Source organism: Oryctolagus cuniculus, chromosome 2 (genome assembly GCF_964237555.1).
Source record: "Oryctolagus cuniculus chromosome 2, mOryCun1.1, whole genome shotgun sequence".
Classification (NCBI taxonomy): Eukaryota; Metazoa; Chordata; class Mammalia; order Lagomorpha; family Leporidae; genus Oryctolagus; species Oryctolagus cuniculus.
This window is the reverse complement of record NC_091433.1, coordinates 190149872-190221960: the sequence shown is the minus strand read 5'-3', so window position 1 is coordinate 190221960 and position 72089 is coordinate 190149872. Positions and strand designations below refer to the sequence as shown.

General features: G+C 43.4%; 1 pseudogene; it reads right to left on the bottom strand.

Annotated features, from left to right (window-relative positions):
* Positions 1 to 36690: 36690 nt before the first annotated feature.
* On the bottom strand, positions 36691 to 68252 carry LOC127489925 (proteasome assembly chaperone 3 pseudogene; annotated as a pseudogene).
* Positions 68253 to 72089: the final 3837 nt, after the last annotated feature.

Sequence of the window (72089 nt, the reverse complement as noted above, 5' to 3'; positions counted from 1 at the left end):
GTAGCGGCCATTTGGGGGGTGAACCAACTGAAGGAAGACCATTCTCTCTCTCTCTCACTATGTAACTCTGCCTGTAAAATAATAATAATAATAATAAAACCCAGCAAACCCTCCATCCAAGACATCCAAAAAGTAAACAACCACAAATTCATTGGCTCCCTTCTTCCAGCATCTTGTGGTGGTCAAGAACTTCCTCCAAGCTTTCTCTGCAACGATGGGGAAAGGGCCACACTCATAGAATCCCTCCCTACACAGACATGCATGCACACCCCACGCACAAGCTAAGACGGGCTTCATACAGTGATCCCAAAGGAAATAAATTGCTGCCTTTATACACAGCAAATGAGAGACAAAGCCACGCTGTGTCAAGCTACAAATGCACATTTCAAGACATGATTGCTATTTGCAAAAATAAGAGTGCTATAGCTCTAGGGTGCCTGGCAAATGCAATAATTTAATTAAAATACATTGTTATGACCCTGGCAAGCATTCATCCACTCACCAATGTTGTGCAAAATTCTAGTCTCATTGGTTTCCTGAGTTCATGGAAAGCTTCACATTGTTTTACTGAATGTCTTTATTTTAAGTGGTTACTATTTAGGACCCTTGGGAAGATTGTAGAGACACTGGGAGTCCTAGACATCCCTTCTTGCCACTTTATATCTGTAATGAAAATCCCCCAAAGGATGCAAGGACCTAGGATCCTACGTAGAACCTGAAATAACTGACTAAAACCATATGCTTTAGATTCTGGGAGGGATTTACCACAGCTTTCCACACCAATAGGCTAGATTTAAGTGACAATGGTAAGTGATCTAGGATTTATAAAGAGAGTTACGAAATTGCTGTGTTGATGCTCTATTGTATTAGGGTAGCACCACGTGTAACAAAGCAATATAAGTAGATGCGTAGATGCAGCAGCTGTAAAGATAGTATGGCCCACCTAACTTCCAAAATGTGTACTCTTCATTAGTGTATGGCATTTCTTCAAGTTTTGATTCCAGGACCAAGTAAACTTTCCTATGTCCTGTCTCCGGAATCTTCCGTAAGTGTCCCCAAAAGATTGACCAGAGCTCTCCACTGAAGATGGAACTAAAGGAAGGCACAAAGGTATGATATGTGGTACATACAGGTTTTCTTTGATAGTTCCTGGCTCATATCTCCCTCTCCAGGGGAGGCTGTAGAGACTTGGAGAGCAGGTCATTCCTAAGACCATCCTCATTCTAGAGGGGCCATTCCCTTCCTAGAAGGAGGGAATGCTGCAGGCAGACAGGCCTTGCTGAGTTTCCCCTCCCACTCGGTGAAAAGCTAGGCTTGTGCAGTGAAGTCTCCATAAAACCACCACTGAGAGCTTTGGCAGAGCAGAGGTGGCTGGAGGGTGGCATACATGGAGAAGCTCAGTGTCCTCCTCCCCTGGGTCACCCGGGCATCTCTTCATCTGTATCCTTTGTAATATGCTTTATAGTGAACTGGTAACTGTGTTCCCCTGAGTCATATAAGCCCCTTAGCAAATTAATGAAACCCAATGAGGGCCTTATGGGAAATCCTGATTTCTTCTTCTTCTTCTTTTTTTTTTTTTTTTTGACAGGCAGAGTGGACAGTGAGAGAGAGAGACAGAGAGAAAGGTCTTCCTTTTGCCGTTGGTTCACCCTCCAATGGCCGCCACGGCTGGCACGCTGCAGCCGGCGCACCACGCTGATCCGAAGGCAGGAGCCAGGTGCTTCTCCTGGTCTCCCATGGGGTGCAGGGCCCAAGCACTTGGGCCATCCTCCACTGCACTCCCTGGCCACAGCAGAGAGCTGGCCTGGAAGAGGGGCAACCGGGACAGAATCTGGCACCCCGACCGGGACCAGAACCCGGTGTGCTGGCACCGTTAGGTGGAGGATTAGCCTATTGAGCCACGGCGCTGGCCGGGAGATCCTGATTTCTAACAGGTCAGGCAGAAGCACAGGTACAACCCTGGGCTTGGAACTGGTGTGTGCAGTTGGGTGGGGGCAGCCTCAGGGACTGAGCCCTCAACCTGCGGAGTTTTATGTCATCTCTAGGCAGAGAGTGTCAGACTGAATCCAGTTAGAAGACAATCAGCTGAAGTCCCCACTTACATGCTGAAGGGAGAAATCCCCCTGCCTTTAGAGGTCACAGGAGTTTTCTATGGTGTGTGACAGCAGAGGAAAGTAGTTGTTTTTCCATGAAACAAGAGAAAGTTGGGTGTAGTAGACTTTTGTGGACAGGACGGAAGCAGCACGTCCCACTTCTGCACAGAGCCCATTGGCTGGAACTGCATCACATGGCCTCTAATGTCAAAGACCAGGGGGCATGTCTTCTCACGGTGTGCCCATGGAGAAGAGAGCATGGCTGTGTGAAAGTGAGTCTGCTCTCCTGCCTGAAAGAGAAGTAGAATTCACCAAGTCTGCTGCCCTCCCTCTTCCAGTGAGAAAGTTTCTCCTGTGTGTGTCACTCAGTGCACAGTTGGCTGAGGGGCCGCTGCAGGATTGCAGGGACTGACCTTGCTGTTCCTCACCAGGGAGTTCTCTTTCATGAAGGAGCTCCCAGCAGGTGCACCCTGGGGGATCCCGGGGTTTACAGGAACAATCACCACGGGGTTCGGTTCTACCCAGGTTAGAGGCCTTTGGCTGCACCAGGCAGGGGAAGCCTTCCCATGACTTTTTACTTTCAAGTCTATGTCCCTCAACTATGTAAATCTCTACTTTGTTTTATCTTTCTTTTCTTTTCAAAAAAAAAAAAATTGAAGCACCTTGTAATGTATGTAGTACTCAATCAAATAATGGATTCAGGGTCTTGAATTGGTAACATTAATGAAGCAAAATTAAACAAACCCAGGGATAAGGATATGATATTTCTTGCAAACATGTGCTTTTAAAAGAGATATATAAAGCAGAATCTTGGAAATATGTTGTCTAATAGTGGCCGAAGTAGAGAGGGAGACCTTGAATACTGGACCTATAGTTACCTTTCAGGCTGCTCCAATGAGCTCTTTCTTGCCAGGGACTCCCAAACCTCCTTAAACCCATTAATAGCAGGAACGGAAAAGAGGGATAAACACTTGAAAAAAATACTTAGTATGAGTGGTGAAATTTGATAGGACACTTTTTTTTTTTTTTTTTTTTTGGACAGGCAGAGTGCACAGTGAGAGAGACAGAGAGAAACGTCTTCCTTTTGCCGTTGGTTCACCCTCCAATGGCTGCTGCGGCCTGGCACTGTGCTGATCCGAAGCCAGGAGCCAGGTGCTTCTCCTGGTCTCCCATGGGGTGCAGGGCCCAAGCACTTGGGCCATCCTCCACTGCACTCCCTGGCCACAGCAGAGAGCTGGCCTGGAAGAGGGGCAACCGGGACAGAATCTGGTGCCCCGACCGGGACTAGAACCCGGGATGCCGGCGCCGCAAGGTGGAGGATTAACCTATTGAGCTGTGGCGCCAGCCCTTGATGGGACACTTAAGAAGATCGGGATGGGATGGGCCATTATTACAGCAAGAATGGGGCGGTGGGCAGGGAAGGTGAGGAAGAGAGGGAAGCAAAACTCTGATAATCCAGCTGATTGTGGGATTAGAATTAGTACACAGGAGGCAAGCTGGTGAGTGTGTGTGTGTGTGTGTGTGTGCTTAAGGAGGGATTTTACAACCCCCAGTTAGTGAAGAACCGGAAAGGAAAGGGAGGGGGAGAAAAGCCAAAAAGCATGAAACTCCATAAAAGGGAGCTGAGTGTTGGTGCTGACCAGGAGGGTATAAATAGCAGATCACAGGATTTGGAATGTTTGTGGAATGTCTTACGATAACAATGGACACCCTATTTGAAATAGTGTACTTACCTCCCAAATTCTACCAGAATATAACAGGAAATAAAATAGCCACCAAAGTACAGAAAGGTGCAGTGAAAAAGGAATTAATCCTCAATATTTTAGCCCCAAATGGGAACTCAACTAAAAGAAATAACACAGAAACAGTCGAATAATTTATGGTGTGTTGCCTGAATAAAATAAAAATATTATGTGACTCTTAAAATGCACATTGTGGAAACACCATAGCAACATATGAAATTGTTTATTATGTAATAGTCATGAATATAACAAGGGTCAAATGATATGTACACTCTGATTACAACTGATTTTTAAAAAGCTGTGAGAAAGGAATGAAAGGAAAGTCTGCAAAACATTAAATATTGAAGATGATGGGGATAGAGTCGGTTTTTCACTTAAGATAGCTTAACTCAGAGCAGGTTTAGCCTAGTGATTAGGATGCCCATTAGGATGCCCGCATCTCTCTTTAGCTCACTTCAGACTACCTGGGTCTGATACGCCCTTCCTTGCAAGGCAGCACATGATGGCTGAAGGAACTGGGTTCCCGTTACCCGTGTGGGAGACCTCCATTGACTTCTCAGCGTCCAGCTCCAGCTCAGTCCAGCTCCCCCTGCTGCAGGCATTTGAGGAGTGGACCAGTAGATGGCAGTTGTCTCTCTGTGTTTCTGATAAATAAATGAACTAATGATAATAGTAAATAGTTTGACCACTATAGTATCATTTCAAAGGAATAAATAGAGCAGGATGATGAAAAACAGAGAGTCTCCTACTTCTCACACCCTGTCCAGGAGGTGTTGCAAGGACCAGGCTCTGGGTAAAGATTGAGAGCCGCCAGGCTGGGACAGCCATGCACAGAGTGGGCCCCAGGTCAGCACTGCTTGCACAGCCCTCACCTGTGCCCTGGCCCTGCCTTTGCAGGCTGCACAGACATCAAGGCGGAGTGAGTGTGGCAGAACAGGAACCAGGTTAGACCTTGACCTTCTTTCTGCTTCTGCCTCCACTTCTTCTCAGGACAGGCCCCGTGTGAGAGATGACTGATGTCCCCAGAGTCTCAGCGTCCTCCCGTGTCACCTAGCAGGTTGAGTGAGGGTTGAGAGAGATGACGTCGTCTTCTGTAAAGAAGAAAGAACCACACAGTTCAGATGGGGACTGCTCCTGATTCCACGACTGCTGTAAGATGTTGTCAACGTGCTTCTCCCTCATCACACTGCCCTGCCCTTCCTCCTCCGCCCCTCTTCCAGCCTCTCTCCCTCACTCACAGGCATTTAGACACATCCACGCACGCCTCTGTTCTACACACCCTCGAGTCTGCCATTAGTGACACCCTCAAGAGTCATGTGTGACCACTCTGCTTCCCGGAACACCACTGCAACACCCCCTACATCTTGTGTGATAATAAGTGCTTTTTCTGTTGTCATAGTTAACAGGATATTCTAACACTGCACCATGATAAGACTCCCTGTCCTGGATTTCACATATCCCAGTGTTGCCAGGGACACTAATTCACAAAGAGAGTCTTTGCAATAAGCCATTATCATAGGTGTTAACTATGGGAAGCCTTCTCAACATTGCAAATGCTTATTTTGGAAGAATTATTTAAAATAAAATCTTTTAGAAAATGTGTTATTTACTATTAACACAAGTCAGAGTGTTGAAGGAACTACTGTCTCCTCATTACCATTTTACAATTGGGAAAAATGAGTTTTATAATTATTAAAAACTTGCTTATGATCAATGGTCAATCGGAGGCAGAACTCGGAAGAGACTTCAGGGTGTAAGAACCTCACTCCTAACCTCCTTGAAAGACACTTGTGCATCTCTGGCCCTGACTCAGTCCCGCAAGGAAGGGAAGCAGGTCCACACCACTGATTCTCAAGTTCAAGGTCATCAGAATTGCCAGATTGCTGAAGCCCACCCCAGAACTGCTGATGACTTTCTGATTCAGCAGACTTAGGGAAGGGCCCAGTAACTTACACTGACCAATATTCTAGGCCATCTTTTTTGACAGGCAGAGTTAGACAGTGACAGAGAGAGAGAGAGAGTCAGAGAGAAAGGTCTTCCTTCTGTTGGTTCACCCCCCAAGTGGCTGCTACGGAGGGCACAGTATGCCAATCAGAAGCCAGGAGCCAGGTGCTTCCTCCTGGTCAACCATGCAGGTGCAGGGCCCAAGCACTTGGGCCATCCTCCACTGCACTCCCGGGCCACAGCAGAGAGCTAGAGTGGAAGAGGAGCAACTGGGACTAGAACCTGGTGCCCCAACTGGGACTAGAACATGGGGTGCTGGCACCGCAGGCGGAGGATTAGCCCAGTGAGCCACAGCGCTGGCCTCTAGGCCATCTTGAAGTGATTGATCATGTTGAGAATTTTTCAGCTCTCTGGGTCTTCTGTTACAATGTATAAACTACTGACTGGCCAATTTCCACCAAACCTTTCCAGGTAGATGGCACTTTTGAAAAATACCATAGTGCCCAATTGTAATGTCACTGCACTTTTCCCAGTTGGGTTTCTCAAGTTATAAAATGCCTGCGGAAATCATGTTTAATGGACTGAGTGGCAGGAAAGGAGTTGCCAAATGCATGGGTCTTTGGCCCTCATTAATATTTAGAGTTTCCTGAACCTTGAGGAAAGCAGGGCTCAACAGCATGGCAGAGGGACAAGCTGAAACAAACAGACCCATTCAAGGGTACAGGAACACGCTAACGTGCACGTTAAATGTTAACTCCCTTTAAAAATAAAAATAACACAGAAAGCAATCTTCACTGGGGAAATAGATCATTCTAGATTAGGCAAAATTTGTTGTTTCAGGTGGCTAAACTTATTGCTCCAAACCCGAGTTCAGAGTCAAAAAACAAAACCACAAGCCAGAGGGTCAGTCTGCAGTTCAGTAGTCAGAAGGCAGCCCTATTAACAGTAACTTAATACCATGAACTTGGGAAGCTTGGACTGTGGCCTTCTTGTGTTCAGGAGAGCTTAAAAATAGAGATAGCTGCATGGGGAACATGAGCAGTTCGCTTGCTTTCCATCGGGTCCATGGTGGGAGGTATTTATTTCATCTGTTGTCTCTCGGGTGATTGTTTCCAGGATCAAGAGTATGTTTGCACCCTGGGCATGCAAGTGTGGACTTGGGATTGGGGACCCCAGGACAGGAGAGAGCTTGGACAGATGTATTTGGAAACAGTTGCGTAGAATTCATTCCTCTTGGAATTTGGCTCCGCCAAGATAACCTCAGTCTTGCGAAACACTAACCCAGGGCGGGCAGTCATCACAGGCAGAGTTTTTCCAACTGTGCTGCTGGGAAGCCAGCAACGTGAGCCCCGTCACAGCTGGTGTGGCGCTGTGCTGAGAAACTGCTGCCACCACGCACACTGAAGCAGAGGTCCTCAGAGTGGAGAAACCCGATCAAGTCCTCTGCAAACTGAACAGAGAATTATCCTGTGGGGAGCCGGGGGAGGGCGCACACTGATTCAGTCTGACAGCACCTAAGAACGAAACAGACTCCCCAACAGAACTTGATCATGATTGCCACCTCACAGGCCTGGACATCTGGACAGCCACCGGCACTAGTTGTCCCCAGGGACTTGACCTTGGATACCTTTGCTACAATGCTGATCCACACCACCATCTTCACATTCTTTTTTTTTTTTTTTTTTTTTTTTTGACAGGCAGAGTGGACAGTGAGAGAGAGAGACAGAGAGAAAGGTCTTCCTTTTGCCGTTGGTTCACTCTCCAGTGGCCACCGTGGCCGGCGCACCGCGCTGATCCGATGGCAGGAGCCAGGAGCCAGGTGCTTCTCCTGGTCTCCCATGGGGTGCAGGGCCCAAGTACCTGGGCCATCCTCCACTGCACTCCCTGGCCACAGCAGAGAGCTGGCCTGGAAGAGGGGCAACCGGGACAGAATCCGGCGCCCCGACCGGGACTAGAACCCGGTGTGCCGGCGCCGCTAGGCGGAGGATTAGCCTAGTGAGCCGCGGGGCTGGCCCATCTTCACATTCTTTGTAGTCCATGGATCAGCCATGCTGTGGCCAGTTAGGTCCTAAAATAGGTGAAGCACTCTGTCTACCAAGCATCAGATGAGTGAAACCCTACGATATTAATTTCATTCCCATCAAGGCCTTTTTAGGAGATATTACTGCAATCAGTGTGCAAATAAGAAAACCAAGTGAGAAATCTACTAACTTACCCTAAGATGATGTTGAAATATGGCAGAACCAGAAACAGTAGGGCATGGAACTAGTTGAAGGTACTGGATCCCACTGTCTATGGCAACAATGGAAAGCAAGACCCCAAAAGTTAGGAAAATGTGAGAAATAGTTGCTGAGGGGCCTGCTGAGCGGGAGTGGCCTTTCCAGACACAATAACTGTTTGTGCTCCGTACACAGATCTTCCAGGCGTCTTCATTGTGTCTTCACTCCTGTACACCCCTCACTACACTCTGAGGATGCAGACTTAGCATCTCTCTCTGCCAAATGAAGATGGAATTCAGTTATGTTTACTAAATTCTCCAATGTCTGTCAGCAAGCCTGTAGCAAGAGTATGATTTCATGCAATACAGCAAAAATACACAGATTTATAATAACCTCTCAGTGTGATCATTCATTCACCCTTAATTTATTCAACCAGGGGTACAGTTTTTCCAGGTTACCGAGCTGACTTCTAGGGATACAGGAATTGATAACAGAGAGACATTCCCTCATGGAGTTTGCATTCTAGTGGGCGCTAACAGTTATAACTCCTCCTCATAGAGACACACAAAGGGTCTAACAAACCCTAACATTTTCTAATGAGCAGTCATTTCTTGAAGAATTGAGCTGAACACAATGGTTTTGTTGGCCAAAAAGAAACAAACAAAAAACCTCACATAACATACAAGGGTATTTCAAAATTTTCAAGTGAAACAGAATTAAAAGGTAAGTTTAATTTGGTATCATAAAGATTCATTTAATTTGGTATCATACGAGATTTATGCATACAAAGAGTCATCAAAAAGCTCATGAAAATGTGTATTATGAAAATCACTATGCATATATTTTAAAAAAGTTGCACCAAAAGAAACTTATCTTTTCATTTAGCTTTTCTTTTTTTTATTTTTTTATTTTTTTATTAGTTTTGATAGGCAGAGTGGACAGTGAGAGAGAGAGACAGAGAGAGAAAGGTCTTCCTTTGCCGTTGGTTCACCCTCCAATGGCCGCCGCTGCAGCTGGTGCACCGCGCTGATCCGATGGCAGGAGCCAGGATCCAGGTGCTTTTCCTGGTCTCCCATGGGGTGCAGGGCCCAAGCACCTGGGCCATCCTCCACTGCACTCCCTGGCCACAGCAGAGAGCTGGCCTGGAAGAGGGGCAACCGGGACAGAATCCGGTGCCCCGACCGGGACTAGAACCCGGTGTGCCAGCGCCGCAAGGTGGAGGATTAGCCTATTGAGCCACGGCGCCGGCTTCATTTAGCTTTTCTATGAATATTTTGAAGTTGCTTTGTATTCCTGATTGTAGAGAGTGGAATATCAGAAAGAACTGTGAGGAGTTGGAACATCTGGCTTTTTCCTTGTCTCTGTAGCCTACTGGTGGTGTAGCATGGACCACAGTGCAGCTCCCACTGTCTTTCGCAACCCACTATTAAATGGAAATAATCATCCGAGTCCTTCTTGCCTTGGAGGGAGAGAAGTTGCTGATGCCGAGGCAACCTCTCAGTAAACTATAAAACACTCTGGAGTCTGAGTGGCAGTTACAGACGTTTTTACCTTGTGAAGGATGATGAGATGCATTGGGGCAGTTGTGGTTCAATCATTTCATTATAAATAAAGCATTTCTGCATACAAAGCTCCTTGAGGGAGAGACACTTACTTTGTTGAGGAGCTTCCTTGGAACCTTTAAATTCCACCAGTGGTGCAAAGTGAACAACCAGTGGTTCCAGGGCTTTGCTAAATGTGAGATGAGCAGGCAACGCTGGACACTCTACAGAAGTTAACACTGTGTTATTTAGGAAAAACAAGAGCAGCAGGCAGTGGCAGGGGCAGCCAGTCGTCCCCCATCTGCTGTGGCTCTGACCAGCCATTTCTCCCTTTCCCAGGCAGAAGGGATGCTCTACCTCTATACTTTCCAGGGGAGCTACAATTCCCTGTCCCTCCCCACCACCACTCCTGATTACCACCACACCCACAGTCTGCAGATCTCAGAGCACCATGGAGTCTGAAGATAGGAAACTGTACCTTTGCTCATCTGCTTCTGATTTTGCCTCACAATAGCTCCTGAGACACCACCATAGAACTTGTCTCCAGATTATTGGCCACAGAGATCCATCCAAGTTTGTTGTCTGTGTATTGTTTAGCAGGGCAGTATTGCTTAGACTTGTTTAAAAATAATAACCCAGCAAATTGTATGCAAAGAATTAAAAGGAAGGAAATCATGAGCAAAAAGTAACTGACAGGAGCCGGTACAGTGGCATAGGAGGATAAGCCTCCACCTGCAGCACTGGCATCCCATATGGGCGCCAGTTAGAGTCCTGGCTGCTCCTCTTCCAATCCAGCTCTCTGCTGTGGTCTGGGAAAGCAGTGGAGCATAGATAGATCGAGTGCTTGGGCCCCTGCACCCATGTGGCAGACCTGGAAAAAGGTACTGGCCCCCGGCTTCAGATCAGCTCAGCTCTGGCTATTGCAGCCATTTGGGGAGTGAACCAGTGGATGGAAAATCTCTCTCTGTGTCTCTTGCTCTCACTGTCTATAACTCTACCTCTCAAATAAATAAGTAAATCTTTTAAAAAGTAACTGACCATGATTTAATGACTCATGGCAATTTGAGAAGAGAAGAAGTTCATGATGACTCCAAATGCAATATCTTTACATATCAGTTCTGCTAGAGGTGGAGATGTAACAATTTTATTCACTCTTTCAAATGCAGTCCATGATTCTGCCTTAAATTCCATGAGGCTCTGTCACACTTTAGACATCAAGTCTACAAAGATTGAGATACTAGAAAAATTGTTTAACTTTGATGAAATTATTACAGACTCAGACTACACAAAAGGAATATAAAATGCAAACGATAGCTTTTCTCTCTTTTTTTGAAGATTTATTTATTTATTTGAAAGTCAGAGTTATACACAGAGTGAAGGAGAGGCAGAGAGAGAGAGAGAAAGACAGAGAGAGAGAAAGGTCTTCCATCCACTGGTTCACTCCCCAGTTGGCCACAATGGCCAGAGCTGGCGCTGATCCGAAGCCAGGAGCCAGGAACTTCTTCCGGGTCTCCCACATGGGTATAGGGGCCCAAGGACTTGGGCCATCTTCCACCGCTTTCCCAGGCCATAGCAGAGAGATGGATTGGAAGTGGAGCAGCCAGGACTTGAACCAGTGCCCATATGGGATGCTAGCACTGCAAGTGGCAGCTTTACCCGCTATGCCACAGCGCCGGCCCCACGATAGCTTTTCAGTTGTGATCTTTCATTCACCACAATGTATTGAACTTATGATTTCCAGGCAAATACTCATTTCCAAGTAGAGTTCTGATTCCTGTGGATGCAGAGGTCCCCAAGATCCTACTCCTCATGTTAGTGGGCAGTAAAAGTTGTAGCTCCCCTTCATAGAGACACACGAGAAGTCTATCAGGAAATCCATGGGAAATGCATATTATGAACACCGGTGCATGGCTTTCTGCCTTTTTGTATTAAAATGAGCTCCTCTTTTAGTTCCATTTTCCCACAAACTTTTTGAAGGGCCTGAATACTTTCAAACTTTTTGAAGGGTGTCAGAGAGCCCAGGAGAGGATGATGTGGATGAAGGAGTTTATCTCAGGTGACACCAGAGCTGAAGTTCAAGGATGGAAAGAAATCATCTGTGTGGATGTGGTCGGAGCGGTGTTTGAGGAAGACAGAACTGCCTGTGCATTCATGATAGGACTGGCATGCTGCCCTACACGACAACAGAAACTAGAAGAAAAAGTGCTTCCTCCAGCATGAGTGACAACTTCCTTTGGTCAGAAACAGGCAAGGTTCTTTCTCCCGGAGAAGGTGGCCCATCCCCAAGGACTGCACCCTTACCCCAGTCCTGTTTGCTTTGGTCCTGATCTCGTCCCAGCCTCTCCCAAATCTGTGTGATTCTCATCAACTTTGGTGTTGGTGAAGCTCACGTGCATTAAATGACCATCCAGGTAACAGAAAGAAGTGTCTGGAGAGATGGTATCGAAAGGAAGAAAGACACGCCGGAGTGGCTTCCTCTCCCTGGGGCCTCCGTGAAGCCCTGATGAAGTGTTGCTCCTTCTGGTTTGCAAATTCAGAACCTCTGACAACCATTAGCCCGGGAGTTCATGAGAGCACTGCAGTGGATGGTTTGATGAATCCGTGCTTAGTATGTGGCAACACATGGCTTGGTATTTTAAAATATTTCGGTGCTGCAATGATTGAGTAACTTAAAGTGGTACCACATGGCTGATAAAACACTCATGGGGCAGACAGATCTGGACTATTTCTCCCACTCTTGGTTCTGATGGTCTGCAGATGGCTTTTTCTATTCGCGTGTATAGTCAGCAATGTTGGAGTGTATCATCATCAAAGGGAGGGAACACCCCATACGATTTCACTTCAACAAAGTCCAGTGACTTGCCTTTTAAACCAAGTAAGGGACAGTTATCCAGAGCTTTTAATCCACCTACTAGCCATATCCATGAAAAAGACGTCATGAATCCTTTTCTTTTTTTCCCCCAAGTTCATTGCAGTGTTATTCACAAAACCATTTAAATACCTGCTGGTGTCAAAGCATTTTATCTACCTTGGACAGACTAGAGTTCTGAGTAGACCCAGAAACTGTGCTCAGATCCCATTTTAATTCAGTAAAAATAAATAGAAGTAATTGTGGTAGCTGTTTGCTATTATTTTAAATTTGTGTTCATGAGGCATTTTCTACTAACTAGGCCCCATGTGTATTTTTCAAAGGAGATATGCAGGTAATAGATATTTGCAATACAAGCTTGGTCTTAGTAACAGACTGGAAAGATCATTCGGTGCCTTCCAAGGGTTTCTTTTTTTCTGGAACCTGCTTCTTCTCATATGAGAAAGAACCACTGTGGCAAAATAGGTCCTTGGTTATGAAGAAAAGCAAAGAAGCTATCACAAATTGACCACAGAATGAATGAAAGGCTGGAGGTGAACCAAAGACCTGACCTGCTTAACAGACCTTGTCCCCTGGTGCAATGGAAAGAATATGGAAACCAAAAAAATCACAAAGGAGATTCTCTTTCAGCACATCTGGGATAGGCATTTGAATGGTTCACCAAGAAATACAGTTGACGAGGTAGATGTGAGACAATGGCAGTGTTTAATAAAGGAATAGATTATATAAAAATGGCATGGACTTTGGGGTCAGGCAGTGCTGGGTTTGACTCACTCTGCCATTATTTATTTGTTTATTATTTATTTATTTATAAAGATTTATTTATTTGAAAGTCAGAGTTACACAGAGAGACAAGGAGAGGCAAAGAGAGAGAGGTCCTCCATCCACTGGTTCACAACCCAATTGACTGCAGCAGCTAGAGCTGTGCCGATGCAAAGCCAGGAGCCAGGAATTTCCTCTGGGTCTTTCCATGCAGGTGCAGAAGCCCAAGGACTTGGGCCATTTTCTACTGCTTTCCAAGGCCATAACACAGAGTTGTATCAGAAGTGGAGCAGCTGGGACTTGAACTGGTGCCCATACAGGATGCCAGCATTGCAGGCAGAGGTTTTACCTGCTATGCCACAGCGCTGGCCCCGCCATTAGTTATTTAGTTCTGGCAAATTTTCCTTTTTTTTCTTAATTACTTGAAGCATAATTTTTCCATTTATAACTGCTGGAACTCTTATAAGTATTAAATGAGTATATATAATTGGCTATAATTGACTTATAGTTGACACTCTAGAATTGAAATCAACAGCTAACCACCTGTTTGGCAAAACCCAGAATCACCTGACAGGCAGCCACAGAACCCAGGGAAATGAAAATTAAAATATACTGAGGAAGGCGAAGTTGGATGGTGTAACTTAGTTTTGTGGAAACAATGGAATCTTCATCCTGAGCCTTGGAATTGGACAGTCTGACTTACTCCATCACTGTCAGCATTGGCGTATTCATGCGAGGACACATTTACCTCTGCATGTCTGTCTTCCCTGCACATAGGTACCTGTGGAGAGACAGGAAGGAAGAAGCTAAGAATTTCATCTCCCAGAATGACCCATGGGATGCCTCCTTGTGTTGGGTGATGTGGGAAGGGATCAGTGGGACTTCAGCCTGACCTTAATGGACTTGACAAGCTGACAGGCAGGGGCTGCTGGGAGAATTGAGTGAATAATTAATATGCAGGATATTGGCAGCACATTTTTACAATGTGCTTTCAAATATTTCATGAGACATATTTCTTGTATGAAAGAAAACCCTCCAGCGTAACTTCCCCAATTCTAGAAGCAGTGAAGAAGCAGAGATGCTTATGTGATAGTGTGTGTCTTACCTTCTTGAGAGCAGCCTTACTCTTTCGCCAACATGTGCTTCTCTCATTCCTGCTGTTTTTGCAGAACGTATTTTAGGATTTTGCATTTCAAAGGGTATGAGTTAGATACAGAAACCAAGGGAGTTTAGATCTGAATAGAGGGATTTAGAAATTTAGCCTTGGATGCCAACAGAGTCTTCATTCACTTTGACTATGATTCTTCCTTCATGTAAAGCTATTTGGAAACTTCCCTTTCAGAGTTCTAGTAGTTGACAGGTTTTTGTATCTTCTATGACATTAGAATCTGAATATACAGAAACTACTGTCTTATTAAGAAAACTGCTGTAAGACACCATAGCACATGGTTCCAACAAGGTCTTGGGAGTAAGAGATGACAGCAGAGCACAGGATCAGTGTGTTTGGTTGGAAGATCCCATTACATTTAACCAAAACCTGGTCTTGTGTCCCCATCGTCTAAATCTTGGTCAGTCCAAAAAAGTGAAGTAACAGGACAAAATGCTTGCTCCTGTTTTAACTATTGCTCTTAAAAAATGTATAGAAACAAAGCAAAAAAAATAACAGAGAAAAAGGGATAGAGTAATGTTAAAATGGGCTGATTTTTAGTTCAGTCTGTGGATGTTGAAGACAATGCAATGCTGCACCATATTTTCTTCTCCAGAATGTCAGGTCAAACTCTGCAATTGGTGGAGACCTCGTGTGGGCTGATGTGCCACAGAGCTCAATGGCAGATCTTTGAAGCATGCTCACAAAGTAAACCCAGTCAAGAGTAGAACAAAGACAAGAATTCCCACATATTGTTCAGAGCCCCCATTCCCTCACTTCTGGAGACTTGTGCTGTAATTGCGCATGCAAAAACATTTTGGTTAGGAACACAGTGAGAAAAAACAAACTTAAAAAACCTAAAATAGTATAATGTGTCCATAAATCACACTTAAAGGAATCTTAAAGTAGATCAACTTCTCCATGATAATAAGCATGAGGCATGAACTCTGCATGATATCAGTTTTGGAGACAAATTACAGGGGCGAGGTCTCCAAACAACACCAACCCACCTGGCCTGCACTCTTGTCTCCAGCAATGCCTGGGATGACTTGAGCAAGGGACTGGATTTCTCCACTCCTCACTTGTACATCTGCAAAATGGAGGCAAAAAGACCCACAGTAAAAACGTGAAATACCAATACAAGGCTGTAGTAACAGATGACAGCTGCTAAGATCAGCATCTGCCAACAACAGAACAATCAACTAATGTCCATCCTTTCAATTTCTACAGATCCGATGTAGATGTAAAAGAAAAAATGCACACTTATGTGATGTATGTGCATACATTTCTAAAAGACCAAAGAGCCACTCTCTAGTAACGCCCCCAAATCTGACTTATCAGCCAGCTTTGAACACTCTTTTCTTGGGAACAAAGCCAAATTTAGAACATGATTAATATTCAGTAGAAAGACAGTGGAAGAAGAGAAGGTGGAGAGGCCCATGGTTTCATCAACGGTTCAAAACAGAGAAGTGAGAAGTCTATGGAATCTATGTCTTTTGGAAGGGCATGAAGTTTGGAAAGGAGACAAGCTATTCCACTCTTTAGCTCTATCTAAGGTAATAAAAATCAGCACTTTTTTTTTTTGGAAAAGATGGAAAGAATATCTCTCAGTATTGTCTGTATAATTCCTTAAAATCTGCCAGTGCCTTGTCACGGAAGGAATAAAAAATTGCCACCGCTTGCCATGAGAAATGTGTTGATATAAAAGTGGGTTGCTTAGCAACATATTAACTTATTTTAAACTTTTATTGCTACATTGACAGAGATGCTGCAAAAAGAAATTTGAAGACAACAGTGGTATCCTCCGTGTGCCTAGCTCTAGGAGGATTTCCAAAGTACAGGTCTTACTGGCCTGCACACTAAATTTGAGAGTTTTCTAAGAGCTCTCCCAAGCTCTCTTTGATTCTGCCAACAGGAGGCACTAGTTGATGATCATCAAGTAGGGGAGCCAAATTGCAGATTTGTGGCTTGGACAGTGTAGAAGTTACTGGAAATAGCTATCAGTGAGTGTAAGAGGATTACAGACCCCAGTAACACAAGAAGTTATACATTGCTTTAAACAAATTTATTTTTTAATTTTTTGAAAGAAGGGAGTGGGGCAAAGTAGAGACAGGGGGAGAGAGAGATCTCATATCCACTTGTTCACCCTGCAAATGCTCAAGACACCTGGCACTGGGCCAGGCCAAAGCCAGGAGCTTCCACTTATCCTATGCGGATGGCAAGGACCCAACTACTTGAGCCATCACCTGCTGTCTCTTAAGGTGTACATTAGCAGGGCACAGGAATCAGAAGCAGAGTGAAGACTTAGACCGAACACTCTGATGTAAGATGCAAATGGCCAAGAGGTATCTTAACCACTATGCCACACCCCTGCCTGTGAAATCACACCTTCTAATGTTTAAAGGCTCGACCCAAGAAGAGCCTTCCCACCCCCCCACTAGATTCAGGATTGGATGTAATTGCATCTCAATAACTCAGAAGCAGCAAAAGGTAGCCTGCAACTCAAAAGCCTTAGTGTTTTCTGATGACTGGGTATGACCTTTGTTCCCTTTCATTCTTTCATCTATTTCCTCCTAAGCTTTCCTGCCCTTATAAGCCCTTCTGATGTATCAAATCTCTTCTATTTGAACCTAAAGCGGTTTCTGGTTAGACACCGAGTGTTCAACATCCTTGGAAGAATTAGCACTTCTTCCAGAGATTCAAACTGCAGAGCAGGGTGATGTTGGCCAAAGTAGAAATAAGCACTTTGGGCAGAGTTGGGGTGGGGGGTATTGTTATGGTTTATCTAAATCCCTCCATATACCCAGGCATATGGATATAGCTAGCTGGAAGAAGTGACACAGCTATAGAAATAGATATGGACACCCAGATTGTCCTGTGTATTTGGAGAATGCTTGGTGAACACAGGCATGCAGGAATGACCACTGTAAATGAACGGATGCTGTTGGTGGCTGTGGCCAGACCATGATGAGTTCTGGATGTCAGCCAAGGGATGTGGGGCTTTATTTTGAGGTTCAACAGAACCACTTGTAGTTTTTACAGAAAGGAGCAAAATGGTCTTATTTTATTTTCCTACAAAACCACCAGGTTGTTGGAGTGCAGTGGATGACCTGTAGGGAAATTGCATTAGGAGTGCGATCCTCTCCCCAGAGCAATTCCCCAGGGCATTCAAATGATGCTCTGGCCCTCAGTAAAGCATCTTTCGCACTTACCAGACACTCAGATCCTCCTCATTGGTAGAAGACACCATTCACTGCTGGCATCTGACTTAACAGAGAGGTTGGGCTGTCCAATAGCATGTGTTTCCAAAGCCTGTTTTTTTTTTTTTTTATCTGACTCCAATGATGAGCTACAGGAGAGGGTCAAGCTCTTCTTGGTTGGCTGGTTCATGATTCAGAGCTGCTCCTCTTGACCCAGAACCATCTAAGTGGCTGCAGCTTAGGCCAACAGTTCAGATGCCAAAGAGTTCATGCAGATAGTACATCTATATCCACCTCCCAACATGCTGCATGCCACAGGGATCTGCCTATCTCCCTAAAAACTCTGTTCCTGAGTTGTGGTGTGGGGATAAGCATGAAATCTGTGTCGTCCCACCTGGTGCCTTTCTGAGTAATGGGAACTAATCTCACTTTCTGCAAAGACCCCTGACATGGTACCTGGAAATTTAGCCAAGGGAAAGCTTTGGAGCCTTCCATGTGCATGGACCCCATCCAAGACCTTCGGGGGGTCCTTGCCCTATGTTTGGGTTGTCATGTGGTTTTGCAAATGTCATAGTCTCTTTGCATTCCTCCTCCTTCTGTCAATCTTTCCTTTGTGTTGGCTGCTGTTTCCGTGGCTGCTGGTGTTTGGGGACCCTAACTGGGAAGGTTTCTATGTGTCATAGTCATGTCCAGAACAATTGAGTTATTACTCTCCATCCTGGTTAAGGACAGCTTCTAGAAATATTCCTACTGCCCAGTGTGCTGACCTGCCCAGTGCCACAACAGGACTGGGGTTAGAGGCTGACTCACAACATAAACTTGCCTGTGCCCACAGAAGTCTGTGGGGAGTGGAATAGGGACAGATTTTGAAGTGTGCACAGCCAGAATGCTAATCTCTGAGGAAATCCTACCCATCATCAACTATGTAAAAATGTAAGCAGACAAGCTGAAACAGAAGACGGATCCTTCCAAGAACACACTTGATCATACAGCACATACAGTTAAGGCACCACAGCTTTTTTTTTTCCTCTTGGAAGTTAACCAGATGCAATAGATTATGAAAGTGGCTATCTACACTTGCTTCTCATTTGACTCAAAATACCGACATTGACAAAATAGCTAATTCACAAGCTGCCATTGCAAAAACAAAACAAAAAAAAAAACATTGTTAGAGGTTAATATTTTGTCTACTTGAAGCTTTTAAAGCATGAGTATCACACACAAAAAGGTGAAATCACTTGAAATTGTATAGCTTTTAGATGGAAGAAATATGATAGTAGTTTTTCCAAATTTGACAATAGTAAACATTTCCAAGTTATTATTGATATGGAGCTATGGGGATGAAAGAATTTTTTCAGAACCAGTAATAATTTAAATAAATCAATCATCTATCTGAGGGGGAGAATGAATTGTTTTCCCTCTTCTCTGCATAGAAAAAGTTACAAACTTATTGTCATATGAAGGAATCCTCAGAGATTATAGAATTTGTTAAGGAATGGTATTAGTGGGAATAGATTCACTGCTCCTTTTGAAGTATGAATTCCCAGAAGAAGTAAACTCTTATGCAAAAGACCTGGAGGGTCTTAGTGCTCTAGGAATCTCAGATGAATCAAGAAATGAGTCACCTGAGTGAATCCATTGATGAGCATTACTTTGTCTTAAATTCTCATACCTACATTTCCACTTAAATACATATATAACTAAGAAAAGGTTTTTTACTCATGGGAACAATAGCCCAAATTTATTGAGTGATGACTGATATCAGATATTGGCCTAAGCACCTTAAGGATTTTTTTTTCTAAACATATTTGGAAAAATTCCATTTTTCCTTGATTCCAAACATTTTTCCTATTAAGGTAACCCCCTTAACTCACTCAGGGAGCACACAGTCAGTGATTTCATAGTAGAAATCTTTTTACCAAAGGTCATTCAAGCGAATGTTGAACATTTTCATGAGATCAGCAGAATAAATTATCACAATATATTGATGATTTGGATTTCCTTGCAAAAATTCTGTTTAGCATTTGAGGAAAGGGGTATGGCTGGAGGGAGCATGGTGTTGCAGTCATAAAGATTTGAGGCTACAGCCATGCTATGTTCCTTACCGGAAGAGGGATCTTAACAAGTCGCCTTGTCCACCTCACTGTGTCCTGATTGGACGTGAAGCTCCTAATGAAGTCCTATTGACCAGGGGGTCATTTCACACAGCATAAATGTAGGCAGAAGGGAAGGTAGGGTCTGTGTTTCACTCAGAAGTCCCTCCCCAGCCCCAGGTAAGTTGCTGGCTAAAGCGTTGTATAATTCCTTTGTCACCTAATAAAGAATTTTCCAGAAAAATCTGGGGCTCAGGCTGTTCAGAAATTGCTTCTTACCCATATAGAGGGCAGTGCCAGTTGTGTCAGTGACTCTGCAATAAGCACCTCGCCTGTGACACCAGCCCCAGCCCCCATGACGAAGAAACATACACGTTAGCCACGTGAGCCCACTTGTCCCTGCTCAAAGCCACCTTTGCCATGTCTCCCCTCAGGGCTCAGACCTTCTCTGCTTTCCTGCCTTAGAACTCATGCTTCCTTCAGGCACCGCTCAGTGCTATTCCCACTGCGGACACCAGGAAGCAGAAGTCATGCCCCACCTGTCCTTTCTCAGCACTTCATTCACTCAGCTCATCATGTGAGCTTTTCCCACGAGTGTCTTCATCCTTGAACTATAAACTCCATGGAAGAATGAGGGAGGGGAGTAGGTGTCATGGTATCCTCGAACACAAATGCAAAGCTTGTGTTGCATCAACTCATCAAAACTGAACATAGTGTCTTTTGGAAAGAGGGGGAAGAAATACCGATGTTTGGAATCAAGAAGAGAAATAAGTAAGGATTCTTGGTGGCTGAGATGAAAGTAGAATTTAAAGAAAACCTGGAAGGGAGAAAAAAGGTCAAATACTCTTCCAGAACAATCTTCAGGAATGACTCAAAAACAGCATCAAGGTCAACTTAGTACCAGGTGAACTAGGATTGGTACCTGACCTGACCAGCGAGACCACGACTTTTACCTTCCTGTAGAGAGAAATTCCTGGGCAAGAGATGGTTAACAGAGCTGTGTTAGTCAGCTCAGGCTGCTAGAAAGGAGTATCACAGGTGGGGAAGTTTAAGCAACAGAAAGGCATTTTCTCACAGTTCTGGAGGGGACAACCCCAAGGCAGGGTGCTAGCAGGCTTGGTTTCTTGGTGGCTTGCAGATGGCTGCATTCTCTCTGCCTTTCCTCTGTGTACTCAGCACTCATACTTTCTCTTCCCTTTCCACAAGGACATCAGTCCTCTCAGACTCCAGACCCACCTTCTTAAAACCCTGTCTCCAAGTACAGTCACACTGGGAGCTAGGATCTCCACATGATGGATTTCACAGGGACGGAACTCAGTAAAAATTGGAAAGACTGAAATGGGAAGAATGGGCATTGTAGCCACTGTGTTATGACAACTGGCAGGTAGTATCCCTGATGAGCCCCGTTGTCAGAGAGAGGCTGACACAAATGAGTGACCCAACACCAAAACCACATGTCCACTAACATGGACACCGCCTCAGTCTCACACTCTGTCTACTGCAAGCACACTAGAGACTTAGCATGAGGCGAGAGAGCCAGGGAGAAACAGGTGGGGCTGAGTGAGACTTGTCCTGATAAGATCAATGCAGCTCAGAGATATGGTCCTTATTTTGTGCCTGGTTTTGGGAGAGATCAGGGTGCAGGCTGGGTGTTCAGTTGTCAAACAATCCATTTCAGAAAGTTTTGTTTACTGGGATCCAGAGGGAACTCGCCCTCTCTGGGACTTCCAGAAAGTGTCTACCTCTGTTCAGAGGGCAGCGCTAACTGTCCATGCACTGACTGAAGCCTCTAGAATCCTCACGTGTCCAATATCCTGATCTAATATTCTGACCATCCTCATCTCTTTCTATGCCTGAGTACATTTTCTTGGTTTGCACTGTAATCCTATGAGCCATCTTCATATTTTGTGCATGAGTATGCTCCATTTTTAGAGGCATTTTAAGCATATGACAGCTTCCAATGTCCCTTCATTAAAACCCTGTGGATCAAAATTTTATGGCTATTTGCCCTTTTGATGCAAATATACAGGGAGCTTTAATAAATCATCAAATGCTTTCTCTTCTTCCTGCTGCATTATCAGCTGGAGTCGTCCTAAGAATCCGACCCCACTGCTGCTCAGTAGATGCCTTGGGCGTGGTGTAGGGGTCCTTCTGGACAAGTCCAGCTGCGTGTGAGGCCAGATGTAGGGGTGTTTTTGGACCATTGTCTCCACCTCTTTCTCTCTCTTTTTTTTTTTTTTTTTTGACAGGCAGAGTGGACAGTGAGAGAGAGAGACAGAGAGAAAGGTCTTCCTTTGCCGTTGGTTCACCCTCCAATGGCCGCCGCAGCCGGCGCGCTGCGGCCGGCGCACCGCGCTGATCCGATGGCAGGAGCCAGGAGCCAGGTGCTTTTCCTGGTCTCCCATGGGGTGCAGGGCCCAAACACCTGGGCCATCCTCCACTGCACTCCCTGGCCACAGCAGAGAGCTGGCCTGGAAGAGGGGCAACCGGGACAGAATCCGGCGCCCCGACCGGGACTAGAACCCGGTGTGCCGGCACCGCTAGGCGGAGGATTAGCCTAGTGAGCCGTGGCGCCGGCCTCCACCTCTTTCTAAGAGGCATGCTGAGGCCAGGTGCAGGGGTGCCTCTGCCCACAAGCCCCAGCTCTGTGTGAGGGGTACATCAATCTCCATTGCTCACTCAAAAAGGTAAACTAGACGACCTGAGTGCAAACACAAAAAGACAGTCCCAGAGAAACATTTTCAGTACTTACATCTTACTGACTTTCATTATAAATTAGAGATTTTGAGCAGAGTGAGTCATAGAAAAGGGAAAAAATAATAACCTGGTTCGGCAATCAGCATATGCTATCTCCCCAGTGACTCACACCATCAGACGCAAGTCAGGACCAACAGACGCCCCGTCACAGAGAACAAGAGAAGTGCAGCTAAATATAAAAGCACAATGAAGAGAGGGGTGGGAACCCTCTGACGAGCCTTAGAATGCTCCCCTCTCTAATGAGCGCTTGGAAGGGCCAGGAAGCCAAGAGGCAGGAGGAAGCAGCCCTCTGGAGCCCCGACAAATGGATTTCTGGGTAGAGTCCTACAGGAAAGATACAAGCCGCACAGTACTCATTATCCCTGAAGTACGATGCGGTGTGTGAGAAGGGCCTTTTCAGGGGGATCCTGGAACAACACAAGGAGCACAGGACTCGGAGTTAAACAAACCCGTGTCTCACTTCCAGCTCTACCCAAATTAACTGTGCAACCTGGGTGGGTCAAAGGTTACCTAACTTCTCTGATCCTCGGTTTGCACACCTGCGGGATGAGTATAACACGACAGAGCAGAGCCATTGACACTTAGCTCAGTGCTTGCATTCATGGACACTGAGCCTTAAATCAATGACAGAAACAGATCTGGGCAGAGGCTTCCAATGGATAAGTACAAATGAGCGTTTCTCAAGCAGGCCACATCATTGCAGATTCTCTTAAGGATGATTTACAGCCATGATGACCAAGGCTCTGGCACCCTTCCACCTTCTATTCCACCAGGAGCCTTTAAGAGGCCAAGTCTAGTCCAAGACTTTTCCTGGTCCGGAGGAAACCCTCTTTAGCCCCTCCCCTAACACCATGACCTGTATTTTCTATGCAAACTCACCATAAACTTCCTGTCATACTACTTTGGTTTAAGCCTTGACTCTTCCACTTGCTGCTTATGTGGTGTTGGCAAGATGCTTAGCCTTCCTAAGACAGCCATGTCACCTGGGGAATGCAGTCGGATAGCTACTGGCTTAAATAAAGGCTGCGCAATTCTAGATAGGGAATTTGAAGTGTCCAGCATAGCTTGGGGGCACTAAAATGAACAACAGCCTTCTTTTAATCCTCTATCCTAACTAATGTCTCTTCTGTGCTACCTGTAGATAAATTAATCCTCAGCAGAAAGGGCCTCCCTCTGCTTACAGGGGAGTATTTGGAAAGGTGTGTTAGTATAATCTGTGAGCAAATGCCCCTCCCCTCAGGCCAGCCCCTCTGAATCCTTGTGGTTCTTTGGTTCTCACGTTCCCAGGGAAAGAAAATGAAACCTGTCCCAGCACACTCACAAAAGCCACGGTTTGGAGACAGACCGTGTAGTTTTTCCCTAGTTTCCTGATTTAGAGCTGATAGAGTCTTGGAGCCTTGATTCCCCCATCCATAATGCAGAGAGCAACCTCCCAGTGTTGTCTTGAAGACTAAACAGCACAAAGGCAGGCTGTGGCCCATCACTCTCCACATAGCAGCCACCATGTGGGTGTTCCAGGCCATCTCCATCGTTGTATTGAGTCTTTGCTTCATGACCCAAGATTGTGCTGTCTGCACATCCTTTGAGAACTGACACCCTGGAGGATCTGTCCCTGTAAACAGCTACAGTGTGGGATCAGCCTGCAGCCAACACTCTCCCACGTTGCTCTTGAAGTCAAGTCCAAGTGTCATCGGCAATGGTTAAGAATTACAGAAGCATCACAGTACAAAGGATGCAAAAGTTTAGAAACTGGGCTCTATATTTATAGCTGTACTGTCTGCCCTGGAATTCTAGCTCCATCAGAGCCTACAGCCTCTCGGAAGGGCACTGGGTGAGAACTCCCCATGGAATTCAGCCAATGCCCAGACATAGAAGAAGCCATAACCTATTAATTCTGTTCTTGAAATGCTCTACGTTATAGGGTGATTGCTATACTTCTGGTCCTCTAACAGTCTAAGACATGTGGCAGTGGCTTTGGGACTAAGGGACTGAGAGATTTGAGAACTAAGCAAAAACTGGCGAATCTTCGGAGAAAGGCAACAGTTGGAGGGAGCATAATGACTTTTGAGGAGATCATTATGGGTTACTTAAAATGAAGTGAAGAAAGATCTACAAGAAGTTGGAAGAAAGGAGAGACTCTTATATGTAGTATAGGCAGATTAGCCTCATCATGATCTAGCTCCAATGTGGAGAACAGGCAATAATTGCCTTAGTATCTGGATTATCAAGCCAATATTTCTGGGCAGAATCTTTCTTTTTTTCCTTTCTTTGAGAATTGGGGAGTAGGGGAGAGAGAGAGAGAGAGAAAGAGGCATATAGGTAGAGAGAGCCACCTCCCATCTGCTGGTCCCTTTTCTTTCTTTATGATACTTTATTTTTTCATGCTATTCTAATGTTAATACAAAGAAAACAGATTGAGAACAGAATATAATGATATTTTCCTTCCTCTCTCCCACTCTTCTCCTCCCTCCCTCCTCCCTCCCTCTCCCTCCCTCCTTCCTTCCCTCCCTCCTTCCTTCCCTCCCTCCCTCCCTCCCTTTCCTTTCTTTTCTTTTCTTCCTTCCTTTCTTTCTTTCCTTATTTCTTGCTTTTGAGACAACATATTTTTAATTAATATTACAATCAAGAGCATAATGTGCCCCCTTAAGTAGAGATCAACAAGTAAAAAGCATATTGACCCTAGTACAGCAGTAATACAAGCAAGGCATCAACAATCATCAAATGGAAAATGACCATTTCACTCATCCGCAGTAAATTTCAAAATTACCACAGATCATTAAACCTATAATAGTGTAACATTCTTAACCATTGGTTTGACAAAGAAATAAAACAAAAATATATTCCCAGCAATACTGATACACACAAACAGGCATTTCTTTTCTTGTTATTTGAGTTTTTTTTATTTTTCAATTTTAGCTTCCACAGGTAAGGGAGAAAATTTATCAGCTTATTTCACCTCCAGTTGCAGCCATTTTGATGCAAATCATAGAAATTTCATTTGTTTGATAGCTGAATGTTGTTCCATTATTCCATTGTGGAATAATAGTCCATATTCTCGTTATCCATTCCTCTGATGATGAACACCTTGGTTAATTCCATATTTTAGCAATTGTGAATAGCACTACTGTAAACATGGTACATCTTTAATTCAATGTGTTTATGTCTTTTGGGTATATATCCAGTAATAGCATTGCTGGATCATATAGCAAGTCTATTGCTAGCTTTTTAAGAAATCCGCATACTGTTTTCCATAGTGGACTCACTAATTACATTCCCACCAACAGTGCAAAACTATTCCCTTTTCTCCACTCCTTGCCACTGTTTGTTACTCTCTGTCTTTTAGATAATAACGAGGGTGAGGGAATATCTCACTGTGGTTTTGATTTGCATTTCCCTGATGGATAGTGTTATTGACCATTTTTTCTGTATTTGTTGGCCACTTATATTTCTTCTTTTGAGAATTTTGTACTGAGGTTCCTTTCCCATTTCTTTTTTTAATTTTAATTTTTAATTTTTATTTTTGACAGGAAGAGTTAGACAGTGAGAGAGAGAGACAGAGAGAAAGGTCTTCCTTTTTCCATTGGTTCACCCTCTAAGTGGCCACTATGGCCAGCATGTTGTGGCTGGCGTCCTGTGCCAATCCAGAGCCAGGAGCCAGGTGCTTCTCCTGGTCTCCCATGGGGTGCAGGGCCCAAGCACTTGGGCCATCCTCCACTGCCCTCCCTGGCCACAGCAGAGAGCTGGACTGGAAGAGGAGCAACCAGGACAGAATCCGGCGCCCCGACCGGGACTAGAACCCAGTGTGCCGGCACCGCAAGGCGGAGGATTAGCCTAGTGAGCCACGGCGCTGGCCCCTAGCCCATTTCTTAACTGGGTTGGTTGTTTTGTTGTTGTTGAGTTTTTTGAATTGCTGATCTATTGTGGCTATTCATCCCTTGTTGGATAGGTAGATTACAAATAGTTTTTTCCATTCTGTTGGATGTCTCTTCACTCTTGAATGTTTCCTTTGCTGTGCAGAAGCTTCTGAGTTGATGTAGTCCCATTGGTTTAGTTTTGCTTCTGTTCCCCATGCTCGACGAACCTTCTCCAAGAAGTGTCACCTACCGCAATGTCTTTGAGTTTTTCCCCTACCTTTTCTTCTAGTAACTTCATTGTCTCAAGGTCTTAATTTTTTTTTCATTCATTGAGAGTTCATTTTTTATATGGTGAGAGGTATAAATCTACCTCCATTCTTTTACATATATACATCCAGTTTTGCCAGCACAATTTATTAAAGAGATTGTCCCTACTCCAATGTATGTTCTGGACCCTTTTGTCAAAAATGACTTGGCTACATATAGTTGGATTGATTTCTGGGCTCTCTATTCTGTCCCATGGATCTATGTGTCAGTGTGTAATGCCAGTACCATGCTGTTTTTATTACTATAGCTTTGTAGTATGCTTTAAAGTCAGATGCTGTGATACTTCCAACTTTATTTTTTTTCTCAGTATTGCTTTGACTATTATGGGTTTTGTGATTCCATATGGATTTTTGGACTTTTTTTGTAATTCTTTAAAAAAAAGTCATTGGTATTTTGTTAGGGATTGCAATGAATCCACAGATTGTTTTAGGTAGTAGAGACATTTTAATAATAGTAATTTTTCCAAGCCCTAAGCAAGAAATATTGATATTTTATAGTTTTCATTATAGACATCTTTCACTACTTTGGTTAAATTTATTCCGAAATATTCAATTATTTTTGTGGGATTGTGCATGGAATTTCCTTCTTAATTTCTCTGTTATTGAGTTCATCATTAGCTTATAAAAGAGACACTGCCTTTACATTTATCTCATAACCTGCAACTTTACTGAATTGGTTTGTGAATTCTAATAGCTTTCTGGTGGAGAGTTTGGATTTTCCATGCACATCATGTCATCTGCAAACGTGGATGTTTTGACTTCCTCTCTTGCAATCCTGATGTTTAGTCAGACTCTTTGCGGTGCAGTGGCACTGTTTCATCCTCACTTCACACAGTAGAATGTGTAGGAATGCAAATATCCACAGAAAGAAGAGTTAAATGCGAAGGAGGTGTGGAAATTATTTCCCATTTCTAGGCCCAACAGTCAGCAGACAAGGCTGGCATTCAGAAACGACTTCTGAACAGAAAACAAATCCAGCACAATGTCAGGAAGATGCAGCAAATCCCAAGGGTGTAAGAGTATAGCACGTTTTAAGATCCCAGATCAGTGGAACAAGTTGCTACTCCTGATCCTTCCAATAGATAGAAATGCTGATGAAGATCGAACAGGCCTCCAGGACTTGGTTTTGTTTTAAGATTTGTTATTTGTTTGTAAGTCAGAGTAACAGAGAGAGGGGGACAGACGGAGAGAGAAAGATCTTCCACCCGCAGGTTCACTCCCAGGTGGCCACAAAAGTTAGGGCTGTGCCAGACCAAAGCCAGGAGCCAGGAGCTGCTTCCAGGTCTCCCACATGGGTGGCAGGGGTCCAAACTTGAGCCATCATCCATTGCTTTTCCCAGGACATTAACAGGAAACTGGATCTGAAGTGGAGCAGCCAGGACACAAGGTGGTGCCCATATGTGATGCTGGCATTGCAGGAGGCAGTTTTACCGGCTGTGTCACAATGAACGCCCTAATAGAACATAAAGGTTTTTAAGATTGCTATCCCATAGCAATCTCTGAGACAGTCCACAGTAAAGAAGGGATCATCATGAAGAAACTTGTGGGTAAGACTTTTATCCATTGGAGTGAATTATAAATCGACTCGTGGAAGACTCAGAAAGTTTGTGAAAATGAAAAAATCCGGTCATTTGCAACAAAATGGAGGAATCTGGAAAACATCATGCTGAGTGAATTAAGCCAGTCCCAAAGGCACAAATATCATATGTTCTCCCTGATTGGCGACAACTAACAGAGCACCGAAAAGGAAATCTGTTGAAGTGAAATGGACACTATGACAAACAGTGACTTGATCAGTCATTGTCCTGACTGTCGAGGAACAACTTACTACTTTATTCCTTCTAGTATTTTTTTATTCCACTTAATACTATTGGTTGAACTATTTAATTAACACATAATTATTCTTTGGTGTTTAAATTTAACTGTAAAGTGATCCCTGTTAAATATAAGAGTGGGAATAAGGGAGGGAAGAGATGTACAGTTTGGCACATGCTCAATTGGACTTACCTCTAATGGTAGAATTAGAAACATGCCAGGGGATTCCAATTCTATCCCATCAAGGTGGCATGTACCAATGTCATCTCACTAGTCAAAGTGATCAGTTTCAGTTCATAATTGATCATAATGCTAGGATTAAGAGTTAAAGGGATCACATAAACAAGACTAGTGAACTCAAGAGGCTTCCATAGCCTTGGCAGCTCATAACAAGAGCCTCGGGTGATTACTGACGCCGTAAACAAGAGTGTCAATTGTTAAATCAACAACAGGAGTCACTGTGCACTTACTCCCCATGTAGGATCTCTGTCCTTAATGTGCTGTACTATGTGAATTAATGCTATAACTAGTACTCAAACAGTACTTGATACTTTGTGTTTCTGTGTGGGTGCAAACTGTTGAAATCTTTACTTAGTATATACTAAATTGATCTTCTGTATATAAAGATAATTGAAAATGAATCTTCATTCTTGATGTAAATGGGATGGGAGAGGGAGCGGGAGGTGGGATGGTTGCGGGTCGGGGGAAGGTTATGGGGAGAAAAGCTGCTATAATCCAATAGTTGTACTTTGGAAATTTATATGTATTAAATAAAAGTTAAAAAAAGAAAAAAATTAAGAGACTTCTGGACCTTTTATTTGCACAGGCAGGAAAGGTTAAGGAAACTACACAGCTGTGAACATGTGTTACATTTTAAGAAAAAGGAAGACTATTTCAGAAGGCATTGTTACATGCTGTGGAGACTGTTCCAGGTATTTCATCTAAATTCAAATCAAAACTGATGTCTTTTCATATACTATTGGCCATTTGTAAAGTGTCTTATTTAGAAAAATGTTTGTTCAAGCCCATGACACAATTTTTTTGTTCCCTATTGAGTTATTTGTTTTTTTGACATTGAATTAGAGCAGTTCCATATAAATTTGGAAAATTAACCTTTTTTCCAGCTACATAGGTTGAAGATATTTTCTGCCATTCTGTAGTCTGCCTTTTCATTCTGGTGACTATTTCCTTTGCTGTATAGAACCTTTTCAATTGGATGTGGTCAACCTTGTCTATTTTTGCTTTAATTGCCTGTGCTTTTTATGTCATATCCAATAAATCATTGCCAAAACCAATATCAAGACACTTTTCCTTTATATTTTTCTCTTGGAGCTTTAATTTTAACATCTTTTCTGTGAGTGTTTAATCCATTCTGAATTGATTTTTGTGTATGGTATAAAGTAAAGGTCCACTTTCACTTTTTATTTTTGTGTGAGGATATCCAGTTTTCTCAGCCCTATTTCCCCTATTTCTTTTCTTTTTTTCTTTCTTTTTTTTTTTTTTTTTTTTGACAGGCAGAGTGGACAGTGAAAGAGAGAGAGACAGAGAGAAAGGTTTTCCTTGGCCATTGGTTCACCCTCCAATGGCTGCTGCAGCCGGCGCACCAGGCTGGTGCGAAGCTAGGAGCCAGGTGCTTCTCCTGGTCTCCCATGGGGTGCAGGGCCCAAGCACTTGGGCCATCCTCCACTGCACTCCCTGGCCACAGCAGAGAGCTGGCCTGGAAGAGGGGCAACCAGGACAGAATCCAGCGCCCTGACCGGGACTAGAACCCGGTGTTCCAGCGCCGCAGGCAGAGATTAGCCTAGTGAGCTGAGGCACCAGCCCCCAGCCCTATTTCTTGTAGACACTATCTTTTCCCCATTGTATATTTTTGGTATTCTGTCAGTGATCAATTGATTGTACTTTCTTGGACATGCTTCTGTGCTGTCTAATATGTAACACTCATCTTCATGTTTGTCTTTACATCAGAATCCTGTTTTTTAAAGTTACTATAGTTTTGCAATATGTTTTTATTTATTTATTTTTTATTTTTATTTTTTGACAGGCAGAGTGGACAGTGAGAGAGAGAGACAGAGAGAAAGGTCTTCCTTTGCCATTGGTTCACCCTCCAATGGCTGCTGCAGCCGGCGCACCACGCTGATCCGAAGCTAGGAGCCAGGTGCTTCTCCTGGTCTCCCATGGGGTGCAGGGCCCAAGCACTTGGGCCATCCTCCACTGCACTCCCTGGCCACAGCAGAGAGCTGGCCTGGAAGAGGGGCAACTGGGACAGAATCCAGCGCCCTGACTGGGATTAGAACCCGGTGTGCCGGCGCCACAAGGCAGAGGATTAGCCTAGTGAGCCACGGCGCCGGCCCGCAATATGTTTTGAAACCAAGAATTATCTGGCAAATGAAAATTAAAGCTGCAATTGAACATCATCTCAACCCCTATCATGGTTGTGAACAATAAAAAAGAGGCAGCCAGTACTGGTTAGGAGCAACAGAACTCCTGTGCACTGTGGGTGGAAATGCCCAATCGGGAAGCCATTACAAAAACAATATGGAAGTTCCTCAAAAATTAAAAGCAGGACTACCATATGATCTGCTAATCCCATTTTGAGGTATATAGTCGAAAGAAATGATATCAGGATCTCAAAGAGCTCTCTGACTTCCTGTGTTCATTGCAGCATTAGTAACCGCTTCCAATAATCCAATACGTAGATGCAACTGAAATGCTTATCAAAGGATCAATCAGTTTTTAAAATGTGGTATAAAATCACACAGTAGAATTCTATTCACCTTTAAAAAGCAAGAAATTGGCCGGCGCCGCAGCTCACTAGGCTAATCCTCCGCTTAGCGGCTCCGGCACACCGGGTTCTAGTCCCGGTCGGGGAGCCGGATTCTGTCCCGGTTGCCCCTCTTCCAGGCCAGCTCTCTGCTGTGGCCTGGGAGTGCAGCGGAGGATGGCCCAGGTGCTTGGGCCCTGCACCCCATGGGAGACCAGGAAAAGCACCTGGCTCCTGGCTCCTGCCATCGGATCAGCGCGGTGCGCCGGCCGCAGCGCGCCAGCCGCGGCGGCCATTGGAGGGTGAACCAACGGCAAAGGAAGACCTTTCTCTCTGTCTCTCTCTCTCACTGTCCACTCTGCCTGTCAAAAAAAAAAAAAAAAAAAAAAAGCAAGAAATTATGTCATTAGTAACAACCTGGATGGACCCACCCAGCATTATGCTAAATGAAATCATCCAGGCAAACAGAGAAGAATACTTTATGAAACCTATAAATACGGAACCTGAAAAAGTCAAACATTGAAGTAGAGAGTAGAGTAATGGTTACCAGAATTGAAGCGTGGTGGTGGCAGGTGGAGAAAGCTGAGATGCTGGTCCGAGGGTACCAGGATTCAGTTAGCAGAAACAACTTCTGGTGGTCACTGTGCAGCGTGATGACTGGTTAATTGTAACGTATTGTGTACTTCAAAATAGCAAACAATGGATTTCAAATGTTTTCCCAATAAAAACAATGAGTATTTGATGTCATGGGCATGTTAATCAGCCTGACTTAATCATTTAAGAAGGCAGAAATGTTTAGAAATATTCCAATGGACTCAATAATTATATATATTTATTGTTTGTTGATTAACAGAAAATAAAAGTTAAAAAATCATAGCTATAAGTCATACTGAACTATATTTAGAGGAGATATATAAATATTTTACTTGTAAAGATAGAAAGCAGAGATAAATAAGATGACTTTGAAGGCAGAAGGAAAGATGGTGGGACATCTTGGTCAAAAATGGTATAATGGAGTACAGAACTGCAGACCTCCCTGGTCAAAGCCTGACTCCATGAAGAGAAATGACTGAAAATGCTTAGAAATTCAATCCTCCAAGAGCATACAAAAATAGATGGAGTATAATTCATTATTATTCATTTTGAAGCAGATAATCTGGAAACAGATGAATCTAAAAATGATATGCAAATTTTTCTGTACAGGAAGTTTTGTAGGTGTTGGTGAAGATCCGTATGCAAAATTCTTCAAAATTCCCTTTATGTTCTCCAGTTTGGAAGGTCATCCAGGAAGTTTTTGTGAAATGTCTCCTTCAAAATAGAAGTATCTTCCCAATATAAGAGATGGAAGATGTTTGTGATCATTATTTCTCCCTTAAAATTAGAGAAGGTGGGAGCAGAAACAAATTGATCATAGCTAAGTATTTCCAGTAATAACAACAAAGTAAGATATACTTTTTCTGACAGACAGAGTGGACAGTGAGAGAGAGAAACAGGAGGAAAGGTCTTCCTTTTGCTGTTGGTTCACCCTCCAATGGACACTGCGGCCAGCGCACTGCTGCCGGCACACTGCGCTGATCCAACGCCAGGAGCCAGGTGCTTCTCCTGGTCTCCCATGCGGGTGCAGGGCCCAAGCACTTGGGCCATCCTCCGCTGCACTCCCTGGCCACAGCAGAGAGCTGGCCTGGAAGAGGGGCAACCGGGACAGAATCCAGCGCCCCGACCGGGACTAGAACCCGGTGTGCTGGCGCTGCAGGTGGAGGATTAGCCTATTGAGCTGCGGCGCCGGCCAAGATATACTTTCAAACACTTGGTTTGAGAAAGGGAAGAATGTGGAATGAAGTAGAAAAAAGGGACTCTGGGTGGTGTTTTTTTCTCCTATGGCACCTTGTTCAAACAATCATTTTCGCTCATTTTTCCCATCTCTGGCTGAGGAGGAAGAGAAATAACAGCTTATCTGAGCCTAGAGGAGTGACAGTGTCAAGATCTTGTATCTGTTGGCTATTCAGACATTGGCAGAAAAACACAATGTAAATGAAATTTCTGTCATCATAGGGAGGATACACCCTGGACTACCCAGAATAAATCCTATTGTGGTAATAAAATTAGACAAAATTAAACAGAAACCACCAATGAATCAAACCAATCACAACTGCATCTAAGGCTCCTTAAGAAGACAAAAGCATAAGCAAACAAGCACCCATGGCCTACAGTCCGCAGCAGAACTTGCCAGGGAAAACACAGCTTCCACCAAGATGGGCCAGTGGGCAGGAAGAATCTGCCAATGAAGGTGACTAGTCAATGAAGGTGACCAGACAGAGCCACATGTATGAAAGACAGGAGCAGTAAAAATCTTAGGCTACTACTAAAAAAGCTTGAAAGAAGAGAAAAATAGGAGAAGGAGGAGAAGCAGTAAGAGAGGTAGCATATGAAACAGGATAGAAGAATTTATTTTGGAAAAGGGCATATACCAAGACACAGAATAAGTATTTCCAAAAATTAATTGCTCAAAAGAGCACATTAAAAATGGAATTAAGAAGATGAGCAGATTCATGTTGAAAATTAACATCTAAAAATAGGATTCCCAAATTAATTCTCCATAGTAGGGAAAATTGAATGTCAAACAATACTACTACAGAAATAATAAACATATTTTAAAGGCTGAGGGAAACAGTAGATTCCAGTTGAAACCTAAAATTGTATTATAGGAGAGAAAATTGAGATGATCTCAGTCATTGGAAAACACTGCAGGATGACTACAATTGTGATGAAGAAGGTGGACTTGCAAGTCACACATCAAAGAAACAACATATGGACTACTGACATGCAGAAGAGGAAGTCCTGGAGTAGATAACGAGCACCCAGAGACACAGAGAAATTTGTCCTGAGATGAAAGAGCTAGGAAGTGCATTCACACCCACACGCGAGAAGGGTATACAAGAGGCTGCCTCATGGGGACCACAGCGCCAGTCTTTAGCAGCTGTTATCACTTTCTGGCAGGTTTCTTGGTCTGGTTTTCAATCTATAAAATGGGAATTTTAAGAACATCAGTTTTGGGTCAGACATTTGGCTTACTGTTTAAGAGGTCACTTGGGACACCTATATCCCATATCCAACTGCCTAAGTTTGAGTCCCAGCTTCTTCCCAATTCTGCCTTCCTGCACTAATGCAGGAGGTAATTGTTCAAGTGGTTAGGTTCATGCCATTCATGCTGGGGCTCTGGTCATGTGGGCATTTGAGCAGCCCAGTGGACAAGAGCTTGTCTGTCTCTCTTTTGCAATCTCTCAATAAATAAAAACATTTTGTTAAACCACACCATTTTCTTGGTTTGTTGTAAAGAATTCAGTGAGTTAGCATGTGTAAGGTACTTAAGTGAGAGACTGGTTCATAGACTATATGTGTATTTGCTATTGTTTGTATCTTGAACATTAGGGGATAAAATAATTCTGTAAGAAAGTAAAACAATTGCTTGTACCCCAGCTTGCCAGGAGACTATGCAGACGTGTTGACAAAGGCTTATAGTGTGAGGAACCATCTGTCTGGGAGTGTTACAGAAAAGTGGCTAGTCATTCGGGTATAAAGGGACTCCACGGGCTTTCTAAAAATTTCTAGGATATGGAGATTAGAGCTCTCTTGAAAGACCTCACTGATTAAACAACCAATTTACAGACTTAAAAAACTCAAAACTGATGAAACAGAAAGACCTAGTTTGAAAGGACTGGCAGAGAGTACTAAATATATTTCAATATAAAACTGTGAAATAATGGAGATGCTTATAGATACCAAAACTATATGTTATATTTTTAATCTTAGAAAGCAAGAAGCTTCTCCTTCATGAAGAAAAATAAGTGTGTGACTATCACGGGCCATGGGAAAAATGTTTTATGACAAATATCAGGAAGTGGGGGTGGAAGGAGAATGTGTAAGCTTCCTGTTCCCTATTTTCATAGTGGAAAGTCAAACGACTGCAGGTTTATTGGAAAAAGTTTATTTTAATAGGGAGTCAACCCTCACAGAACCAAAGGGAGCCAAAATCTTCCCAAATTATAACAAGGAAATACAAAAAAAAACCCAAAGAAATGTTTTCTATACATTTCAGTCTTTTTTTGAGTGGCTTTAAATGCACAATTCTATATGCAGGGAGTGAGACCTGCAGGGGGAAGCTGCGAGCAGTGATGCTGCGTGTGCAGGTGGTGGGAGCGCCTGGACTTTCTACGTCCTACTTTCCTTCTTACGAGGAGCCTTCAAACGGTTCATGGAAAATTCATTATCTTTTAATTCCATTCTCCCACAAACATTTTGAAGCCTCCTAATATTTATTGTATTGTTGAGAAAAATTAAAATGCAAAGACTAATACAAAAAATAAGGTAAGAAACCGATGCATATCTGTTTCCCTGGACCACTTTTTTCACATTGGCTATATCATTTCAAAACATTTTCAAAGAAAGCAAAAAAACTACAGATAAAAACAAAGTACTCCTAGCAGTTCTTTCTTTCTCCTTTCACTCTGCACTGAGACAAGCCCAGTCACTCACTATGCACCTGCTGGGCAAGGTGTTCCCACGAACAAGGTGTACATTCATATTTGGGAAATAGATTTGCAACCAGGAGATCTTTTAATATTCATGGAAATAGAATACTGCTGAAGAGTTCCCCAGGGATGTTTTTGATACCCGGCACCCTTCGTTACTCACCTCTCTTTGTAGACATGAGCACTGACTGTTTCAATCCAAATAAAATCACTCAGTTTAAAGGAAAGCATATTTCACATTGCTGTTTACTGCCAAGTAGCATCTTTAAGCTGTAGGTAAACAAATTTCCCTGCCGCCCAAATGGAAGAATTTACAGGAGAATATCAAGGACAGAAATCCATTCCAAAAGAGATCTTATAAATCCAATCAAACCATTGTCGAAAATTCTTTTTTAAAATAAGGGAGAATTCTTGTCCCCTCAAACATAATAAGGTGTTTTGCAATCATTTTGTGTTTTTGAGGACTATGTAATTTCAGTGCATTTAAGTTTGCAAGCCGTAGGAAGATAGTTTTTTTCTTCTGGATTCATTTTACTAATCTAGCAGGAAGCTAAACGGAAATCTCAAAATAAGTACAAAGAGAAAATGAGTCAATGTTATTGATGACTATCCATGTAAAAGTCTAAATACAGTGTAAAATTATAATTCTACAGTGTATTATATGTAAAATATGTATTTACAAATACATATAATATTGATACATATGGGGTTACTTTAAATACTTTATGGTAATGGGTCTTCAAAAAGTTCATGAAAATTCACATAATGAAAAATATATGCATGGAATTTAGAAGGTGGCTATTAGGAACTGGGGACAGGTGGAGTGGAGAGTTACTGCTAATGGGTACAGGATTTCTTTCTTTTTTTTTCCTGCGAGCGGTCGGGCACGGCGAGGGCTCCTGTTCCGGCGCCAGCCCTCGCGCCTGGGCACCTACCAGCGCCAGGCCGGCCCTGCGCCCGGGCCGGGGTCCGCAGCCAGGGCAAGGGCCTGCCCTCCGCCCCGCTTCAGCGTCCAAGCCACCGCAGTGCAGCCGGTCACCACCCCTGGCAGAGCCGGGTCAGCGCCTTCAAGGCGCGCAGCCCCGCCAAGCTCTTGTCTTTCGCGGCCACGGCGAGCAGCACGGCCCTGTTCCCGGCCTCCCGAGACACGAGCGCCACCAGGTTCTTCGCGAAGACGTGGAGGAGAGGCTCGTCCTGCCCGAGGAGGACCCTCGTGGTATCACGGGCCTGCTGCGGTGCCGGCCACGCTGCCGGGCTCCAGGCTGACCAGCGTGCCCATCTTCCCGAACTGGGTCACGACCACCAGGATGTGGCTGGCGAAGGCTGTGCAGACCACCTGCGTGGGGACCCCCACACCACGTCCGTCTTCTGTTTGGACACCGCCATGGGCTTGCCCTCCGTGGCTGGCTGGCTGGCGTCCGCTGGGATGCCAGTGCTGCAGGTGGCGGCTGCACCGGCGCCAGCTCCTAGGAGGCCGGTCCCTGCAGGGGAAGCGGGTGCCCAGGCCCCGTAGGCAGGGTCGTGTCCTGGGCAGAGGATTTCTTTTGTGAGTGCTGAAAATACTTTAAAATTAAATAATACACAATAAAATAAAAATGCACAATTCTGTAAAACAGTGTAAGAACATAGAATGCTATAAGTTAAAAGGGTGAGTTTTATAATATGTAAATTATCTCAGTAAAGGTATTATTTAAAAAGTTTAAGGGCTGGCACTGCGACACAGCAGGTTAAGCTGCTGCCAGTGATGCCAGCATCCTGTATGTGTGCTAGTTAGAATCCTTGCTGTTCCACTTCCAATCCAGCTCCCTGCCAATATGCCTGGGAAGGCAGCAGAAGATGGCCCAAGTGCTTGGGTCCTGCCACTCATGTGGGAGACCCCGATGGAGTTCCTGGCTCCTTGCTTTGGCCTGGCCCATCTCTAGTCATTGTGGCTATTTGGGCTGTGAACCAATGGATGAGAGATCAACCTTTCCCTCTCTTTGTCTGTCTCTCTGTCTCTGTAGCTCTGCTTTTAAAAAGAAATAATCGATATCTTTAAACGGAAACTGAAGAAATTGTGAAACTGATTCAAAAAGTCATACAGTAGAATAAATACCCACTTGTATTTGAAGCAAAGTAGAAGAATTTACCCAGAGAAAAGAAGTCAAGATCTAATGTAATAATTAAAACAGTGTGTGTGATGTTAGTTCAATAATAAAAAGTAGAATCAAGTTACAAAGTTACAATGCATAGACTCCAGAGTCAGGTTTACAACCTATATGGAAATTTGTCATATGAGAAGTGACATTTAAATCAGGCAAGAAACATTATCTGATACTTGCTACTGCAAAAAATCTGCTCTTTATATAATGTGTAGGGGAAAGCGATATCTCTGTCCCAAACCATATGAAATAAATTTACCTCAGATGATTTAAACTTAAAACCACCAACTTTTAAATCATCTACAAAGCAGATGGTAAATTAATATTATGACCTTGGGCATGACAATGAAAAATTTCTTAAAACATAATGAATATAACTCATAGTGACAAATATTGACAAAAATAGCTACCTAGAAATGGAAAAGTTTGTGAGACAAAAATAATAAAGCAATAAAGTTTTTAAAAGGGCTATGAATGACAGAAGACATTTTCTACTATTATAACCAATATATATGACTGATGGCATTGGATATCAATCGTGTATTCAATATATGTACAAAAAGCATTACTAATAAGCTGATGATGCAACAGAAAAATAATTTTCAGAAAATGAAACATGAATTTGCTAATAATACAAAGTATCATTTAGTCTTATTGATGGATAGCAAAATGCAGATTCAACATAACACATATCCAACCATCAGATTTTAAAGATAGTGCACTAACACCAAACAATGGTGAGGAATGTAGAAAGGTACCCCCTTATACATCGCTCAGATGAGAATGACTTGGTCAACCACGTTAGACAACCAGTAGTTAGAGGCTATGTTGAACAATCAGTCTGACCCAGACATTCTCCCTCCAAAGGAGTACCCTAAGATGCTCTTGCACACAGGACGCATGGATAGATACCATCATTATAGCTCATTATAGAAAACACTAGGAGTAGCTTACTTGCTCATCATTACAAAGATGATGGCAAATAATTAACATATATAATTATCTCATTTGAAGTAACATTATTACCCAGTTTAAATGAAAAGATAGCACTACATTAATACAGGCAGGTTTTTTATTTTATTTTATTTTATTTGACAGGCAGAGTGGACAGTGAAAGAGAGAGACAGAGAGAAAGGTCTTCCTTTACCGTTGGTTCACCCTCCAATGGACACTGCAGCTGGCGCAGTGCAGCTGGTGCAGTGTGGCCAGAGCAGTGGGGCCGGCGCACTGCGCTGATCCAAAGCCAGAAGCCAGGTGCTTCTCCTGGTCTCCCCTGCGGGTGCAGGGCCAAGGACTTGGGCCATCCTCCACTGCCCTCCTGGGCTACAGCAGACAGCTGGCCTGGAAGAGGGGCAACCGGGACAGAATCCGGCGCCCCGACCGGGACTAGAACCCTATGTGCCGGCGCCGCAGGTGGAGGATTAGACTATTGAGCTGCGGCACTGGCTCAGGTAGGTTTACTAATACAAATATTTTATTTATTCTCTTGCAATACTTTTATTGACTTTAGGATTTGAATTATATTAAAAGGATTATAGGATCATGGAATATCTATCCCTCTGATATTAGGGATTTGTGCTTGCTTTATTTATTTGTCTTTAACAACCTTGTTTAAAATTTGTTAATCACAAAAAATAATTTTGATATTTTATCTTTTTAACTTTTTCTGCTATGTCTTTGAATTCTGATTTTATTTTTTATTGTACTTCCTTCTAGGGAAATTGATTTTAGATGTTCTTAGTGAGAAGTATAAAAATTATGTTTATTCCTCCTCTCTCAAATCATACAGAAGACACAATTGGAAAAAAGTCATCAAAAATCTGGAAGAAGCATGTCACAGAGAAGGATATTTAAATTGACAAATATACACATGACAATCTGATCAATATCTCAAGTGTTCAAATTTACTCTTTAAATCTACAATTAGACATCACTAATTGAAAGGACACCATTAACTTAAGAAAGGAAAATAGCAAATAAAAGAAAAACAAACCAACAAAGATCCTACCAACAATGAGTGGTGAAGATGTGGAGTAACCTGCATCACTGGTATAGAAAAGTGAGTTTGCATTATTAATTCATAAAATCTTGTAATGTCTACTAAAACCTTATACTATCTGCTGAAAGAAAGCATATTCATATCTTTTGAATGAGTGCAAAAGAAGCAGCCATAGAGACTCATATATAGCAAAAGATAAGCAGTAGAAAACAGAAACATTTTTCATAAGAGCTTCAAAATGGAAATGACACAGCTATGCTTGTATGGTACATGGACTAATTGTTATAAAATTACACAGCAGGATGCTAGAGATGTCAGGGATGAAACTACCAAGTTAAATGAAAAATACTGACACAACTGGATGCATAGAGTAAGGCTTAATTTACATTGATTTCCAGAAATGAGGCAAATCTATGTGAACTGAAATAAGAATAGAGGTTATGTAGGAAAGGGGAACGTAATGACTATAATGGAGCAAGTTGGATATTCCTGGGTCTTGCTAATACTTCCTATACTAATTTATGTGATTATTAACATGATTCCATGTTAACACATGTTAAAAATCACATAATGGTGATTTTCCCACTTTACTGCCCTTGCTCCCAACTTCCCTCTTCCTGAAATTCTTATTTTCTTTTAATTTTTGTAGTGACCTATTTTCAATTTACTTTATAATCATAAACTTAACCCTCCAATGAATAAAGAATTCAACAAGTAAGTAGAAAAATCACAGTTCCTCAGGAGGATAGACATGGGCTATAAACAGTAATAAAACCTCAAAATGTCGGGTTTGCCCATATACATTGCATTGTTTTATACTGTGTATATTAGTTACCAAAAATCAGAGAAAATATACGATATTTACTTTTGAGGGACTGGCTTATTTCAATAATTATAATGGTCTCCAGTTGCATCTATCTTATTGTGAAAGATAGGATTTCATTTTTTTAATGGCTGAGTAGTAGTCCATTATGTATATAAACTGCATTTTCTGTATCTAGTCATCAGTTGACTAGATTTGGGTTGAGTCCATATCTTAGCTATTGTGAGTTAGCTACTATAAACGTGGTGGTACAGATACCTCTCTGATACACTTACATCATTTCCTTTGGGTAAATTCCCAGGAGTGGAATGGCAGGCCATATGGTAGATCTATTTTCAGATTTCTGAGGAATCTCCATACTGTCTGCCATAATGGTCTGTTGTAGTTTACAGTCCCACCACAGTGTATTAGAGTACCTTTTCCCTCATATCCTTGCCAGTGTGTTTTGATTTTTGGGTGACAGCCATTCTAACAGAGGTGATGTGAAACTCCATTGTGGTTTTTATTTGTTTTTCCCTGATGGCTAGTGATCCGGAGCATCCTTTTATGTGTCTACTGGCCATTTGTATTTCATTTTTTGAGAAATGCCTGCGATTCTTAACTGGATTGTTTGTTTTGTTGTTGTTGTTGAGGTTCTTGAGGTTATTGAGCTCCTTATATATTCTATTTATTTACCCTTTATTAGATGTACAGTTTGCAAATATTTTCTGCCATTCTATTGGTTGCCTTTTGACTTTGTGGAGTGCTTCCTTTGCTGTACAAGATTCTTAGCTTGATAAAATCCCATTTGTCTATTTTTTCCTTTATTGACTGTACTGCTGGTGTTTTATCCAAGAAGTCCTTACCCATGCCAACGTCTTGCAGCATGTCCTGTGTTTTCTCTAGTAACTTGATGGTTTCGGGTCTTAGATTTAGATCCCTGATTCATTGTGAGTGGAGTTTTATGTATGGTATACAGAAGGGGTCTTGCTACATTCTCTTGCATGCAGTGATCCAATTTTCCCAACATCATTTGTTGAAAAGACTACCCTTTCTTCAGGGATTGATTTTAGTTCATTTGTCAAATATTAGTTGGTTGTAGATGCATGGATTAATTTCTGGGTTCTCAAATATGTTCCATTGGTAAAAGCTATATAAATCACCTTTACACATATGCTCCTGGATGATTCCATAGGCATAGGGAAACGTGTAAATTGAGACCCCCCCCCAAGACTTTTTTTTTTAATTTTTTTTTTTGACAGGCAGAGTGGACAGTGAGAGAGAGAGAGAGAGAGAAAGGTCTTCGTTTTTGCAGTTGGTTCACCCTCCAATGGCCGCCGCTATCACACTGATCCAAAGCCAGGAGCCAGGTGCCTCTCCTGGTCTCCCATGCAGGTGCAGGGCCCAAGGACTTGGGCCTGAGACCCCAAGACTTTAATATGGCCAAGGCTCCCAGCTTGATATGAACCTTTTGACTCAAAATTGTGTGTTCATCTCAATACCCTGTGACTGTCTCACAGTTCTTCATTTCCTGATGGGAAAACTTCCGTCCTTGGAAACTGTGCAACTAATGGGTGCCATATGCATACACGTGGGGTCCTCAGAGGCCACAGCCCATCCTGCAGCTGCAGTAGGGCAATAAATGTTCAGTGCTGTAAAGAGTTAAATTCTAAGACGGCTTGAGATGCAGGAGTTCAAAGCCCTTGCCAATAACTCTGTATAATGTGCAGCGTTTTAAAAGCAAAATTACAACATGTTAGAAAGTGAATGAGGAAATTACTGGTGATGTCATCAAAGTAATAACTAGTAATGAACATTTACTCGAGGGGATTGCCTGATGCCACACTGACAGGAACAACGGATCTGCCTTCTGCAAATGTTTCTGGGTTATTTACAAGGCATCTTGAAAGTTGTAAAAGCATAATGTAAGAAAATGATAGATCAAAGTTCAAACACAATGAAGGGATGACAGAAAGGAAAATGTTCTCTTGGTTGTGTAATGGGTATTTTGACAAGAGTTTGAAGGTCTTTGCTAAGGGGTAACAACAAGCACATATTTAAATGATTACATTCTCTTACCCACTACAATAAATAAATAAATAACATTTAAAACATGTTTTTATGTCCACAAAGGAGTTTGAAATAGAATGGTCATTACTTTTGATGTGACATTGGCTGTTCTGGATGAAGCAATTCTATTGGCACAGTCCTTCAGTAGTTCACTTACTACTTAATGATGTAATACTGAGCTTTCTGCTTGTCCCTGCCTCTTCTGCCCAGGTTTTTGCATCCCACTGCCCATCAACATGTTCCCCTGAGGGTGAGAAGCACGAAGAACTTGAATTCTCAGCAGTCAGTAAGAACTGGCACGGTAGGCAGCAGATAGAAAAGTGCTGCATTAGTGGCTGGAAAGGAAAAGAAAAAAAAGCTATCTAAAATGTTGGTGGAATATCAATATTTAGTTCATTGATAGAAATTTTTATTTAGACATCGAGTCTATACTCCACTTGTACAACTGGCTGATGTTTCTGTTGGCCATAAATGCTCAATGAGGTAACAGCTCTGTGAAACTGTCTAAAACTCATGATGGCCACCCACAGAAGCTGGGTGAAATGTAGCCAACATGTAGTCACATGTCACTGCGAAACATGGCCAAGAAAGATATAGAAAGGCATACTATCTAAGCTCGGATCAGAGATGCAAGGGCAGAGCCTACCTGAAGAGAAAGCAGGTGTTGATGAACCATGGAGGTCAGGAACGAGGCTGGCTTCACAGTGCCAGAGTCCATGACTAAATGGACTCCATGCTTAGTAGAACGCTTTGCTGTTGCCACCTTGGATTTAAATCATTGCTGAATTTATGCTTTGAAAGTCAGATGCAGCAACTGAACATGCTTCTGAACAGATATGCACGGTAAGTGTGCCTGCCTTTCTCTGCCACTCCATTCCTGTATCATGTTCAAGATGCCTTTTTAGTGTAGAATTCCAATGGATTTGTTTTGAATCTCAGATTGTTTGGGGTTTTGTAATGTTTTCACATACCTAATGAGGCATGTTGGGGATGGGACTCAGGTCTCAACATGAAATTATACACATGGCCTGCAGGTAACTTTATACAATACTTTAAATAATTTTGCATGTGTAACAAAGTTTCGCAATGTTGAATTTTCCCTTTGTGTAGTCCTGTGGGGACTCAAAAAGTTTCAGCTTTTGGAGAACAGATTTTGGATTTTCAGGTTAGGGATGCTCACTCTGAATGATGAAAGTGATAAAATGGAAGGGAAGAGGAAGACAGGGTAGTCTACAGTTCCCTTTCTTTCAGTTCTTCCTTCCATTCAGTAAGTCAAAGGTGCTGAGTGGGTAGAATGCGCATGTATCAAGCAGAGAAATTAAAGAAACACACACAGCCCAAACCAAAAGTCAGTAGAGTCTGCTTTGTGCCTGTTTCCTCTGTTCTGATGAGCATGTGCATAGCAGGACCTACAAAATAGGAATTGTCAGTTTACTGATGCTGTATAAGAGTTAAGTGCTGTTACACTTAATATGTAAAACTTGCGCTGTACAAGCTGAATGTTCCTTTACTGGGAATGGCATCAAATAATGAATAAAAAACACGGAGAGCACTTCAGAGACCAAAGAAGAGACAAACGCTTATATGTGGCCCTTTTCTCTCTACTTTTCACATGAAGGGGCCCATGTCTTCCATTCAGTAACCATCCAGATCAGGAGCAAGACGGGTTGTGGAGGACTTGGTGGCCGAGGCGAGGGACTCAGGGGAGGCAGTGGCCTGCAGAGCTGTGCCCATGCATGGAAGCACTGACCCGAATCAGATCCTCTACAGTTTTCTCTGCACCCCCACATAGTGGGTTCCAGTCACTTTTCTTACTCCATCCTTTACGGAAAATAAAGTTGAAAAATAATAAAACTCTAAATAACATTTTAGAGAGGGAGAAATTGTATCTTAACCTTTCTGACATGCTCACTCCTTAATTTCAAGGGAGGGTTCTCTCTCCCCTTAGCTTCTAGATTCCAACCTCTGGTGCACTGCAGATGGGATTTTCCAAAAACCTGGTCCTCAGCTCAAACCTCAGCACATCGGCCGCTGTGACTCAGTTGCTCAGCTCTGAGCCGGAAGGTTCTCTGTGAGCTCCTGGGCCTGGGCAAAGCTTGCTGGAGCAGCCCCTTGCTGCCCACCCCTCAGCCAGGGAAGAGAGAACTGACAGGTTTGTGGGGAGGCAGCCCCTGCCCTTCCCTTTCCCACCCCTCACGGTACCAACCTCTGGCACCACCATAAGGGCCGGAGGATTAAATGTCAATTTCCTCAAAATTACTTTTTGCTGAGGGTATTCTACATGTGGTTTCTTCTCTTAGAATAGTAATACATGAGTGGAATGAATAGAAAGAGGGTTTATAAATCATTTACTAGGAGCTCAGATTTTATGAAATCAATCATTGAAGGGTTGCCTTCCCAGCAAAGGAGAGCAGTCAGGCCCTGAGGAGGTAATGCTGGGGCCTACAGGCAGCGGTGGCAGAAGGGATGGGGCCTTTCTCATTGCTTTGGAGGGCAGGGCTTTGGAAAGTAGCAATCCAAAATCAGCCAGCATTTGGATGCTTTCTGTCTCTGAATTCTTTGAAAGGGGGGAAACTCTGCTGTTATCCCACAAGGACTTGATACCTGGACGGGCAGTGGGTTGGATAGCTTGGTTTGTTTATTAGTTCCAGGGCTTTGTCTAACTCCCTAAGCCTCAGTTTTCCTCATCTGCTCACCCAGCATATACATACAGACATGGTGAAATACTACTCAGCTGTGAAAAGAAGGGAAAACTGTCTTTCACAATAAAATGGTTGTGACTGGAGGAGGCCATTATGCTTAGAGAAATAAGCTGATCCTAATGTCTCTGCCGGGTTTTTGAAATATCAAAAAGATGGGGTGGGTGGGTGTTTAGGGCAGTGCCTACATTGCCTGGGACACTCATCCTACATTGAGTGCTGGCTACTGGGCTTCCAATTCTCTTCATGTGCACCCTGGGGAACAGCAGTTGAGGGCTCAAGTCCATGGGTCCCTGCCAACTAAATGGGAGACCCGATTGAATTCTTGTCTCCTGGTTTAGGCTGGCCCAACCCTCGTACTGCAGGCATTTGGGGAGTGAACCGGCTGATGGAAAATCTTTCTCTCTCTCTTTCTTTCTCTTTCAAATAAAATGAAAATAAATGAATAAACTTTAAAAAGAATGATGTCTATCAAAACACTTGAAAAAGTCTATAACATTGTTACATAGGGAAGAGAAGGGAAACCCAAATCATCAAATAGTTCTCACAAGTGATTGGCATGCTAACTATATTATCCCCTAATTCTCATCATGACCCTGAGAAGCTTAGACTGTTATCTCTCGCTTGGGATGAAAAAACAGATTTGGAGGGAAGAAGACCAGCTAACACTTGCCTGCTCCCTGCTGTGAGGACGGCAGGAGCCGGCAACCAGGAGAGGACCTGCGCCAGGCAGGAATCTGCACTCCCTGCTCATGCCCAGTTGCCCTGCTCCTGTTCTTGTGCTGGTTGCTTGAGAACACCCCACCTCATTCCCTCCAAGTGCATACAGTGTTTCTGTTCTGAAATGGTGCATCCCAAGTTATGTACAGTATTGGTGTAGACCCAGACTCTGTCTCCCACAATGAGAAGACACAGAGGGATATAAAAGAATTTGGGGAGCTAAGAGACAGTGGGGCTGTGAGCTACCTGACTAAATCACACACTGCGCCTTATTCTCAGAAGCTGAACGTGACAGAGTTTTCCTCCTGTAGACCTCACTCTCTTGTCGCCAACACCCGGTGACAAGCAGTTCTTTCAGGAGACTTTATGATGCTGGGGAATGAGACACTGATAGCCTTACAAAAAGGCACACACTGTGAGCTAGGCTTTGGTAATCCCCTAAAATAGTCAAAGTCCTGGTAGGCTTAAATCCTAAGTGATTTTACGCAAGGCAGCAGCTCCACGTCCTCCTCGGAGAATTTTAGCGGAACTCTGGCCCAGTAACCAGGCGATGATGGAGAATGCTTTCGCAGTGGTGACTAGGCCAGCAGCCCATGATAAAGGCACCATGGCAGGGGGCGGGGCAGCAGCTGCACCACCCTGCTCCTGCCAGGACCCTTTCGCAGCACACAGAGGCAGCAGGCAGGTAGCTGAAGGTAGCATCTGCTCTCAGGTGGTCCTTACAGTACCTGGGGAAGACGCTTCTGGGTATGAAGAGGGCAGCAGAATCAGCGAGGTCCTTTCCAGTAACAGCTGATGTGGACTGAGACTTACAAGTCAGCAAATGGGTGCATCTTGCCACAGTGCTCAAGAGCTGGCCTACCCTGCCTATTCCTTAGGCTTGCGCCTGTGGCTGCCTCCTGTGCAGTTCTGGGAACCCAAGTCAATGGCTCAGTCCCAACAAGTTGCTGTACACTTCAGTGCCTGTCTTCCCTTCCTAAATATCTGGTGGTATTCTGCAGAGCAAAGATAAAACAAGCAGTTACTGCTGTCCGGATAGTGCAGAAGGGATAATTTGCATTGAATGCAGTACTGATTCTTTCTCTTCTTTAAAGTTTATTAATTTTCAATTCCTTGAAAAGTGGAAGGACAGAGTACGAGGGGGAGAAACAGAGAGAGAGAGTGAGAGAGAGAGGGGAGAGAGAGAGAGAGAGAGAGCGGGAAAGAGAGATCTTGCATCCACTGGTTCATTCCAGACCAAAGCAAGGAGCCTGGAACTCTTATCTCTGATATGAGATGTGATCACGAGAAGTAGTGGTTTTCCCTCTGGGCCACACTGCCTGCCACAGAGTGCTATATTCTTTTTTAAGATTTATTTATTTATTTGAAAGACAAGAGAGATGCTCCATTTGCTTGTCTACTCCCCAGATGGCCTCAAGAGTTGGGGCTGGACCAGGTCAAAGCTAGGAGTCTGGAACTCACCTGGATCTCCCATGTGGACAGCAGGATCCCGGGCACTTGGGCCATCCTCCACTGCCTTCCCAGGCATGCCAGCAGGGAGCTGCATCAGCAGTGAAACAGCTGGGACTCAAAGCAGCGCTCCCATGGGATGCCAGCATCATGGGTGGTAACTCAACCTGCTGAGCCACAACACCAGCACCAGTGCTATGTTCTTGATCATAACCATAATGTTGCAGGAGAGGCTGGGTTTGAAGATGGTTGGGATTGAATTCAAATCCTACCTTTGTCATTTACAGTACCTAAACTCATCCTTCTCATCTATGAATTGGGGAACCGTAATACTGACCACCCTGGGTGACTGTGAAAGACAGATAAGGTGAGGGATGTGAGCTGCAGAATCTCCAGGGGTTGGTGGACCCCTCTGCTCACAGTGTACTTTCAGAAATGTGACCTAGGCACCCCCCCATGAATACTGCTCTCTACTCAGCCGCAAGGTTGTGCTTTAGACTTTACCATTGCTTTTCTGATCTATTGCAATAGACTTTTACTCTGTCTTCCTGACCTAATTCTTGCCTTGACAAATCCACTCTTCACTTCCACAAGGAATCATTTTCTAAGTCTCTAATGCATCAGCCCCTCAAGAGCTCAGAAATTCCCAGGACCCTGGACCCTCTCCCAGTGTTCACAGAATATTGTCAGGTCTCCTTATTAGAGAGTTCAGCAGTATGACATCATTCTATGTCTCTAGCCTCACCTCATAAATATGCATACTGACTGCCTACTGCTTTCTATACAGGGAAACAATCAAAGGCCTCTGAGGCCTGCCTGGAATGCTCCCATCCACCCACAATTTCTGCTGACTCTCACCACCCACTCGTTATTTATTCAGCAAACATTCACTGGATGATGCCCTGTGTGAGACATCAAGGTGCAGGGGTTCTTTCCTCTGTGAGGCTTCCCTTACAAACTCCCTTTTCCAAGCTTTCCAATCATTGGGACATGATTTAATTATAGCATACATTGAACAATATTAATGTCAAATGCCCTTTTGTCTTTTTTCCCCACTGTGTTTGCAGCATACATGTTGGAAAAGCTATCACGTGGTATAGTATCAAGCACAGCATAGATGATTTTTATTTTCTGGATCATTATGAAGCCATTCTTTGATATTCTAAGGAGTCAATAGTTTCCCTATTCCTGACTTATACCTAAAGATAGTGATTTTGATGATGCATTGATAATTATTCTCAGATTTATTGGGATCTTTAATGATTATCAACTCAGAATGAGATGATGATTCAATGTTTCAGTGGCAGGGATAAGACTGGGCCTGCAGAAGACAGAAGGAATCTGAATTTCCTACCTACATCTTCCTTAGACAGAGTCAAAGCATGGTGGCCTAGAGAAATGGCTTCCATAGCCTATGCAGGAGGACTCCCCACTCCAAACTCCTAATTGCTGGTAGAGATATTTGGAGATGAACTGCAGCTACCCATCCATTCATGGATCAATTCAGTTGCATGGAGTCACCTTTACCAAGGTCATACTTGTTCCAGAGTGAAACAAATCAAATGACTTATTAAGGCAAGGGAAATGCAGACCAGCCAGTTGAGCCATTTAAACACATTGTAAGGTAAACTCTGACCATTTTAGATCCCGGTTCTCCATAGGACTGGCTGATACTGTGCCTGCATGTCAGTCAACTTTTCCCTTTGTCCAGTGCTGCATTTTATGCCTCCTTCCTATGGGGATTGGATACAAGGGTGCTTTAGCAAACCCTCTGAACTTTGCACTTCATCTCAGAGCCTGAAATCCTGGGAAACTCAAATAGTGTTCCTGATGTAATTAGGGTGGGATTTGGGGTCTGGATTACTCGCAACCCAGCTGGTCATTAAGATACGGTCACTTGTGGTTGGTAAAGCACATGTAGTTCTACACTGAGTAGCTTCCACTTGCTAAAACTTTTCCTGCAGGTAAACTGGAATTCTAGACCAGTAAAAAGGAATATATGAGCTGATGCAATTCACCAGGTATTTGAAAATCATGGGAGGAAGAGGGACTATAAGGGCAGCAAGACTGTATGGCCATTGTTAAACTCTATCACAGATTTAGAAAATAATAAAAATAAACTTAGAGTAATTAGGAAGCCAAGAGTAAGAGCCAGAGCCTGCCTCTGTAGTACTGCAGGAAATGATTCCTGTCTCCTACAGCAGCAGGACAGAGAAAGCTGGGTAGCAGCCCACAACTTAATCATAATGATAGCTAAGCTGTGAAAAACAAACTCTTAATGTAGGTCTGTTATGCCTAGGTAGAGGCTCCAACTGAAAAGTACATGGATTCTGACACAAGCCATGAAAACATGTACATAGATAATTTGAAATGGCTATAAGCCCCAAACCTCTGAGAGTTCAAGAGTGCTCTCCCCTTTGTTTTAACCTACCTAGAGGTCACTCCCATATAGCAGTTTCTTCACTCAAGATCTGTTCCTGCCTTGCCTCCTGGTCAATAGCCCAATAACTATGTAAACTGCAGCATAACCAGCCAAAAATGCACTGGCCTTAGTGAAGGAGGAAAGGGATTGTATCAGAGGACCTGGATGAGCTACTAACACAGACCAGCAGGAGCTAGGGGAGCAGGCGTAGGACTGACCAAGGAAGTTATCTACTAGTGGTGTAGGTTTGGGGGCACTCTCTTAAGAAACAAACTTAACATGTTGCCAAAACCCTGAGAGATGGTGCAATTTTGTTCTTAGTGTCATGAAAACTAGCTCCTAGAAGCACAGAAACAATGATGCCCAGAGTAAGGGAGTTCTAAATGCCACAAAAATTGCGTCTGATAGTGGAGAAAGAGGTGAAAAGGCTGAGGAGCGGATATGCTGCAGGGGTATCTAATGTGTCAAAAGCTGACCACGTGACCGTATGTTATAGAAAATCCCGAGGAAATGAGGCATGTGCTGGTGAGAGAGGCACCAGCATCTCCAAGTAGTTCACCAGCAGCTCTCTCTGTTGACAGTAGCAGAGGACCTTACTCAGCAAAGTTCACTGACAGCAATGCGGGCGAGAGAATACCTACTGAGGCCTGGTGGTGGCGCTTCATCAACAAAATCCAGGTTAACGCAATTATTGTAATAAGTGCCAAGGCTGTAGTGGCAGGCAAGGTGGCCTTCCCCACAGAGAGTACTAGATAACAGTACACAGCATCCCAGGGTCAAAATAGATGAAAATCCTGTAAGGATAATACTCAGTTTGGACCATTAAGAAAATTAAGAATGGCTGATCTAGTGGCTGAAAGTAGTTGGCTCTATTCAAAAAAATTATAATCTCTGCTTCTGGACATGAGCCAGTTTTTATACAAAGGACCCATGTGGAAAAAAGGAGGGGAAAGGATGAAGAAGTCTGCAAAATGGCTGAGCACTGCTTGGGATTTATTATAATGACTTCCCCAGTATTTCACCAAAGGCACCACTAGGCATTTTCTTGGATAACTTTATATTGAGCACAAAAGAAAACTCAAATTGACATTGGTGCAACAAACTCAAAAGCCATCACAGCCCCAGTGTTGGAGTACACAGAGCCCTGGACGATTTCCAACCAACAGTGGGTCCATGTCTGTGCATTTTTCCAAGAACCTTTTGAAACAATTTCCCCTGACAAGCTAAAAATGACATAGAAGATATAGTGCCACATTCCAGGGGATGTGAAGCAAATTTCATGTATGAGAATCTAAATGATGCATGGAGAGTACTTCCTCTCATATCCCCACTCATTTCATCTCTCTGGGTTCTACAGAACAGAAACCAGATGAAACTTGGAGGAAGAGAATATATGACCACAGACTCTACCCACATATAAGACAACCGCAGTTGCAGCCTCCATTCCAGATTAGGTAATTTTGATATAGCAGATTAACATATTTTCAGTACACTCAGCATAATGTTTTCCAAATTCCTAACAGGGATCACTTTTCAGTTAAAATTTAAACACCTAAGAATAATTGTGCGTTAATTACAGAGTTCAACCAATAGTACCAGAACAAAAAAATACTAAAATGGATAAAGTATTACATTGTACATCAACAGTCAGGACAAGAGCTAATCAAGTCACTGTTTCTCATAGTGTCCATTTCACTTCAACAGGTTTCCCCTTTGGTGCTCAGTTAGTTGTCGCTGATCAGGGAGAACATATGATATTTGTCCCTTTGGGACTGGCTTAATTCACTCAGCATGATGTTTTCCAGATTCCTCCATCTTCATATGTTCTCCCTGATCGGGAGATTTTTTTGTTTGTTTGTTCTACTTAATACTTTTGGTTGAATACTGTAATCAATACACAATTCTTCTTAAGTGTTGAAACTTAATTGAAAAGTGATCTCTATTAAATATAATAGTGGGAATAAGAGAGGGAAGAGATGTGCGATTAGGGACATGCTCAAGCTGACTTGCTCCAAACGGTAGAGTTAGAAACATACCAGGGGATTCCAATTCAATCCCATCGAGGTGGCATGTACCAATGCCATCTCACTAGTCCAAGTGATCAATTTCTGTTCACAATTGATCATAATGATAGGACTAAGAGCCAAAGGGATCACATAAACAAGACTAGTGTCTGCAAATACTAACTGATAGAATCAAAAAGGGAGAGAATGATCCAACATGGGAAGTGAGATACACAGCAGACTCATAGAATGGTAGATGTCCTAAACAGCATTCTGGCCTCAGAATCAGCCCTTAAGGCATGTGGATCCGGCTGAAAAGCCCATGAGAGTATTTCAGGCATGGAAAGCCAAGACACTCTGGCAAAAAAAAAAAAAAAAAAAAAAAAAAAGAAAAAATGACCTAAATGAAAGATCTCTGCTAGTGAGATCCCAGTGGAAAGAACAGGTCATCAAAGAAGGAGGTACCTTTCTCTGAAGGCAGGAGAGAACTTCCACTCTGACTACGACCTTGTCTAAATATGATCAGAGTCAGTGAACTCAAAAGGCTTCCATAGCCTTGGAAACTCATGACAAGAGCCTAAGGTGATTACTGATGCCATAAACAAGAGTGTCAATTTGTTAAGTCAACAACAGGAGTCACTGTTCACTTACTCCTTATGTAGGATCTCTGTCCTTAATGTGCTGTACATTGTGATTTAATGCTATAACTAGTACTCAAACAGTATTGTTCACTTTGTGTTTCTATGTGGGTGCAAACTGTTGAAATCTTTACTTAATATATGCTAAACTGATCTTCTGTATATAAAGAGAATTGAAAATGAATCTTGATGTGAATGGAAGGGGAGAGGGAGCAGGAAAGGGGAGGGTTGCAGGTGGGAGGGAAGTAATGGGGGGGAAGCCATTGTAATCCATAAGCTGTACTTTGGAAATTTATATTCATTAAATAGAAGTTAAAAAAAACATATTTTCAGTACAAGGTTTGTGACCATAGATATCAGTCATTGTTTTCTATCCCTAACAGAAAAGAAGATAAAGAAGGGGCAGAACTGTAGGTTCACAACTCTATCACAAGGTGATATTAATGGCTTCCTGCCCTACTTCATCAAAAAGATAACATGAAGAAGTCCTAGCATATGCAACACCCCATGGACCATTACATCAATACCAACACTGATACCTCATAATATCCTATTGAAAGAGTAAAATAGGATGATCTTATTGGAAGCCTTTGTATGACAAATACGCAGCTGAGGGTAACAGATAAACACAAGGATCAATGAATTGCCATGTCAATCAAATATTTAGGGTCTTTGGGCCAATGGAAAACTTGAAGTAAAGAGTCACAGAGCAAGTCTCTAGGATTTTGGATCAAGAATGCAATGGACACAGGCAATGCACCTGTAGTGCATGAATAAACACCTTTAGTCAAACAAATTCTAGCATGCTACTGACTCTAGTATAAAATGGAACTCCTGCTCCGGGGGACTCCTTGTCACCTATAGTGAGCTGGATTCTGTTAGAACACCCTGTATTTACACACACAACAACAACACAATTTCCAAGATACAAAGAGTGAGATAACAGGAGCATGAGTCACAGCAGCTGGGGTCACAGCAGCTGCATGAGTGGGTAACCTTGACACCCATTCTTTCCACCACTGGTGTGCAAACATTGTCTCTTGTCACACCCATTGGCCATGGGGATGATCCTTATGCCAGATGATAAAGAAGGAAGGATCCAGAGCTTGGTTCACAGGCGAGCTGGCTCTGAATTAATTTGGACCAAAGACATGAATAGCAGCTTCCTTTGAAGGTGCTCTTGGAGGACTGCTGTTAGGAGAAATCCTCTTAGAGAAGAGAACCCATCTACACACTTGTTACAGAACGAGAAGTGTCCTAAAGCTAATCATAGTTCATAAGCAATAGCCAATACAGACTGATGTGAAAGAACAAATTTTGCAATTAGAGGAACAAAAAGGTGTAGTGGAGATGCATATGGACAGACACCTGGAGTGGTACTGATGAAGATCTTGAGTTGCATATTAACGCCGTCAGAGCCCATTCAGCCCAGGAAAAACACTAACCAACCAACTGTACAGTGAGTCAGCCCGTCCATGTCAGCCAGTGTTCTTCCATAGATTAGTGCTGGCACAAGGCACATGACAAATGTGATCATGGTGGCAGGGCTGGTGAGACCACACATGCACCCAACAGCATAATCTCCTAGTGACAAGGCTAGTGTTGCTGCTGAGTGTGTATGTCAAAGATGTAGACCAACACTGAGCCACCGATAGGCAGACAATCCACACTGAAAATGCTGGTAATTCATTCTGAGAGAACTTGGTAGTTAGTTATTTTTAGGTATTAATTATACTTTCCCGCCTGCTGGGTCTCAGACAGTACCACTGACTGAAGGCTTAAGGAGGATTGGATTCATGAGCACAGGGTCACACAAAACAATGAAAATTCAATGCGAAAATCACATCACTTACCAGCAATCCAGGCCAGGGAGTGAGTCCATAACCACAGAAGTGATGATAACAGATACTACATCACCCAAAATCTACTGGCCTAAAATAGCAGAGGAACATTAGAAACACAGCAGAAGCACCAGGTCATTGGTAGATGGAGGAGGAAGTGCTATTCTGCAGAAAGCAGTACACATGCCAGTCTATGACATGCTATATTCCCAGCAGGAAGAAAACACGTGTTCGAGCATAATGGAGTGCAAGCTCTCATCACAACTCCTTGAAAGCTCTAAGAGAGCATAGTCAGTTTTCGGTGTAGTATAGATTTCATACCTAACAGGCTCTGAAGCTGGCAGGTTCCTCATCTGGTGGTCCCAACAAGGCTGACTCTACCAACAATGGATCATATAGAAGATAAAAAGAAGAAAGGAAGGCACTATTATTGCTTATGTGTAAATGTAAATACTAGCTGATAGCAAAAAAAAAAAAGGGGAGAGAACGGTCCAACATGGGAAGTGAGATACACAGCAGACCCATAGAATGGCAGATGTCCTAAACAGCACTCTGGCCTCAGAATCAGCCCTTAAGGCACGCAGATCTGGCTGAAAAGCCCATGAGAGTATCTCAGGCATGGAAAGCCAAGACACTCTGAGGGGAAAAAAATGACCTAAATGAAAGATCTCCGCGAGTGAGATCCCAGTGGAAAGAATGGGTCATCAAAGAAGGAGGTACCTTTCTCTGAAGGGAGGAGAGAACTTCCACTTTGACCATGGCCTTGTCTAAATATGATCAGAGTCGGTGAACTCAGGGGGCTTCCATAGCCTTGGCAACTCATGACAAGAGCCTAGGGTGATTACTGGCGCCATAAACAAGAGTGTCAATTTGTTAAGTCAACAACAGGAGTCACTGTGCACTTACTCCTCATATAGGATCTTTGTCCTTAATGTGCTGTACATTGAGATTTAATGCTATAACTAGTACTCAAAAAGTATTGTTCACTTTATGTTTCTGTGTGGGAGCAAACTGTTGAAATCTTTACTTAATATATGCTAAACTGATCTTCTGTATATAAAGAGAATTGAAAATGAATCTTGATGTGAATGGAAGGGGAGAGGGAGTGGGAAAGGGGAGGGTTGCGGGTGGGAGGGACGTTATGGGGGGGAAGCCATTGTAATCCATAAGCTGTACTTTGGAAATTTATATTCATTAAATAAAAGTTAAAAAAAAAGAAGAAAGGAAGGGAGGGAGGGAGGAAGGGATGAAAAAAAGAGATAGATCATCTATAATGAATAAGTAGACATTTTTCTTCTTACTATTCCACAAACAAAATGGTATAACAACTATTTATGTAGCACTTGCATTAGGTATTATAAGTAATACAGAGATTATTTAAAGTACATGGGATATCTCAAAAACTTAAAAAACAGAGAAAGAGAGAAAAAGAAGGGGAGGGAGAGAGGGAGAGTGAGAGAGGGAGGGAGGATGGAAAGGAATACCATAACCTTAGAATTATATCTATGAACTACATTGCATCTGTTCTCTTTGTATTAATATGGCATTAACATGAAAATAAATATTCTACATCAATTTAAAGACAATTACATAATATAGAAAAAAGAAACAATTTGAACCTTCACAATAATTCTAAATACAGCTTTTTTGTCCTTCCTTTTAAGAGGTAAAAAATGGAAGCACAGAGATATAACATAAAGTGATATTGCATAAGAGATCTCCAAAGATTCATGGAAAATGTGTATTATCAAAAATATGCATGGATTTCAAATGTTTTACACCAAAATAAACTTACCTTTTAAGTTACAATAAATAAATAATAAAACTGAAGAAAAATAAACAATAAAAATCCATTCTGACCATCTAAATAATAATAATAACAAAGTGCAAGGGAGACTATGTGAAGGTTGTGTGCAAATACTATGCCATTTAACAGATGAGCCTTGAGCATCCATGGATGTTGGTACCTGTGGCGGCTGCTGGAATCAATCCCTGCATGAATACTGCGTGCATTTTCACCCAGAATTCTGCACTATCAATTATGCATGTTTATAAAATAGTCATTGAGATTTGCATAGACTCAAAGACACATCCCATATGCCCTTCTGTAGGTAGTCAAAAACACACATTCATGAGAGACAGAAAGATAGAGAGAAGTTAGTAAAAACAAGGGTCTCCTGTAATTAGAAATTCAATGCGTGGGGGAGGAGTTATCTCCAGGTGATGGTGAGGGGAGAAGAAGTTGACAGCTGTGCAGGGTGCCTAGCAAAGTTGCCATCCCAATGGAACCTCAGAGAAGTCTTCAAGGAGAGGAGAGATTCATATGACTGCGTGTGTCCAACTGCATTATGAGATTTTATTTCTGGGTAAAGATTTTGGGTGGTGTTAGTAACAATTAATAGAAAAAATGATGAAAGAAATGAACAAGAAAACTTCAGGGAAAACAAAGCTGTGCAGGAAAACTCACCAAAGTGCTGTGAGTCTTTCAACTGTCTGTAATTTTTACATAGTTATGAGATAAACACAAATTTTAAATCCGTGTATTAATCATTTTTTCTTTGGAAGGAAGAAGCTTTATTTCAGCTGGGAGTGTGGGAGGGTCCGGGTCCTATTTCAGGCAGTCCTGTTGGCCTGGTGCCTGCTGAGGACAGACTGTGTGGGGAGGGGTCTTATGGTGATCCAGGAAGCAGAGACACAGGCACACTCTTCCCCTGCCCAGGAAATGCCACCATGATTGCATCACAGGGTTCCATGGGATCAGTCAACTGTAGTCCAGTCGCTTCCCAAGGTCCCACTGCAGACATCATAACTGGGCCATGCCCCAGCCCTGGTATTTCAGCCTTTAGCATTACTCCATTAACAAGTAACATAAAACTCAGGTTTCAGTGTCTGTGTGATTTGGGGAGCCAAATCCCACTCAAACCATAGGACAAGCTACAATGAAAATAAAGGTAGGTGAGGAGGAAGATGGGCCAGGAAGTGTACCCAATAGGGTGTGCCCAATTCTGGAAAAGCAGCGAATTCTCAGCAAGTGCTGAATTCCTACCGAAGTGTGATTTGGCAGAGTTAGCCTACATGTTCATGCAGTATCAAAAATAACTCAGTTGTATTTGCCTCAGAGACATTGGTGAGTACTGGCCTCCTTTTATGCTCATGTCACCTTTATAATTGACTTGTGATAAATGTTCCTCTGGTCAAGAAATTCCAAGAAATGTTCTAGTTTCCCTAAGGAAATTTAAAAAAACCCTGTTTTTGTTGTTTTTACTCTTTTCCTACGAGCACCAGGAATCTGAGAGCAGTCGGTTTTCGCTCTGGCTGGGAATGCTAATTAATGCAGGGTTTGCATTGTGTTACATATTTACCATGGGTACAGATTGTTCTGATGCTCCTCTTGCACACTAACTTCGCCCCTGATTCATTAAATTTTCTGACCTTCATTTTTCCTGTCTCCCTGATTTCTTCATTTAAAAATTCTTAGAATGGCTATGTTTCTTCAAATCCTCTTAATTTATTTTGTCTTGGAATGAGACAAGATTAAAAACAAGCATATAAATAAATGTAACTTTGGACCATTAATAAATTTTGGATGTGCTTTTCATAATGACTTCGCCTGTTGATACTGTGCTGTCACCATGTCTTCCTACTGGAGCATAAATTTACAAACATCATGCAAATGCATTATTTGTAATAAAACTGACTAATGGGCATTAAAAGCTAATTATTTCTATGCATCTGCTGACTATGGCTGACAATAATCATGCATCACTCAGATTTGTGGCTATGTGATTGCCTTAGTAAGATTTTAATCACTCATTAATTTATGGATTACAATGTGCATTTTGGGCACCTGCATCCCTAAACTGCCTTGGACTTGTAAATCAAAAAGCCAGGGAATGTGGAAGCTCTGGCGACACAGGCTTCCTTTCTAAATTGTGTCTTCACGCCAATGCCTACTGCAGAGACTTAGAGGGGATCGGACCACCCATAGAACATACTGGATGCAATTGATCTATTCCACTGGTGAATTACTTCATCCTTTGTTTTATACAATAGCACATCATGCATTTTTATGCTATTTTTTTCAGTTAATCACTTTGTGGTAGCCTAACCTCTCTGAAGCAGAGGGCAAATGCAAGGAGCATGACTTCATATTTAGGTGGAAGTGGGCTTAAATCCCAGTTCCGTTGCTTACTTGTTGCAAAACCTCAGGCAAGTCAGTCAGTGTCCTTGAGTCCTTACCTATGAACGTATATACATATATACATATATGTTATATATGTGTAAGTATATATTTAAATATATTAAATTAATGCATATCACATTGATATCTAAGCTATAAATACGCATTAAATGTATAATAAGTTTAAATTCATGTATATTAAATATATGTTTAAATATACATATGTGGGTGACACTAACGGTCCATTGTTATCAGATATATGGATTTTGATACAGAACAGACCAGTGTCTTCCTAGCCATGGCAGGAATGAGTTTGGGGAAAGGAACAGTAACTAATTCCCACCTGGAGCTCTGAAACAAGCATCCTTCCTGGACAAGAGACAGGCTGGGGAGTGCTGCCCCACCTCCTGCCAAGTTGTGCTACTACGTGGCTGAAGGAAGAGGCTTTCCTGGCTCAGGACCCCTTCAGGAAGGAGAGAACCAGTCTGTTTCTCCCCCTCCACTCTCCAGCTGTGTGCAGCAGCCCCTGATCACAGTGACTCCAGCTGGGGAATCGTCACTACTGCACAGAGCTGTCAGTAAACCCAACCAGGGCAGGCAGGGAATGAGAAGCAAAATGCTGAGTTATCTGTTTTGACATGCCCTGTACTTAAAAGAACAAGAAAAAATACAAATTTTTTCATATGTATAGAGAACTGGAGATTCAACAAACAATTGCTGGCAGCTGGACGACCACACTGAGAGGACAAGGAAAACAAGTCCTCCTTCTAGCAAAGCGGCACCCAGTAAAGTGCAGCAGACACGGGGCATTTTTTTAGGGGCCATGTTGATAGTAGAGTTTAATCTGGGAGGTGGCTGTTAAGACAGCACCCAGGTAGACAATGAAAATGATGAAAGTGAATCCCACTCCCTGGCTGTCATCAAACAGCAGACACACACGGATCCCACATCATAGAAGGGCAGACAGCAGCAATGTGGGCTCTGTGAAAGCATTCTGTCATGTGGCAAAGCAAGACACAGTAACAAAGACAGGGAGGAAAGCTTATTTTTTGAAAATGATTTGATAACAATTGTCAGAAAAAAAATAGCATCTGCTTTGTGTGCTCAGTATCTAGAGAAGTGTGCTAGCCAAGAAGCTAGATGGAGTTTCTGTTGACCCAGTAGAAGATAAGGCTTAACAGGAGCTGAAGAGTTGGGGCAGGGGATGAGGAATGCAATGAAACTACAATATAAAATCAAAAATTAAAATATACGTTGGAGGCAATAAAAAGCTCAATTAATATTGGTGAGTCAGGGATGAGTTCAAGCATCAGCAAACAGCAACCTCCAAAGGTCAAGTTCAGCCCTTTATCTTTATGTTGCCCATGAGCTAAGAATGACTCTCTTATTTTTAAATGGTTGTGAAAAAATTCAAAGAATAAAATTCTGTGTGACGTGTGAAATTTATATGAAATTCAAATTTCAATATCATATGTAAAGGTTTTTGGAACATAAGCATCCCTCCCCTAATCATTTTCATATTATCTAGAGTTAATTTCCTGATGAGAAAGTGGAGTATCTAGGACAGAGACCATATGGGTTGCAAAGCCTAAAAAATATACCATTTGATTCTAAGTAGAGAACATTTTCCAATTTCTGATGTAGAGGACTGATTAACCTGAAAATCCTATGTTCAAAAGTTTCTTTTTTCCCTTTGCTGTGATTGTATCATTCACTTGATATAGTTAGATTGTTTCTGTTTGCATTCCATTGTGGAATTTTTCCCTTCTATTCTTGCTAATTTTTTTTTGCAGTTGGTAGCTATTACCATAATTCTAAAAGTCAAAATTGTACAAAGTAAGTACACCCCAAGAGTCACTTCTCTCTGCCTATTTCTGTCTTATTCCCTTCGCTAATCCTTTCCACTCTTTGCCCATCCATGCTTGGAAGGTAACAATTTCTGACTTAGGTTTCATGTCAGTGCATGTGTACCTTTGGCACAGATGAAGATGTATGTACATAGTTTCTTATTTCCTCTTCTTTCTTGCACAATTCATAACCTACTGTACGCACTTGTGGCACTTTACTTTTTTCTCGCTTACATCCTGAAAATCACTCAATTTCAGTTCATATAGATCTTTTTCATGCATGTTTATAGTTGCACGGTACTCTACTGTGTAGATGTGTCATAGTTTACTCAAGTGCATTCTTGTGTTCCATGTGCAGGCAATTTAGGTTACTTCCAGGATTTTGCAATTACAAACAATGCTGCCATGAATAGCTGTTTTCATTTGCATTTCTGTACTGTTGGAAGTAAATTACTCTTATTTTATACTGAAAAATCACATAAGTTCAGAGAAGTTATACTGTGGAATGAACAATGCAGCCTTGAAGCCTATTTCGCTTTAAGAATTGTCTTTTGTTTTGGTCAATTTGTTCCCACTGGTATCAGGAGATAAACTTTAGACAGCAGAAAATAAGAAGGGGGTGCTTCAATAATGCAGACTCAATGATTTGGTCATGAGAAGAAGCTAACATTTAGATACTAGGTGAGTCTCAAGGAGGACATGGGATGCAGAAAATGCTGATTTATTCAACAAATATTTGCTGAGAACCTATTATTTGTCAGGCATGTCTCTTGGGCTGATGCAGCAGTGAACAATGGAAAGAAAGGAAACCCGTGAACTCCACTTAAGAATATCAAGATGATTTTAAGTGTGTGGGGGGTGGGATAAACAAAAAATATGTAACCAGATAGAATTGTATGTTAGAAGATGGTCAGGTACCACAAAGATAAAGTGGGGAAGGTAGAGTGCATGGTGCCTCATTAGTAAATTCCAGGGGCAGAGAGCCTCTTACTGAGGGGGTGAAATTTGAGTAAAAGCCTGTAGTTGATGGAAGATGGATGTCTTGGAGATCATTCCAGACAGAGGTAACAGACGTGGTCTCTCGAGCATAACCGAATGATGTTCTCCCGGAGCAACCAGGAAGCCACAGACTCTGGAGAAGAGTGACCCACACATGGAGAGCAGTGGGAGACAAGAGTAAAGGCAGATGATGGCACGCACAACTTGAAAAATATTTCAAATAATTCAGAGTGAAGTGGAAAACCACTGGAAAACATTCAACAGGGGGAGATAGGTCCAGGGTTTTCTCCTGAGAATCGTCTTTACAGTAGCTGGTACACACTCAGGTATTTGCTGCGGGTCTGTTGGGTGAATGAGCAAATCAATGTATGACTAGTGTTTTAGGAGCTAACTTTCCACAAACATGCCCCTTTCTTTCAAAACGACTAAAAGACAATGGATCAGTCACAGCAGAGAGAATGACCTTGGTCCTTTGGTGCCCAGCAAATTCCCTACATATTTTCAGTGCTCTATAAAATATATGTCTTCATTCCACTGTCTCACAGGAGCACAGATAAGAAATATATATAACAACTAGAAGTGATATGTGGGCTGGCTTATTCCTGTGCAACGAAATGTCCCAAATTCAGTGGCTTAAAAGGAAACAAATTACTTATTGCTTATCTTCTGTGGTCTGAAATCCAAGTACAGCGAAACTGTGTCCTCTGGGAAAGCAAGGTGTCGACTTACTACAGGAGTGACAATCTTTGTAAGGAACCTGTCCTTCCCACACTCAAGGAGAGGGAACTACACAAGGGTAGGAGACCCTGTGGATCATTTTGACAGGGTGGACATTCTTCATCATGAGACCCTGCGGGCTCCCATCCTGTACTGCGGAGCCAGGAATCCGCTGAAGAATGACATCAGCAGTGAAAGCAGGAAGCTTGGGTGGAGGGTGTTGCACTTTCCAGGATGGGGGCACAGCAGATTGGCTTAGTGACCTCTAGTAACTCATTTCCAATATATTTATTTTTCCCATGGGAGAAAATTTTCCTTTGGATTCTCACATCCCTAATGTGGTACAACCAGAAGCACTAGAGGTAACTATCTCTTCAAGGGTGCCTGTATTGGAAGCAGAGGGCAAGTTTGTTTACTGTCACAAAAACTTGAGATAATGGTGTCTCCCAGGGGAAAATTGGTACATGCTTGCTCACAATTCAGCATCGAGTATTTGTGTTCCTGTGCGGCAAACCTATTGCGTATGCAGTCTCCACCCAGGTCCCCTGCTGTGTTGTCTCCATGAGAAGTCAGCGCCAGGGGAAACAGCACAACCATGAAGCACATGCCGCTTACTCTGTTGGAAGTAATGAAGCCTTTTGCATCTGACCAAGGAGTCTCATTTCTTCTCCCAGCACCCATGAAACTAGCAGCTAACTTGTTAGCTAAATCACAGCCCCTGCATGGTTCTTAACATTTCCCCATAGTCTTTGTAGGAGGGATCTCCCAACTTCACTTCCTTGGCACCATGACTTCAGGTATCATTTCTTCTTTGAAAAGTCTCTAACCTAATCCTTGCTCTTTTCTATAAAACGTCAACTATATTCTCCTCTGCATTACCTTTTTTGCAAAGAATGTATTTTTATTTGAGAGAGAGAGAGAGAGAATCCTCTTTTTGCAGGTTCACTCCCCAAGTCAGCACAGCAGTCATGGGTGGGCCAGGTCAAAGTCAAGAGCCAAGAATTCAGTCCAGATTCCCCACATGGCTGGCAGGAATTCAAGCATTTGAGCCACCCTCTGCTGCTTCCCAGGCATAGTAGCAGGAAGCTGGGTTGCAAGCAGAGTGGCCAGGGCTCTTGCTGGAACTTTGCTATGGGATGCTAGCCTCCCAAGCAGTGGCTTAACCAGTTGTGACTTAAAAGGCCCATCCTTGTATTAATTTTAAAATTATGCCTGTTTACCACCAATGCCAGAACAAAAGGAAAAATATCTTCCCTTAAAAACAATCCTTCAGAAAATAGGGAGGTGCATTTATCTAATTCTGCATAAAATCTATTATATGGGACTCTTGCCAGTATTTTATTTTTCAAATCAGAGTAGTATTGGAAGAAGAGATATTAGTATGAAGCAACCTCAGTAAACATTGGTGTTGGATCCCCATAGAAATCACCTAATGGAATTATTAACAAAGACGGCAAGGATATGTAATGTAGGTATAATTACTCTTCTGAGGGAAGGGGGTTTGGTTATGACCTCTCAAGTCCATTCCTTGCATGTTGTCACAAATGAGGCTTTTAAAACCATTTTAAGAAAGCAACAGAGTAAGAGATTTATGTGGTGAAGATCATGACCAGTGAATGGAAACTGTGGCTTGGGACTAAATTCCCCATGACAACATCTTCTAAAGATTCAAGAAGAGTTGGCTGTCAGCTCAGATGGAAGTAACCACGAGGCTGGATGACTTGGTGAGCCGCCGATGAGGACGGCATGGCAGTGCTGACACACGAAGTGTTTGAAATAATTTGTATCACGAATTGAGGAACAAAAATCAGTACGTTTTTATAAATGATGTGGTTTTTGATGTATAGCTAACATGAAATGAAAATACTTTATGATTCGGTCAACTTAGCTACTTGTACAAAAGTACTTCAAAAAGTTGGCTAGGAAATGGAGTTAAAAGATATGTTTATTTTGGTCCAAAAAGTTTTGAAAGCCATGTATAGCTTTTTTATAATTTGAATTTTCATGAACTTTTGGAAGCACCTGAAGCAGATACCATTTGTGTGTGCATGCACACACATGCATGTATAATATGATTTTGGACTCTCAAATTGGGAATATGGGACACTCATTGTGCTCACAAAGTTTTAAAAATTTTACCATAGATGTTAAACACTTCCTGCCTTATGTAGCTGATGGATAGTGTCCTCTTCTGCGTGAGGTGGAGTTCCGGAGCGTTGCGCCCTCAGTATCCTGCAGAGTGTTTGACCCACTGTACACAGAAAACTTCTTCATCACCAGACATTTTATTTGCAACTAAACTCTTCACCTGAGGCATCCAATCCTCTCTATAGAAGATGGTGATTTAATGAGCCAATCTCCATGCCCTTCTGGGTGCAGACTTTCCAAGGGCCATTCTCCCAGCAGCTTCTGGGGCTCACTGCTGTAACTGCCTGCAGTCTCTCCTCGGAGGCCTAATCAAGAAAGCCTTCCAGGGCTGAATGGCCCCTTTGTGACCGTCCCTGCCTCCCCCCTGGCAGAGGGGCTGGGGTTTCTGTGGGAAGAAGGGTAGCTCATGCTTTATGGCGTGTTTTGCTAATGTGAGAATCAAAGGCCTTGCAGGTGTTAATGGTGGCAGCAGTGCAGAAGGTGCAGGGTGACCTAAGTTGGTCCTGGTTTCTGTTGGTGTGACTGCCCCTTTTGGCACCAGCTAACTCTTAGTTTCCTTTCACCTTCAGTTGGAATGAACCTGGTGAGCTGAGGCAAAGTTTCCTAGGGATTAGGAGGTAAATCTGATCTTCCTGGACCCCAGCTCCCAGGGTTGGAAATCAGGAGAGTCTGGGAGAGAAGCAGCTGCTCCCTCCTGAAAGCTAAAGCTGTACCAGGTTCAACACATGATGGGGGAGAAAGCCTGCTTGTGGTCTCCTAATTACAAATGAGGGCCTGTCTCTCTTCATTCATGTTAATTAATGTGTTGCCTTGTTCCACCAGAACAGAAGCTAAATGACTTGGTCTGCCCTGCTCATGAAATCCTCAAGTTCAGAGCTCTACCCGGCTGGCTATGCTGCCTGGTGGCCTGGGGACAGCCCATCCCAATTATCACCTCCAGAATAAAACCATTCAATTCTCTGCAGAAACAAATGACATCACCAAGAATCGCCTCATGATCACGTGCCATTTGCTTCTTCCTGGGGACTTCTACCTGAAATGTGTTTCCTGTAATTCTAAACAGCCTAGTGAAGTGGCCAGGAAAGGTGTTAGGATTGGTACTGGCCAAATGGGAACATGGAATCTCACAGCAGCAAGCCACTTCGTATGGATAATGAAGCCCATTGGGTGGACTTGATCTGGTCCTGGGTCTCAGATTCCCTGAAAGAAAACTCCTAAGAGAATCACCTCCCCCATGGTCACCCAACAGTGGCTTTTCTCCCACATCCACAGAACTGGCCTCAAGTATCAAGGGAAGGGCAACGTATTTAGACGGAGTTAGCTGCATGGTTTACTGTGTGTTATTTAATATCTCAAAAACTCAGTTAACTATAAACTTAAAAATGGTGCTTTTCATGTGGAATTTCTGGAAACTATAAAGCCCAAAATACAAGAAATGTGCCTACAGATACCCAATAAACATGAATCCCCTTCTCCTTTTCATGAAGAGACACACTTCTCCATCACCAGAAATTTTATTCGCAGACCTCTTGAAAGACATGGCTATGGAAAAACATAAGAGAAACAACAGATTCACATACAAAGTTCAACGTCATTGCCGGGTTGGTGAAATGGTCAGGAGGACCTCACAGTTTGGAGTTCCCAGCCCTGACACATGCCAGGGTCCCTGTGGCTGTCAATCTGACATCCCGGGTTGTAGTCTCACTTGTCAGACAACAGGACCTCAGACACAAATAAATGCTCTCGTTGTTGCTAAAAAAAAAAAAATCCCCCAACAGGATGGGACAAGGCAGAGGAATCAAGGACAGATTCCTAATCATCAGCAGCCTTCTACAAGCTGCAGCTCAGACTCCAGAAAGTCCCGTGCCCTGGAGAGACTCCCAGCTCCCCCTGTCACCCTGTTCGTTTTGCTGCTCTCTGGGTAGGAGGCATACATTGGTGGACGCTCCCTGCACATTCCTGTTGTAAAGCTGCAGTTTGGAAGGTGCTGGTCTAGTCAGAAGGAAGAGTGTCCTTCTGAGATGCACCAGGAGTGCACTCTCCCAATAGATGAAGTGGTCTGGGCGAAGTATCCTAGTCTAAAGCCAAAGAGGGAGAAGAGGAGTAGAGTCACATCTCTGTAGCTAACTTCTAGAACATTGTCAAACTGTTGCTGTTGAGCTTCACCCCTAGCTACTTGCACAATTTCCTCTTTAATCTCCATTTTGTTTAAGCTCAGGCGAAGTCAGACATAACACGCTTCTGATTCAGCCACTTAGTTCACTAACATGTTGCTTTGCATAAGTAATTAATAGTGAAGAAAGTTCTCGAGCACCATGAGTCTTTTGGGGGGAAAGAAGACACGCACAGCTGGGGAGCTGCCCCACACCCCTAAATGTGGCGACACACAAGCTGGGTGCAAAGTAGGCACTTGATGCGTCCAGGTGCCTCAGTGGTGAGTCAGGCCATTGCCCTCCACAGGTCTGCGAAGCGGACTAAGCCTCCAGTCTTGAAGTTCCTGGGGCAGACAGCAACAGCTGGGGACAAACAGGACAGGTGTGGTGAGGTCTCGTGTGAATGTGGGAGCTCTGGTTCAAAAACTATTTAAAATTTGATGGTGGTGACAAATGTTCATTAAATAAAGCACGGTGCCTTTCTGAGAACAGGACCTTGGGCAACAATTCAAGGAACAACTGTGAAAGGTCTTCAGATCCAAGAATCTTTCAAAGATTCTTTAAAATTAGCATTCAGGCTTGGGCATTGGCACAGTCATTGTGACACCTGCATCCCACATTGGAAGGCCTGAGTTTGAGTGCCTGCTCTGCTCCCTGTTCCAGTTTTCTTCTGATGTGCACCCTGTGAGGTGGAAGGAGATGGGATGGCTCAAGTACTTCAGTCCCTGCCACCCATGTAAGGGACCTGGATTGAGTTTCATCCAGTCCTAGTCTCAACTGGGTTTTTGGGGTGCATTTGGGAAGTGAACCAACAGATGGGATCTCTCTCTCTCTCTTTCTGCCTTTCAAATAAACTAACATAAAAATAAGAACTCAGGAACACAGAGATTTCTGAGTGTAACGTATTAACAGCCTGGAGAAGCTTTTCAAACATTCACCCCTTCACTTATCACATGTTTGACGAGGGTCTACCAGGTACACGACTTGAGGTTAGGAATGCAAAGCCCCAAAAAGACAGACAATTGCTTGGTTTTTCTATATTGCAGCATAGCAGACAGTATTTTATGGAGAAGATATGGGGGCCCCCATGGGTGGAGAGAGAGAACAGAGAGTATCACATTCTACTGAGTGATAACTGATCTAGTCAAAGCACACACAGAAGCCATGTCACCTTTGTCACCTGGTCACATTGGAATGACTGCACGATCTAAAAAGATCCCAGGAATTGAGTATTTTTTCAGCTGTTAATTTCCTAAGCATAAGAATTCCAGGTGTAGATATCTACAAAGAGACATGAAGATAGCACAGGCAATGACACCGCAGGAGAAGGCAGTTTTCCCCAAGCCATGGTGGGCAATGCTTCTGCCAGCCTGGAAAGACAATGGCTCCACACACAATTTCTCTCTGATACATCCTAGTGCTTTATTCCCGCAGGTGTGATCCAGTACATTATAACCTAAGACAGTGGTGTGAGGTGCACTCTATTTTTTTTTTTTTTTTGCCATTCACATTTCACAGAGATTATTTTATTCCAGTCAACCACACATCAGAAACGCCTGTGGAACTTTACGCCTGCAGCTCGGGGCCCTCACTCCTGCTCAGTGAACTTAGAACTGCGAGGACTGACACTCCGCCCCTTCCCACTGCACACACATTCTACTGAGGGCCGCTGGCTTACCTGAGGAAATGATGGAGTGTGTAAATGAACCCAAACTAACAAAGGGTCCCCAAACGTTCCTAAAGAGGATGTATTTCTTCACGTGTTTCATGATCGCTAGCGAGAGGGCGGGGGGGGGGGACCGCCACCCGGAGCCGGGTGTGTGGCACGGGGTAGATCTGAGACTCTGCATGGGACAGGGGCAGGCGAACGCCAGATGGGACGGGCACCATCATCAGCTGGTTTCCTTCTCAGTTACTGGGCAAGGGCACGGGACACGCGTGCCACTGAACGTTACCTGACCTCTAAAATGATGTCTGTGAAGTATCACCGAGAACAATTCAAAATTGTTTCTGTGAACACTAAACAATCCAGAGTGGAGGAAGTGGACAAGGGGATGGGTCGGGGGGAACTGTTTCCCAGTTGGTGCACTCTATTTTTAACTAACAGTATAATACATGGAAAAAGCAAAAGCACATGTAGGTTCCAAACCCATTCTCGGTCTGCACTAGGGACAAATGCTGGGTAAGTCAGTTACATTTCTGGGCATCACTGATGTACGGAATGGAATAGATCACCAGGGTGGGGCTCTATTCTTGGAAGGAGGGTCCAAATTTCTCTATCAATTTTTCTTACAGAGAGACTGAACCTGGGATAAGGCAAATACTCTTCATTTCAAATGAACACTCAAGCCAAGGTATGCAAGCTCCAGGAAAATATGCCGTAAGTCTAGAAGGGTGAGTGGGAGTTAGTAGGATAAAGCAAGGGGTCAGTTCCAGGAGCAGCCTGTACTCAGGAGCCAGGGAGAAAAAGATGCCTTGTACCTATAGGGGCACAAAGACAAGATCACAGTGGCCAGGACCTAAGGAACAGGTGATGGGAGAGATAGCATATGGAATTGCTCCCATCATTTAAAGTCTTAATAGAAGATCATCCTGGGGTAAGTCAAGTGCAAAATGTTAAAATGCGAGGACACAAGAGCAGGCAATCTGTCTTGCCCCCTAGGCTTCCAGTCTAGGAGGTTCTATGTTCCACGTCAAAGAAAGGTTTGACCAAACCCTCAAAAGGACTTCATCACCATGGTAGTCATCCATTGGTTCCAAAGGAGACAATGTTACGCTGAGGCATGAATATCTTAGATTCTATGGTTTATCTGTATGCTTTTGCTGCTCTTTCCCAAATTTTCTCAAATCTTAGTGACAGGATTTTCTGTCACTCTTCCTGTCGTGGGGTTTTGTATTGTGCAGTCCCTGGGTTCAGGATTGGCCTTAAAGGAAGCCCACAGATCATCACTTCCTCTGACCCTCAAAGTAAAATAGGCTGGTGTTGAGGATGCTGGCATCAGGTGCAGAGGGGTGGGACCCCTCTGGTCCCACCCAAGACTGGTTTGGAGCATCGCTTCCCCTGTCAGTCTCAGTGTCCTCAGTGGCTGAAGAGAGTGAGTGGAGATTCTGAGAACTGATGTCCAGTGGGTGAGGAGGTGAGCAAGCCTGGTTCCGGGAGAGCAGGCCATTCAACGGGAGCGGTGGTGACTGAGCCCCTAGATTTGCAGACTGCCGGGAAAGGGCCCCCTCTGTGGACCGGCATTTCCTGACTGGACTGGCTCACACCAGCCTTGCACTGACAGGCTCCAGTCTCATGGCTGTGAAATCGGGGAGTGTGTCTCTGGATAATTGGTGTTTTCATTCTATAGGTGCACCCCAAGGTGATTTCCCATCTTATGGGAAAGTCCTCTATAAATGATTAATTAAAACTACATAAAATAGGACTTTTTGAAGCCATTTGTTATTCAACTGGGAAACCCACGAAGTCCCTGCTGTGTGTTTAGCACATGGCACACTTGGAATCAATTAATTTGTGTCTTTATGAACTCCCGGAGCAGCCGGTTTTCTCACCTGCAGTGTGCCTAAACCGCGGCTGGCACCGGGGAAAAGGCAAAGGCAATCACTCAAACAACACACAGGGTTTGCTAAAGGCAAATGCTACTCCCTTGAAACTCTCCCACCCCTCTCTGAGATAGGGGCGATTGCTGTTGTCCCCACTTTGTAGAAGAGGAAATCAAGGCTCACACTCCACAGTGGGATTGGCACAGTCGCACGACCAGGAAGTCTTGGAACTGGGACTTGACACTTGGGGTATTTGGCTGCACAGTCCGTGTTTTCTCGTACTCTGTCTCCAGGAAGAGATGAAAAGCATCCCTGTCCTCGCTGCACTGCCTGATGCTAAACCAAAGGGATGCCTGGGAGTGGAAGCTGTGAGCAGCCCCAGTCGCCTATGCTTTGAGTCCCTGTGCTAGGAGACAGAGGCGGATGATGAGTCCCCGCGCTGGGAGACGGAGGCGATGATGCGGCGGGGCAGACCCGCGGCTGCGCTCACTGTCTGCAAGGCACAGCAGCATGAGAAGAGGGACGTGGATGCGCAAAAGGAGGCTGCAGTGCCGTGCTCCAGAAAGCATGATGGCAAGGCGGGCAGACTGCAAAAGCTTAATTAGCACGAGTCCTTGCAACAAGGCAACCACAATGTTTTAACTGACCCAAAGGCCAAACTCAAGGTTCTGAAGATAAATTTCAATGATCTTCAGCTCCTACTAAGACACATGTGGAACTCCCCCGACCCATAATCACTAAATTGAGACCTCACAAGAAGGGTTCTCTCTTGGCTGATACATTAGAATGTTGTTGAAAACTTTTAGCAAGTACTGATACCTGGGAGTCACCCTACAAGTGTGTATTTCATGGTATAAAAATTTGATGCGTCCTAGGCATTTATATTTTTTAAAAAACCACCAAGGGTGGCTGGTGCCGTGGCTCACTGTCTATGGCTCTGGCACCCTGGGTTCTAGTCCCGGTTGGGGCACCAGATTCTAACCCTGTTGCTCCTCTTCCAGTCCAGCTCTCTGCTGTGGCCCAGGAAGGCAGTGGAGGCTAGCCGAAGTGCTTGGGCCCTGCACCCGCATGAGAGACCAGGAGGAAGCACCTGGCTCCTGGCTTCGGATCGGCCATAGCGGCCATCTTGGGGGTGAACCAACGGAAAAGGAAGACCTTTCTCTTTGTCTCTCTCTCTCTCTCTCTAACTCTGCCTGTAAAAAAAAAAAAAAAAAGAAAAAGAAAAAGAAAAAGAAAAAAAACCACCATGGGGGTGGGTGTTTGGCCTAGTGGTTCAGATGCCTGTGTCAATATTGGAGTACCTGGGTTCAATTCCCTGCTCCAGTTCCTGACTCCAGATTCAAGCTAATGTAGACCTTGAAGAGCAGCAGAGATGGCTCAAGGGATTGGGTTCTTGCAAACACTGTGGGAGACCTGGATTGATTTGTCAGCCTTGGGCCAGCCTAGCTCTGACCATTGTGGACATTTGGGGAGTGGACCAAGGGATAGATAGATCTCTGTCTCTGAAATAAAATATAAAAATTGCACAGATGACTGGCACACGGGCAGTTTGGGAAGTCATTGACTTGGACAACGTGCTTGTCTTCCATGGAGCCAGTGTGTCCTGGCACAAAGTAAAGAATGAAGCACATGGAGCCATTTTTCTCTTCTACCTCTGTGTCAGCACTCTTTCCTATGCCATTGCCAGATCTACCATGCAAAACCCCTTCTCTTAGCACCTTATGTCCTGCTCATACTGATTCAACCCAAAAAGCTGACTCCTGGGATAGCCTAACTCAGAGAGTATTTTTATTTAAGAAAAGGACACAATGGCTTAACAGCATCAATAAAAATTATAGGAGACCATGGGGGACTTTTGCAGACTTCCCCAGGAGGCTGTGGGGGAAAAATCAGTGCTGTCCCTGTGGACACGGCACCCTGACCCGGGGAACCTGCATTCCATGGAGAAACCTTCTGATTCCAAGTTGAAGTCTATGTCTGAATCTTTGAATGATTTCATCTTGGTAAAGATTTATTTTTCTTTAGAAGTTGGCAACCTCACAAATCCTAGCTGACCATGACAT